Consider the following 70984-nt stretch of genomic DNA (forward strand, 5'->3'; position numbering starts at 1 on the left):
TTCAGTTGTAAAAAGGTTTTTTTTTTTTTTTATAAGTAAAAAGGGTTTAATATGCATTGGACTGACTCCTTGCCTAAACTTTTAGCTAATATTGCGGAGAAAAGGTGATTTGTAGTAATATTTAAATTATTTTTTTGATTTGCTCAAATTTGGATCCCAATGTTACCCTTTCACATTGATTAGGGTAAATTTCACTTCAACCTAAACTTCATAAAAATACTATTCGTACAAGAAGTCCCAAAAGGATGGTTGCCATGGATGTCTGTCATGGAGCTTCAGCTACCATTGCAGGTTTTTTTTTTTTTTTTAATAAATAATTTTAAAGAAAATAATAAATTATTTGGAATCCTACTTGAGGGGGTGATTTAGTTAGTAACATGTTATTATAGGTCAAAACTCAAAATGAGTTAATTGCATAGTTTTGACAAATTTAAGAGCTCAATTGAAAAGAAAAATAGTTCGAGATTTAATTGCATTTTAATGTATAGTTAGAGGACCTATTTGACAATTTTTCTAAATAAAAAGATTCCATTTTGAGCATAGAAAGATTGAACAATCCTTTTTAAAGTTTGTTTTTGATAGTTTAAGTGATTTTTTTTTGTTAATTTTTTTTTATTAGAATCTAACCTATTTATAGTATTTGTTTAACACCTGTAACCTTCCTTATGGAAAACAACAATGATGTCATCAGATCACAAGGTGTTTGTCAAAAAAATATTTAATTTTTTATTTCTAATAATTCAATATTCAGAATTCAGTGTGCGGATAAATATTTTTTAATAAAGTTAATTTGGTGGTTTGGAACCATATGGTTTCAATTCTAAAAATTGAAGAAGTTGATGTGAAATGCAAGTTAACCGAAATTGTCCACCCTGTATAACTGGATTCAAATCAAATCGTAGACATACCCAACTCTAAATGGACCACCAGAAACTAAGTTAAAGAAACTAAAGCAAGCAATATTTTAAGATGGGAAGAATGATGTTTAGTAAGATATAGAACAGTGCATATTTTGTCTATTTCTTTATATGGAAAGAAACCCAACAAGTAGGGGACTGCTATTGCTATCTCCCATTCTCCCCTGTGCAACAAGTGGTGGTTGGGATTCATTAAATATTCTTGGTGTTTGTCTTCATCTCCCCTCACCAGTCACCTCCGATCCTTAGCTTCTATTTTGTGTATAATTATTGAAAAAATATCACTCCCTCTGCATCAAAAGTCTGATAGATCTAGTCTTGGAACCCACTCATCTGAATCCCAAAGGACCATTTTACCTGGGCTGTCATTTAGGTTTTTGCTGTTACTTGCCAATTGATCAGTTGGGGTTTGTAGGATAGAGCGGTGTCTGTTAGGACTGTGAAAAATGTGTGTAAACCAGCCTGAATGACTCTTGACTGGCTTAAATAAAGAGAGTAAAGATTCGTGACCTTATGGTTACTAGTGGGTATCTCTTGTTATCTTGGTTGTGGTTAACTGAAATTTGTTCCCTTTTTTTTTTTTTTCTTTGAAGCATGATGAATTCAAATGGTCAATAGAAATAGTTAAATTTTAAAGAGTTGGGACAAAAATAAGTAAAATTACCTAGTCTAATATGTTTGAGGCAAAATATCTTAAAAACACATTACGTAGATGCTTTTGACTCAGACAATTTCTGCACTTATATGTTATTGGACTTGATTTATTGCTAAAAACTCGTATGAACTTTTATCAAAAGTGAATTTGCGATGATCAAAAGTTATGAATCAATGAGTCTTGTATGAACAGCTAATATATAAATATTGATTAACTTCACTGAGCACATTCAATCAAGATTTATGGGCATTTTTAAAATTCAAAGTACCCAGTCTATTATTTGATTTATGAGAAAACTTGTAATTGCTATGAAAAGTGACTTTGACTAGTAAAGAATCATAAAGAAGTAAATCATCATAGGTTGCTCGTAGCTTATTGACTTAATCCAAGAAAACTAATAGACAACCCTTAAAAAGTTAAACTTGAAACCTTTACTAAGCTAACCATTCGACCTATCTTGTTCAGTTGTTCCCTATCTATTCTACTACACTATTAATGAGCTAATAATTTTTTTTTAAAAATCATTAAATACTAAATCCAATACATTTTATCCAACAAGATATCTATGATCTTATGACACATAACAGTAGCAGTTTACCAATTACCAACTTACCATGCTGGATTAAGCCCTGGTTTACAGTTGTATCTCACTACCATTCCCCCCACTGCACTGCAAGTTTGACAGTTCTTGAATCTTGACTTAATTAGCCCATTGCAAGGGGAGACTCACAAAATTCATTTCTGCATTTAATTACCTTCTGAATCTCTAATAATTGTACAGTACTATGTTACACACTGACCACCTTAATCAATTAAGGATCTCAAATCTCGGGATTCCATCCTTTCCCACTTCCATTGTTTCATAGACCCCCCACAATAAATACATCAAGATTTCCCCATTATCATCCCACTCCACTCCAAACCTTCCAATTCCACGAATTCTTGAATATTGTAAATGTGTTCATAGATGATGGGTTATCTTTCATGTAAAGCTGAATCATCCGTTTCAGTCTCGGATTCCAAGAAGACCCATCAAGTCCAGGAATTCACTTACAGTGATCTTGAAGCCGCCACTAATGGCTTCTCCGACCAGAAGCTTCTGGGGAGGGGCAGCCATGGGTTAGTCTACAAAGGGGTCCTCCGTAACGGCCGTTTAGTCGCCGTTAAGAAATCCTCCAGAGGCTCTACTAATACTCCCAGGCTCTCCTCTTCCTCGTTGCCGTTTGATAACGGTAACGAAGTGGAAAACGAAATCGATATTTTGTCGAAATTGCAGAGCCCCCGGCTGGTGAATCTCGTCGGATTTACCTCCGACGACGACCACCGCCGCCTTCTGGTGGTGGAGTTCATGGCGAATGGGACTCTCTACGACGCCCTCCACGCGGATTCTCGCCCGCCCGGGTGGGGGAGAAGGGTGAAAATGGCGCTCCAGACGGCAAAAGCAATCGAAACCCTCCATTCCGCCTCGCCGCCGGTGATTCACCGGGATATAAAGTCAGCGAACGTGTTAATAGACCGGAATTTCAACGCCCGGTTGGGCGATTTCGGGTTGGCATTGAGGTGCCAATATAATGATTTTAGGTTTAGGTCTACCCCTCCAGCTGGCACAATGGGGTATCTTGATCCAGCCTATATAACCCCAGATAACCTAAGCATCAAAACTGATGTTTTCAGTTTTGGGATTTTGTTACTTGAGATTATCAGTGGCAGAAAAGCCATTGATGTGGCTTATTCACCCCCTTCCATAGTAGATTGGGCTATTCCTTTGATTAGGAGAGGGAAACTCATGGCGATATTCGACCCGAGAATCGATCCTCCCAAAGATCCTATTGTGAGGAAGCAATTGGCTGTTGTGGCAGCCAAATGTGTGAGATCTTGCAGAGAAAGGAGGCCAAGTATGAAGGAGATTGTGGAATGTTTGGGTGAGTTAAGTAAAGTGGTTCCCCTTCATTCTTGGAATGGTTTTGCCAATCCTTGTTTGATGGTTGAGACTGTGGGGAGACCAGTGGGGCTGAGAAAGGTGGGTGAAGCCCAAGCCCAGAGCTTTGATGCTAAATTCTCAAAGCCATTGAGGAATTCGCGGCGGGTTTACTCTGATTTGGGATCCAGGAATAATCTGATGGAGTTAATGGCTGGTTCTGATTTTCCAGCACGAGACGATTTCGTGCCCAAATCCTCACATAAGGGCTCTGGTTTGAGATGTAAAAGTGGGAATTTGGTTGTCAAGGGAAACCATTCACCATTGGTTTAGATGATTGCAGCTAATGAAACTCTATTCTTGTCTGCAGAATGTTAATCTATTTAATTTGTTGAGCTACAAGCATAAATGGTGCTAAAGCACAGTGTTAATTTCTGTACCTTTTGGTTGGTTTTGGTGTTCAAGGTTTAAGAATAAAGATGTTTTCTTGTGATGCATTTCATTGTCTGTTTTTCATCCATGTTGATTGCAATACACAATAGTGCTGAGTGCAAGAATAATATAATAGAATCAAGATATGGTTTGTAAGGTGGGTAGGGGATAAAGGGACACAGCCAATACATCTGTTAGGATGAAGCCTCAAAAACCTAAAAGTTGGATTAGTGATTTAAGGTAGTTATACATCTTGTTAGTTATAACTTTAGTTTGTGATGTTTCAATACGGACAAAGGGACATGATCATCTGATTTGATCTTTGGATTAATGTAAGCTGTTAAGATTTTGAAGTTTGTAGGCAAAGAATCTATATATATAATGTCAGCAAGGCGGGATTTTTTTTTTTTTTTCAATTGGACTTCTCAAACTTGATTTGAGCCCAATGAATATTACTCTATCAAGATCTATATTCATTGACATGAGTGATGAGATTCAAGCCCAACAATAAATCCAAAGTCCGTTCGTGATTATAGAAGGTCCAATAGCAAGAGTCCAATATGTTGTGATTCATGAATACCATGTCCTAGTTCGATGAACCAAAAGTCATATTTGATAGAAGAATAGTAATGTGATACTTCTAAAAGGTCAAAATAACTTTAAAAGAAGGGAGGAATCATACCATTTAATTATGATGTTTATTCTTTAATCTTTGCTTGGCTTTTCTTATTTAGCTTTTAGAAATTATTAATTAGGTATTAGTTTTTGTTGTTGTTTCTTGTTTTTCCATTCTAGCTCTATAGGTAGGAGTTTTGTAACCTTAGTTGGTTGGATTATAAATAATGAAAATTTAGTTTGAGATGTTTTTCTTAGTATGTCTTGTCTCTCCAGAGAATCAAGAGTGTTTTTTTGCTTTTCTCTTGATGATTGAACGTAGAAGTCGACGAAGAGACTCCTGCTCATGCCGAACATGTATCGACTCACTAAGAATTAGAGATGACAAAATATTCAAGAGATACAGGATAACAACATTCTTGAATATAATGTTTTGTAGTGCCTAATTAGTGAACCTTGAATAGTGAAAAGGGAAAGGAAATGATAGATAATAGTTGGTGATGGATATATTAGATCTAAGTATCTAACTCAAGAAGTTTAGAATCCGGGTCCGGATCTAAGGTTGCTAAGTCTAAGATTGGCCTAGGAGGGTCGACCCAAGAAGATGGAGCCGAGTTAGTAGTTTTCAAAACATGAAAATGACTGACAGCTGTTACGGCCATTATGCGCACCTACTTTGCTAGGAAAGCATCCATATATATAGACCAACCCAATAATTCGTTGCCAATGACAACAGCTCTCTACGAATCTAGTTGGAATGGGCCTATTGTCACAAGTTAATCTACACATGACACATCAACTTTATAATTATAAGATAATTATATGGTTATTGTTCGCTAATAAATATTTAAATGGTAATATATAATAATATTTATATGGTTAGAGTTCGCTAATAAATATTTAAATCGTAATATATAATAATATTTATTTAAATGCTTTTATAATGTAAACATTAGTGCATAAATGCATATAAATATATAATATAACTAATATTAATATGTTAAGGGTGGTGATTATTGAGTTTTGAACTAAGCTGAGGGCGTTAGAGATTAACACACGTCTTTTTTAAATAAACAGTTAAAATGATATTGCATGCACAAGTATTGTTTAAATAAACAGTTAAAATGATATTGCATGTATAAAACAATTTAATATTTTTTTTTTTTGAAAACAAAAGTTAATATTTTAGTCAGCTAAGAGATGTCTTTTGTATATTTTTGATCTATCAAAACTCATTCCTAGCTAACTAAATATATTGGCTTGTGATATTGGACCTTCCATAATCCCATATTATGGGACCTTTAATTAATGATCGATGCTAATTAATCTGTGCGTTTCATTCCCTAATTTTGCGGATGCAATGGTTGAAACTTTCTTACATCCCTGCATGCACACTAATACTCAATATACAAATTCAACACTCAATCAATTGCACATCCTGCGCTTTGATTTATACATCCAAATCAGATCAAAACTGCATCCGATCCGATCCATATTTTTCATCTGATCGATCGATCGATCACCGTACCGATCCTTCTTGCAGTGTGGAGATGCAGAAGATGTTGTAATGGAGACCTACCTGAGAGAGAATTTCGACGTGGAGCCGAAGCGGCCATCGGAGGAAGCGCTGACGAGATGGAGATCCGCCGTCTGGCTCGTCAAGAACCCTCGCCGGAGGTTCCGGATGGTCGCCGATCTCGCCAAACGCGCCCGAGCCGAACGCGATCGCAAGAAAATGCAGGTACATTCCGCGCATCATCTCATCTCTACCTAGTTTTTTTTTTTTTTCCTTCAATTTTTCAAAAATAAAAAATAAAAATGTATGCATGAATGAATAATGTCATTTTCTATAGTTTTTTTTTCCCGGAACTTTTTGAATATATAATAATACAATTGCATACCAGATTGTCGGAAAATAAAATTAAATAACATGTATAATATTTTTTGTTCTCTTAGAAACAATGATTATAACTACGGAAATAAAAGTCATTTTCCCGCGATTACGTTTAGGCTTTAGAATCATCTTCTTTTGGCTTGCTATTGACTTTATTAGTACTACGGACAAAAACGTTTACGTTTAGGCTTTATAATCTTCTTCTTTTGGATTGCTATTGACTTTATTATTATTATTTATTTCTTGGGCAATATGCACAATTACAATATGTCAAATTCCGTATAGTTTTCTGATCCAAAAACAGCATTTTAACCTGTTTTCCTGTCGAAAAGTCGCGGTAAATGAATGTACGAAGACGTACCGCACCGCATATTCTATTCTTCAATTACAAGGTAATGTGTCATTTCAACGTAGGAAATTTCTTGTAAATTGCATGCAAGTGCATGTATAACTTTTAACTTCCGAAATCCATAGTACGTGCGATGATGCGCGTCTGCGCAATCCGTACACAACACGCAGACAATGAGAGCAATGTTAAGTTCTTGATCGTTGAACTTGTACCAGTCAGGATTTCTGCACTGGAAATTTAAGCCTCCGCCGCCGCCACGGAGGAGCTGAGTCAAAAACTTGCTAATTACATAGTATTTGTATTTTGGATATATATATATAGAGAGAGGGGGGCTCATATAAGTAAGGGAGTGAAAGTCTACAATGCCGCTTATATCAGGTATAAACTAAAAATTTTTTGAAAAACACTTTTAATTTGTATATATTTATATACTTTTCTAAGGTCAGAATTCAGAGTTCTAAATAATTCAAATTTGTGTCATTGCCTACGTTTCTATGGGTTTTCAAAAATTTTATAATGCTATATATACTTTCTTTGGAATTTGAGTTTCAGTTGATGAATAACCGAGTCTTCTTCAACTTGAACCGCAAGAAAGACAATAATATTCCATTTCCTTCATTTTGATGTATCCATATACTCTGGTATATACTAAAAGGTGTTATATATCGTATATATACTGTAGCAGTTTTGTTCTGAGCTGTTTTTTGTCCTCGTGCTTGGCTTACCTTGATTGACGTTGGGAGACTGGGAAAATCCATTATTCCTAATATTTCTTCTGCTACTATTGGTACGGTTGCAGTATTTTGCATATATAGTTTTTTCTGGTATGAACAACTCCGGTTGTTTATAGCCGAAATAGGAGAACACAACAGAAAATCACCTCTCCGACCAAAAGTCTAAAAGTCTAACTTTTTGGTCGTCCTTGAAAACGGATGTTTTTTTGTCCAAACCGGACTGGTATTTGGTCCGCTCGTAAGAGATACGCTTGGTTTGCGCCATCAGATGAGTGGTTCAAGAAGTAGAGCCAGAGAGGGAGCATGAAGCTATACGGACTTGTACGTGTACCGGATCTCCTCTACTTTTTTATTTACGGATTATTACTTCTCTGTATGAAAGAGAAATGAAACCAACTGAATACGTTAATCCAGTTCATCCCTTTTCCTCGTCTCTCCTAACCCTCTTCTACACCTTACCAAACACAAAGCACAACCTTAGTACATCGTCCTGTGTCAAATCTTTTGTGCAGTTTGTAGAGTTTCCCGCTGCCTCATCCCATGAATCTGCGCTGTCAGAGGTTTATTTGTTGGATGTTTGAGGTTTGGTTAGCTGAAATGGCTTACTTAAATAAAATATTGAATAAGTTAGTAATATGATGGGTGCACAGGTTTCTGCTCATCTATGTATGCATTGATGTTGTGTTTAGTAGCATGTTGAGCTGTCTTTTTTTTAGCTATTCAAAGTGTTCTCTGTTAATGGTATAACAAGAGTACTTTGCTCAATTCGACTGTTTCATATGAAGAGTTTCGGTGTGTATTTGATTCATCTGACTGTGTTTTTCATCACAGGAAAAGATGCGAATACTTCTGTATGTGCAGAAGGCTGCATTGCACTTTATTGATGGTATGATCATGTTTGTGTTACACAATTTTCTGAATTTAGTTCTTGTGGGGTTACCTGCTTACCATTTGGTGTCATGTCTGGTACAGCGGCCAGTCAGATGGATCAGCCAAGTATTTCAGACGAGATGAGGCAGGCTGGTTTCCAAATTGATCCGGAGGAGCTTGCTGCCATTGTTCGTTCCCATGATTCCAAGCGCTTGGGGTTCCACGGGGGAGTGGGAGGTTTGGAGCGAAAGCTGTCGGTCTCTCTTGAGAATGGTGTGCCCTCGAGTGAGATTACGCGAAGGCAAAAGCTCTTTGGCTTGAATAGATTTGTTGAGAAACCTTCCAGGCCTTTCTGGATGTATGTGTGGGAGGCTCTTCAGGATCTAACCCTGCTTATCCTCATGGTTTGTGCTGTGGTCTCTATAGGTATTGGAATTGCCACGGAAGGGTGGCCAAAGGGCATGTATGATGGGGTGGGGATAATTCTCTGCATTTTCTTGGTGGTTCTAGTCACTGCAGTCAGTGACTACAGGCAGTCTTTGCAGTTCAAGGACCTGGATAAAGAGAAGAAAAACATCAAGATTCATGTCACCAGAAATGGGGGCAGAGAAAAAGTTTCTATCTATGATTTAGTTGTTGGGGATATTGTTCACCTGTCTATTGGAGATCAAGTTCCCGCAGACGGGCTGTTCATATCGGGTTACAGCTTATGGATTGATGAATCCAGCTTGTCAGGGGAAAGCGAGCCGGTTAGCATTGATGAACGGAACCCCTTTCTTCTGTCAGGGACTAAAGTGCAAGACGGATCAGGCAAAATGCTCGTGACAGCAGTTGGAATGAGAACCGAGTGGGGAAGATTAATGGTTACCTTGTGTGAAACCGAAGAGGACGAGACACCATTGCAGGTGAAACTAAATGGTGTAGCCACTATTATTGGGAAAATCGGTCTGGCTTTTGCTATCTTGACATTCGTGGTGCTCACGGGCAGGTACTTGGCAGTAAAGGCAAGTCTTGGTGAAATCATGGAATGGGATGCAAATGATGCGTTGCGCCTCATGAATTTCTTCGCCATTGCTGTAACTATACTAGTTGTTGCTGTTCCAGAAGGGTTGCCATTAGCAGTGACACTAAGTCTGGCATTTGCAATGAAGAAACTAATGAGCGACAGGGCTTTAGTCAGGCATCTGTCTGCCTGTGAGACAATGGGTTCTGTTACTTGCATCTGCACAGATAAAACAGGAACATTGACTACAAACCACATGGTGCTAACCAAGATGTGGATATCGGGAGAAACCAAGGCAATAAATCAAATCACTGACCCTAGAAACACATTGAAGTCTTCAATATCAGAGAAGACGCATACAGTTCTCTTGCATTCCATATTTCAAAACACGAGTGCTGAAGTTGTCAAGGATAAAGATGGGAAGAACAACATACTCGGTTCTCCAACAGAGATGGCATTGTTAGAGTTTGGGTTGATACTTGAAGGTGATTTCCAATCAAGATCCCGGGGAACCAAAATTGTAAAAGTCGAACCTTTCAACTCAACTAAGAAGAAAATGTCTGTTCTTGTGGCTCTTCCAGGAGGTGGCCATAGAGCATTCTGTAAGGGCGCATCAGAAATCATCTTAAGTGTTTGCAACAAAATTATTAACAAGGAAGGGCAGTCCATACCTCTATCTGATGAACGTAGAAACGCTATCTCCAATGCTATAAATAAATTTGCTTGTGAAGCTCTGAGAACACTTTGCCTGGCTTTTCAAGATGTAGAAGGCTATTCTCCTAGCAGTAATATTCCAGAAAACGACTATACACTCATAGCTCTTGTTGGAATCAAAGATCCAGTTCGGCCTGGTGTGAAAGAAGCTGTTCAAACTTGTTTAGCTGCAGGAATTAAAGTGAGAATGGTTACCGGTGATAACATCAACACTGCCAAGGCCATAGCAAAAGAATGTGGCATACTGACTAATGATGGTATAGCCATTGAAGGCCCAGATTTTCGTGACAAAACCCCTGAGGAAATGAAGGATATGATGCCAAAGTTGCAGGTGATGGCACGATCTTTACCTTTGGACAAACACAAATTAGTTACCATGTTGAGAAGGGATTTCCAGGAAGTGGTGTCAGTGACTGGTGATGGGACTAATGATGCTCCCGCTTTGCATGAGGCTGATATCGGATTAGCTATGGGCATAGCAGGAACAGAGGTTTGTCTAAATCAAATACCTTTACTCTTCTCTCTTCGATTATCCCCCAAACTTATTTTCAGATTACAGTAACCTGCTACTTTTGCTCAGACAAGGTCATTATATGTTTTCTTCCCTTGATTTATACTTGATCTACACTTAAAGTCAAGGTTCTTGTGAAGCCAATCCTGTTTTCCCAATGTCTTTAGAATCTATACTGCAGGTTGCCAAAGAAAATGCTGATGTTGTGATAATGGATGACAATTTTTCAACTATATTGAACGTGGCAAAATGGGGCCGCTCAGTTTACATTAACATCCAAAAGTTTGTTCAGTTCCAGCTGACAGTGAACGTCGTTGCCCTCATTATAAACTTCATTTCTGCCTGTGTTACAGGTAGTGAACCACACCTTTTCATTCTGTGTTACTGCTTCACCCTGAACTATGGATGCTTAATTTACATTTAACTCGTGATCTTAGGCTCTGCACCCCTTACTGCTGTTCAGCTCCTTTGGGTGAATATGATCATGGACACTCTAGGCGCTTTAGCACTCGCAACAGAGCCTCCCACTGATGAACTATTGAAGCAGCCACCTATTGGAAGGAATGTTAACTTCATTACAAGGATCATGTGGAGGAACATCATAGGCCAAAGCATCTACCAAATGATAATCCTTTGTGTACTCCAGTTTCGTGGGAAGGATCTCTTAAACCTTGACGGTCCACTTGCTACTATAACTCTAAACACCATGATCTTCAACACCTTTGTGTTCTGCCAGGTATTCCCCCAATCTTGAGCTTCTTAGCAGGCAAGTTTCCCCAACTCCTGGAGTCTGAGCACTAAAAACCTGGGTTTTTCTTTTTCTGTCAGGTATTCAATGAAATAAACAGCAGGGACATGGAGAGAATAAATGTTTTCAGTGGCATGTTTAGCAGTGGGTTATTCATGGGAATCATAATCTCCACAGTGGCTTTTCAGGCAGTGATAGTGGAATTCTTGGGGACATTTGCAGATACAGTGCCATTGAGTTGGAACCTGTGGGTAGCCAGCATCTTGATGGGGGCTGTAAGCTTGATCATTGGAGTTCTCCTGAAATGCATCCCCGTTCCACCATCCAATGACTCTGAAACAATCAAGAACCATGACGATTATGAGCAGATCCCATCGGGACCTGACCAGGCATGAAGAGTAGGTTAGAATTTCTGCAGATTTTGGTTACCCAAATTTATACAGGATGTAGCAGTCAAGAAATATTCATGTTTTAGGCTAACTCTAGCTCTGCTTTTTTTTTCTTTTTTCTTTTTTCTTTTTTCTTTTTTCTTTTTCCTTGATAACATTGAGATTCAAGACTGCCCTGGCCTTCCCATTATAGAAGCCAGAGAGCTGTAGTTCCTTTTGTTATTTTGTCATCTGTAATTCATTTTTGCCATTCCATAAATTTCTTCCCATTGTTTATGTAAAATGGAGAGGGCAACTCATTATGTGTAAATTACAGAAAGATCTCATTGGTGTTGTACTTCATTTTCTTCATTAGTTATTTGGCATATTGAGTGTCGAAACATTTTAGGTTCTCAGTCCAAATTTCTGCTTCTGAACAAGTTCAAATCGAACAATAATCATTTCAAACTGACATTAGCTGCAAATTGTATGCACCAGAATGCATATTGAATGTGAAATCGGTTGCCAGTATCGTAGTACATGAACCAACTACAAAAGATGAAGAGCATTTTTCTACAAGTTGTATAAACTCTAGACCGGCCATCCCTCTGTTTCATTAACTGTAAAGAGCTAATCAGATTTGAAGAAAATTAGCTGATTTTGTTCATCAACTAAGATGAAGAGTTGGCTTGCTTTCTTACAAACAGCTTGCTTATGTCTTCTGTGACGACATTGCTCCTGCCAACATCCACTTTAAATCATTAGTAAATCGTCGTTATCTACAGTAAATTATGATGCAGTATCAGACTTTTGCATTGATCTACAGAAAAAGAGAATTGGCTTCCTTCTTAAAAATTACTCGTATAGGAAAAGTTGAATAGCATTAAAGCTGAAAGGTTCTGGTCTAGAAGGGCAAGTATAGAAAATGGATTTACTCTTCATATGCAGGCAGTCAACCACATACAGAATAGAATAGAATATAACACCAGCCTAACTGACAAAAACAGAGAAAGGTGCGTATACACCGTGGGCCCAAATAAATGCAAGGACTCGAAACTGCAACCTATAGATTTCAGGTGAGGTGCTTGCTGTACCAACTAAGCAAACAACACCCTCTCTAGTTAGAGAAATGTAAGTATGTAACTGAACCTCCACAATCCATAAGTCGGGTTCAAGATTTAAATATTGAAGATTGAAGGAAAAACAGTATGATTACACTTTTCACCCTTCAATGAAACAGGTAGAGAGAGACCCATCCTTATTAGTGAAAACTGAAAAGGATTTTGTTTTCATTGGTAACAAAAAACATTCCTTTAAAACTTTTTTTTCCCACAAATGGGTTAAAATGGCTCACCCAAGAATTGTCCACAGGCCATTTTCATCAAACTAATGGGGGTTCAACTCCAACTCCAGTATTTCTCTCCTGACTAAAACTTCTGTCCTTGTATCCTTCACCTTCATGCCACCCTCCCCCATACTCTCTCTCCACAGCTCTCTACCTCAAAGATGGATTTCTAATTTTTGTTATATATCTAATATATCCGTATTGCGACTTCCATACACTAAGCACTTGAATCATTGACCTAACATGTTTGAGTACTTCTCATGGTAAGGCAGTCTACTCTTCCGTCAAGGTACCACCAGTCTTCAGATTTTTTTAGCCTAGCAAGTGTTATCAATTTTCCTTTCAAATGTTTCAGTTGTTTGTGCACCTAACTTTTCTTTTTTGTAATTATTCAATTACTAAAGTATGAGCTTTAACACCTATAGAGCCAATAGACTATATATGTAGAACTCCATTAGTATATCTTGCACGCTCTTGTAAAGAATTGAAATAAATAGCAAACATAAATCTATCAAATATGCATCCTAGTGCTAGCTAACTTAAGAAAAAAGGTAATATCATAAACATATATAGCATAACAGCATCATACCAAATGTTCTAAGAAATAACGACAATAGTTTCAGCATCAAACTCACCTTCCAGCAAGTTGAGGTGGAAGTAGATTACCACCTACAGTGTCAGGAAAATTCTTCATATGGGGCAATGGACCTTTTGGGACTTTACTGCGTGGATAGCTGCTGGATGCTGGTCCACTTAAGTCTCTCTTCTTTGTTGCGTTTTCAGCCATGGCTGCCGCCACCCGGGATGAATGGTCAGATGCACGATCAAGATTAGCTGGCATTGAAGGCGAATTCAAGAGGAATGAAGCATCGGGAAGTTTCAACTCAGATGGTTGCGATGGATGGGAGAATTCCAATGTTTGCTTCTTTGAAGGCGGCTCTGCTTGTCTACATGGGGGCAAACAAAAGTAACCGCACATACTAAGAATCAACAACAATATCAACTAAAGAGTAGTATATAAAAAGTATGCATTCGCCTAAGTATATGCTTAAAAAGAACACTGCTGAGCTCATCCCAATTACAATGAAACATTTTCATTCTAGAGATGCCACAATTACACATCTTGACAGGACTTCAATCCATGGATAATGTTCTAGCAACATGAATTTAAAAATAAAAAATAAATCATGAATTTCCCCAAATTAAATATAAAAAAAAAAAATCATGAATTTCCATTAATGAGCAATGAGCATTAGAAAGTATCAACATAGAGTAAACCAGCAATTCCCCCACTACCATCCATCCTCCGGACATTGTAATAAGCACAAAAATTTAGCTGCAATTCTAAAATAAAAAATAATCCTGCATTATATATATATATATAAAACCCTAGCTCACTTTGCAGCGAAGAATTTGGAACCACATGAATGGGAATTCAGAATCTTTCAGAAATGGAGAAAGATTTATACTTGTTCTCGATCCGAGAAGGGGGTGGGACCTCTCTTGTAGCAGCTGGGGATTGTGAGGCGGCTGCTTTCACTTCTTTTTGCTCGTTTTGTTCACTCAATGGTTCTTGTAGCTCCGCATCTTCTTCTTCATCAGAAGATGCATAATCCACTAGCGACATCTCTCTGTGTGTGTGCTCGATTTACTGTTCGTCTTTCCCCGGCCAATCTTCTACCACGCTGCTACCCTGTGACTGAGGGCGGAGGTCCTACAACTAGAAGAACACGCCAATGACTATTACCGGGTTTCCAAAATATATAATATCATCGATATAATCAGATATAACTGAAAAATGAACAAAACATCAGAGTGGCGCAGCGGAAGTGTGGTGGGCCCATAACCCACAGGTCTCAGGATCGAAACCTGGCTCTGATATGTTTTTTTCCTACAAATTTAAGCCCAAAGCTGTGAGTCAAATTACTTCACTACTTTAAATACATAAACTCACTATTTTAAGTACATAAATTTACTAGCGTCAATAGCATTTCAATTCACTAATATAAATACACGAATTCACTATTGTTAGTACCATTTTAATACACATTCACTATTATAAATACACGAATTCACTATTGTTAGTACCATTTTAATACACATTCACTATTATAAATACATAGGTTCACTATTGTCAGTGTCATTTTAATATATCTCCAATATTATTTTTATGTAACTACGAATCCTAACTCAATAGTAAACTAAATTATGTACTGAATTGTTAGTATGTAAATTGTGAATATTCAATCTATAAATTGTGAACATTTAGTATGTAAATTGTGTATTGTGAACCCGGTAGTAAACCGACAAGAAAACTTTTCATTCATAAGCACTATAAATATTTATCACAAAATTAGTAATGTGATCCCATAACTCAAATTTTATTAATTCAAAAAACAAAGAGCATCAATGGAACTAACAAAACACTCAGCACCTCCTCCCATCACCCTGAACACTAGTCTACATAACTTGAAACAAAATCTACTGAATACACAACTATTTTCAGGACTGTAAAAACAAACTGCAATTTTGCAGGGCCCCACAGAGCTGGCACCTCTTGAGCATCATTTAACAACACTACTACTTCCCAAGTAATGCAGGTCTGTAGAAGGCATGGCTTTGTGCAATCTCAATACGATCCCGGGGGTCATTCATAGTTTCGTCTCTCAGCGCCTGAAGAATAGCCTCGGTTGACGCCTCTCTAAATTGTTGAGCAAGGAGTGCGTTTAGATTTTGCATAGAAAGAAAAAAACTCGAAGAATAGTAAAAAAAATAATGGCAAAAGTCAATGGCTCGGTACCTCACTATTAGAATTTTATATAACGTCTTTAAGATGGGGCAAAGTTCGACTGCTACAACATGCTTGTTTTCACCCGGATCATAAAGGTTTAAACTTGATTGACTGAGCAACTCATAGAAGGCTTTCACTGCCGAAACTCCCTATAAGAACATGATTAGTCGCTACTTAATGTAACTATGTAAACAGATAATTCCGTGTCACATTGATAATTGTTTTTAGACGGCATGCAGTTGAGCGAGAAAATTTAACTCGTGCACTGCTTGGTTTCTGAGTGCAGAAAGATGATGCACAACAGGAGATGACATTTAGAATGTGCAAGAAGTCAGAGAGCATAAAATCGACATACAAAAGTAAAAAACTATGGTGGTCTTTTTGCAATTTGAAAGGAGTGAACCGGAATGCATCTTTGCTGCAACAAACATCCAATCACTACATCTTAGAATATAATTAAGAAACGTACCTGTATCATCCCTTTCCCCTTGATGCTATCGCCCATTTCAAGACTTAATTCTCCTTTAGCCAACTTTTGGCCATACCATGCATTACGACCTTTCAGCAGGGTCACGTATGTGTCGGCCAAGAGAGGGCCCGCAAGTTTCTCTGGTTCTTCCGTCAAAAGATGAGTAATAAATATCATCTCAGATGTACAATGTGCAAAGTATACTGACTTGCTTGTGGCACTCTCATTCGTGAGAGCTGCTACCATACCTGTTCGGTCCAAATCAAAGTTATAAATGAATCCATGCTACGAGTTCAATTATTTATATACAAATTGTGACTTTTATTACTTTTTGCATTCAATCGTATTTCTTTATGCGTGTCTCGTTCATTACAAATAATCAACAATAGAAAATGGATTTATCAATTAATATCACAAGCAAATGTAGAGTGCAAAAGAGAGATCACTATTTAATAATAGAGCCACTAAACGGGAATGCTCTGTTTTGATTGGATTCTTGTTTCATAATGGCTATTGGATGCTTTGTACAAGGGATTAGACATATTGGAATCTGGGAGACACAAGTCTCATCGTTTACATGAGGGTAATCTTATTTCAAAGGGCCGGCCTATTCATAAAGACATAAGTTTCTTTGGACCTGAGCCGGTAAATCATTCTTAAGAATATGCAAGGGACACTCAATACCCACACCTGCTGATTTTTAAGCAACAATTTGGGAGACATTAAAGTCGGGATAATAGCAAAGCTTCAAATAATGGGTGAAAATTTAATTTCCTATATTATCTGTCAACATCTTCTTAAACTGATGTCTAAAATAACAGGAAAGGAGGCAATCACTTAGTTATCTATTAGACCCGAATCAAGCATTTCTAGTTTGTTGAAATTGCATGACAATACACAATATTGCATTGACCGTGTACATAAATATTCAAGGCTACTAGAGATTCAAAAACTACTATACTCAAGGAAGGAAGAGAAAGGTTTTACCAGCTCCAATGGCATACACATTCTTCAAACCACCCATAACCTCATGCGTCACTAGGTCACCATTGTCCCACACAATAAAGTGTGGCTGTCTCAAAAATTTTGCCATTGCTTTTCTCCATTTCTCAGCTCCACATATACGAGCATTAGCATATTCTCTGTTGTAAATTTCAGATGCAATATTAGGTCCCCCAAGATACAGGATGTTCTCTATAGGAACTCCAGCTGCAAAATAAAGTTTCAAGATGAGAGGGGAAATTAGGTTAATAAAAGGAATAGAACTCGTCAAAGTAGAACTCTACAATTCTACATCGATAGAAAAAGATTTCGAGACATTCGCATATAAATCAGCAGAACTTACAGACGAGAATCCTCAGGAATGTCATGAATTGCAATTACTAATTTCATATTGGATATATCAGAGTTGAATGTTCATTGATTAATGAAAACTTTGAGGGGAAAAGATTAAGAACCCTTACTTGCTCGATTGATCATCTGAGTGGGGGTAACTAGCCGAGGTTCAGGCTCTAATTCAGCTTCTATCCCCTTTGCTAAAGATATAATGACAGGAATAGTGATTCTTTCCTTCCAATACCGACTAATTTCTTGAAACACCACTTGAGTTTCAGTTGATGGCAACCCATTGATGACAATATCAGCATCCCACACGGCCTCCTGCAAGTTGGTGACAACCTTTAAAGGGCAAAGCGGTGTGTCAATCATATTCAAGCAAAATCCATCCTTCAAAATCTCATCTGCATATAATGTTCTATCACCTAATCTCGCCTCTACATACTTCAAGTATGCACACCGTCTTATTAGCCTCCTTAATACACTTTCCCTTGAATTGATCACCTCGAATAGATGCTCAGCTGTAGCTCTATCAACGGCTCTTCCAGCTCTACGCCATATCCTAATTTGAACCTTCTCTCTAAGCCCGCCATATGCATCTTGCAGCATTGCTATAAAAACACTACCCCACGCCCCGGCCCCTACACCTACAATTCTCAAGGGATCACCATCTGCTTTCCCAAATAAAAGCCGAAGCTCATCGACCTTTTCTTCAATAGAAACAGACCCATTCAAGTACACGCGATTGCTTTCTCCTTCAGAAGCTCCAACCATCATCCTAAGTGCAAATCACAATACTAAAAGTCTAAAACAGATTAATCCACTATTCATGCACTACAAAAAATCTTCCTTTCCTACTCTGGTTATATTCAAATCTACAAATCTGAATGCAAAGCAGTAAAATTGTGGCTAAGATCCAATTTTTTTGTAGAATTTGAGATTACCAAGAAGAAATCTGGAAAAATCAAAGGTGTCAGCAATGGAATAGGCGAATTATTGTCGCAAGACAACAACTTTATTGCTGAAAATCAAGAAACCCTAGTAGTATGAGTTTTTAGAACATTGGTTTTAGCTCAATTCCTGGACATCACAACCATTTATCCCAAGAACAAAAAAAAACTTGGAAAACTCCGTAGCAGGGGAAACTTCGGTGAACTACCCAACCGAAAAGTCGGCGCAAAAACAAGAACGCGAAAGTAAACACACTAAGGAGATAGAGAATATGCTACACAGGCTGGCACCTTGTCGTAATGCTGAAGAAATGGCGGCGAGGGAACTAAAATACCTACAAAAACGCCAGAAGGATTGAGAGAAACTCACGCGTTGCTGATGGGGCAGAAGAAATGGGTAGAACCCTGGAAAAGCGCGGGTTATGATCAAGAAATTGTGACGAAATCATGCAGATTACTTCTGGGTTTTAGGTGTTTGGGTTTTTCGCGTGAAGAAAATGAAATGTGACGAAAATCTGGGTTTGTTTCCAGAATTGGGCTTCCGCCGACTGCCGTGTGATTCCGTCATTTTCACCCCTCCCACATGAAATCACATTAAACATACCCTTATTTTTTTAGTATCTCGCACTTTTTTATTTTTTAGTACTTCGCATAATCACATTCTTAAAATATTACATTAATTGAAACTTTAAGCATTTCTTAGACTAAGTAACAATCGATATACCATGGACCATGATTCACAATGCAATATGGACCCTGGTGCATAGTCAATTAATTTGTTAATTGAATGATTAACAAAAAGTAGACTAAACATCAGATTTAGAGTTTAATTAACTAAACTACTCAAACTAATCCTCCCTCTGTCCCATTTTACCTGTCATATTTACTATTCATTGGTCAAACCAACTATTTCTTCTTTGTTTATTTTCTTTAGTAATTTTTACTCATTTTTAAATTTGATTTTTTGTGTTTAATAATACTTTTAGTGTAGTTTCTAAATATATAAATTTTGTATATTAATACTTAACTTAATATTATGAAAAATTGAATTAAAAATAACTTCAGTCAAGTCTCATTAATCGAATCAGACACATAAAATGCGACGGATGTAGTAGTACTTTGTACATAAATATAGGTGTCCCATTGTGTGTCTGTCCCATTGTGTGTCTCCGCCCCTCTCTCTCTCTGTATATATATATATAATTTGTTGTGTGTGACAGAAAGGAGTGGTGGAGTAGTTGAAGCAAGACTTTAGTATGTATTTTTATTTTTGAGTACTACTTACCTATTTAAAATTCATAAATTTGATTATTATCAACACTCCCCGTACTCACATGAAAATGTATCCTAAACAATGTTACGGAGTATTTCATTATATTGCCGATGAATTTCATGAACTAATTGTGTTGTAAACCCAAATGATCGAATAAAACAAGCATATTTTGCAGAGGTACATTACATGAGGTGTTGTTTTTTAACATGAAGAATGGCATTTTTCACTGCTGCAGGGTGCTTCTGGTCGGCAAGCACATGAGCAGTTCAGCTGGTTTTGCAAAACGTGTAGAGAAGTTCTGCAATGAAAGACAAAATCTAGCCCTTTTGGTCATTCTTGTAATCTCAAAATCAGACACAATCCTTCTTGCCCATTGGGCATGGCAGAATATAATATGCAGTGCCCACGTACTGTTCGATCATATTCCTTTCACTAGATTAGAAAATCTATAGTGCCAGCAGTCGATGAGTATTAATAGAAAGTTTGTATCCTTGTGCTTCTGACAGATGCTTAACTTTTCCCCATGGTGTCCATTTAACCATCATGGTTTGCTACTGCCACAAGAGAAAAGATCACTCTCATCAACCAAAGAAACAAAACAACTGACTAAGTTTCATAGTCAATATACCCCTTATTAAGGCTTGAAAGTTGAAATTTGATGGCCCTGACAGATTTTGAGTTCTTTCATCATTCTCAATTCACCATTTTAACTTCTTGTGTCACTTTTGCAGGTCCTGGTCGCGCGGGAAAAAAGGAATGATGGGAATGTTATGAAACAAAACCAACTATGTCTATGGCTGATGATCTCAAGGTAGAATTCATACTCAAAATCATGGCTAATTTGTCTCACAAGTGTGATATGATAATTCCTCTCTGATATTAATGGGGATGTATGTGTACTTGTTCCTCCACTGAAAATTAACTTGTTGCTGCAGAAGTGTCCAAATCTTGTCCTTGATGTTTTTGTCGTAGGTTTTCCATCTTAAAGTGGAATTCTAAACAATATCACCATGATATCTAGTGTGTTCCTTGATGGAAGTTTGCCTTATGTTAAAGAATTAGTATTGCTTCAGTGGTTAAGGGAAGAAGAAAATGTTTTGTTGCAGATACAGTGCTTTATATATGTTCATAGGGATATTATTTTGTAAGAACATCAAGAATAGGACAACTTAGTGTAATGGAAACATGCATTTGGAAGTGTTTGAATAAACATTTTGACAGTTTTAAGGTTTCACACTGCTCAAGATACTTAAATCTTGTGGTATCATGTTAAATAAAAGAACAAGGAATTACCTTTAAACTGAAATTAAAAAAAAAAAATAGAATGACGTACTTTCAACAAGAGTTTTAGGCTATTGCCCAGCTACTAAAGCTTGAAGACTAAGAATAAAAGATTGGATGCCTTAGCTTCCTCTTATCTAGAGATTCCAATTTATAGTGCAAATAAATAAATAAATATAGAAAAGGAGATAATTGTGTCTTTGATTTATTTTGTCTAATTCCTTAAGTGGACTGTGCGGTTGCTAACAACGGAAACAAAGTCATTAGGCGTGCATGCTTAGATACTCTTTGTTAGAATAATTTCATGCTGGAGTTCGTGACGTTGACGTGCCAAAATTGCGCACTGAAGACTGCGTAGCAGGAAACGCAGGTTGTGTTTAGGAAGAGAAGGAAGATGTTTGATTGCTAGCAGAGAATTGAGACTAGGTTGAAATGGGTTTGGGATGTGAATAATTTGAAAAATAATTGATTTGGTAATTCTTCCCATCCCCATTAGCCCAAGTAAACCCATTATGTGAAGGAATTATCTGGAGCGTTGCATTTTTAAAGGTAGGAGTACTGTTTTTCCAATGGGCAACGAGGTGTTGTCCGGCTGAACATGTTCTGAATGAGAGGTTGAATTCGACGTTAGGATGACAGTTTTTGAAGCACTGGTATTGTCGTGCCCTCCGCTTTGGAAGGAGAGAGCAAGGAGATTAGAAATCCTAGCCATTGAAGCTTACATGGATGCAAATCGATCATTCAATGTGACCAATTCAGTACGTATCTCATCCTGGTTCTTCTCTAACATCTCCACACAAGAATCAATTCGTGTGTGCACATGTGCACAAAGAGTCAACAGTCGTAGCTACTTTCTCAACCTACTGAAGCACAAAGAATCAACAGTCGCCTCCACTGAGGCTGCCATTAGACCACAAGGTCTTTGGCAGATTGATTCCAATTTATAGTGCAAAGAAATAAATAAATATAGAAAAAGATATTATTCTTGTCTAACCCCTTACGTTAAGCTATTTCCTGGTCATATTTTTTTTTGAGTACTATTGACCTTGTTACATGTAGTATATGTTTATATATACTTTATCAATCTACTGAAGCCCAACGAGGTCAATATCGCTCCCAGCTCGAATGTATGACCTCCTATTTGAGAGAATCACTTCATGCCGCTTGACAACAAGTTCTTTGACCCTAGTATGATTTTCTTGATTTCCATTATTGCATTCATCCCTTTTTTTGCCTAATTTTCCATTCTTGCATTCATCCCCTATTTTGCCTAATTTTCCATTCTTGCATTCGTTCCTTTTATTGCATGAGTACACTACCCATTCCTTTGGGTGCCTATCATATCAACAAGAATATTTCCTTGGATTTCCTCATTTCATCATCTGTGTCCTTCAAATATTCAAATGGATATGAAAACACATACGCGTTCGCTTCATCTCCACTTGGGATGATGCACGATAACTCAGAACAGGCCAAAAACCAGAATATGAAAAGCGCAGCAGCTTGGAGAACTGATGTTATGGTGTAATGTACCATATGTTCTAAGAAAACCGGGCTTATGGCGTTTGGCAGTACGAACCAATTCTTTATCTCATTATGATGTAGGATATATATAATCTGTGCTGAGAAAGCTAGGATTCCTTTGATATGTGGAAAATGTTTATGCCAACAAGGCCAAACCATATTATCTGGCCTAGGTTATTTCCTGTCTCTTGTCCTTAACACTTTATCATCACACAAGAAATCATTTGATTGCATGCCCTTTTTCTGATCCTCTTTATTCTCATAATATCTAATCTTAGCCGCCACCACTGTTTTCACTTTAACTCCTAGGAATCAAGAATTTATCTGCCAATGTATGTTTATTTGCTTGAACTTCAGTACATAGATTCTGCATTGATTGGGATAACATTTTCTAGCATTCTCAGAGAAAAAAGAAGCCTATTCTAATAGTTTTGCATCTCTTACAGAGTTACAGATCTTCTAAATGAAATAATAAAGTTATCCTTTATACATTGGTTGCAATTATGCAGATAAGTAGACTCAATATGCTGTAACTATGCACCATCTACTTTAATTCTGATGCTGCAGCCTGCAGGCCATTTTCTGGTTGAGTTGCAGAGGTGATTATATTATATATTCTGGTTTGATTTGAAGCAGTATTATGAACTAGATATTTCCTTCTGGAAAATCCTGTGACCAGGAGCAAGAATAGATAAAGGGTCATAAGCTGATTTTCTCTGTACAAAGGCTTCCCAGCGCCTCGGACCAAAATGCGCCCGCCACTGTTCCTGTGTCACATAATGAGGTAAATATTGCTTCACTCCAAGATGGGCAGCCTCACAGAAATCCAGAATCTTTTGGTTTTGGGTTAATATGTGTTCTAAGCCATCAGTTCCATTGGAAGTGGGATTTGCATGGTAAAGGAATGCAACCTGGTAAAAAACATCCTCTTCTGGGAGAACAGCTGAGGTTCTGTTGTCCCACCTGGAAAAAACAAAGTCATGGTCAATTTCTTGAGTAGCAAAACCCTTAAAACTTGAGAAAACATGAGAAAACAGCATCTTATGTAGTAAGATTGTTTACTTTGACTTGTTCACTGGGTAGATAAGAACAGGGCCATTGTTTGTGTCTGTTAGAATGTTGCCAAAAACATGTGAAGCAAAAGAGTGTATTTTGCTTCTGGGAATGAGAAGGTTGAGCCATGGGTGTGGGAGATCCCATAATCCTTTTTCTCTCAATATTATCTCTGATGTATGAACTCTGTCCAAGAATTCTACATAAGAAACTTCTGACATGAAGAGAGTTGATGGTATGTAGCTTAATTGGGATAACATGCCCTCAATTTCCTGCATGCAACAGCACATATATAATTAGCAGCCATTATAGCTCTGAAATTTTTCTGGAAAATGATGATTGTGCCTTGCCTTACCTGGGTTATTGTATCTGAGTTTTCAGGATTGAAGGTTTTGGTTACTTCAAGGCAATAAAGTGTTCTTCCATCTGATACAAATTCTTTGGAATGAACTGGGTCCTGTGGATCAAAGGAGACCCTCCAGTTGTTCAGCAGACCTGTCCTGTTCTTGATCACCATTCCTTCTATGTAATCAAATGTCTTTTCTGCAGATATCAGCTTCTCCTGGTCCCGAGTGAAGGCGAAGAAATCCGAATAGAGAACCCGAATCCACTTCACCTGTCAACAAAAACAACAGACAATCTTAATTAATTATCGCGCCACGACTTTGTTATGCTTATGTTGCATGTTAGAATGTTGTTTTTACCATCTTTGGTGCAGGCTCTAATGAGATTCTTGCTTTAGTTATGATCCCAAACTGCCCAAGCCCTCCCAGAACTCCATGGAAGAGGTCTGCATTCTGCTCTTTTGAACAATTCACCACTTCCCCTTTTCCTGCAATCATTTTGGGCACGTGTTAATGCTTTCCTTTTTTGTGATAATTCTGCAGATATTAGTCCTATGAAACTATGGTCTTCTGGTGTCTATAGTGGCACACAAAAGTCAAGTTCCAACTCATATAACCATTCTTATTATTATCATTATTATTTTTTCACTCAAGCATGCATGTTGCTTTTGACTGTTGTCTACGTGTGCTCCATCTCAACTAATCCATGACCTTTGGCATGGCGTTGACTCTGATATCAAATTGAAGTGTGTGCTCTAGCTCAACTAAAAGTTTAAGCTGATAGTTGGATTGCACATTTATGTTTATATATTATATGCTCAACAGTCTTTGAGACCACATCACTACTATACAAACCTGTGACAACCTCGAGCTGATGAACATTGCTGATCTGAGGGCCATGCCGGAATGCCTGACCGCTAATCCCGGCATTAGACAAGGTGCCACCCACGGTGATATGCAGGTAATCCGTCCAGGATTTGGGGGCCAATCCATGTTTCAGAGTCTCATGCAACACAGTTATCCATAGCTCCCCAGCACAGACATCAACAAAGGGGGACTCTCCTGCAGTGTGAACACGAAGCTCGCGCCCGCCCAGGGCCTCCATGCTTATTATGATGCCTTGCTGGGACTGCGATTGGCCCTGGAGGGAATGGCCGTGGCCCCGGGCCGTGACAGTGAGGCCGGAGCCGGGCCCCATTCGCCACACATGCTTGATTGTCTCGGCAATATCTGCAACAGACTTTGGGTGCAGCACTGCCAGAGGGTGGAAATGGTACCTGTTCCCAAAATCCCGGGCCGCAAACTCGTTGTTTTCGAAGGTGAAATGGCCCTCGAGGCGAAGCGCCTCGAGGGAAGAAGAAGAAGAAGAAGAAGGGACAGTGGAGAAGCAGAGATCAAAATCAATGATTATGCAGCTTGATAACAAGATTATTGTGAAGCTTCTTATGAAGAAAAGACTGGTGGATGGGTATCCCATTTTGCTTTCTTTTTGCACTTTAAGAAGTTGTTTTTTGTTCTGGAAAAAGGCAGAGAGAGAGAGAGGAGAGAGAGAAGGGTTTGTGATCTCTCTCAAAGTAAAAGAGAAAAAAAAGTAGAGGTATAGAACAAGAGGTGCAAGGTAGGATGAAGAGTGGAGGAGAATGGCATGCATATATATATATATATTTAAAGAGGAAAAATTTTGGGTGGCATAGTCAACTAATCTTGGGTGGTAAGCATCCGTATGAGGACTGTCTACTTTGAGTGGGATACGAGTTAACTTTTTTCTGCTTCTTTTGGGTGTGCATAAGGGGAAGTCATCACATATGTCAAGTTGACGAAGAAACACATGAATAAGTCTGGTGTGAGATCGTTTTATTTTTAATTTTTATTTATTTTTTTTACGTTACTTGCTATAGTATTCATTGTTATATCAAACACTTATCATTATATAATAAATTATAGGTGATAGCAAATATACAATTTTATTTATATTTATTGCATATATAACCACCAACATTTCGTTTCAAAAACATACAAGAAATTGACCTTACTTAGCCCTCGCCTCCACCCAACAAGGTGAGTGAGTCAAATTATACTTTGGGGACCATTGATTACATTGTAAGGTGAATCATTGATAAATGTTTATTTTTAATTCATACACTGAATGTTCATCCATGTATGTTAATGGTCCACCTTACACAATTGTTATACCATGGACCAGGTTCATATTACATTGTGAATTTAATACAATAATTTTGTACCTTCATTTAACACATTCTGTACCTATAGCTAACAGTTTTTGTACATGCAAACAAATAACTTGATAATTGTTGACACATAATATGATAGTTATATGAACAGAAACTGTCAACGGCAGGTACAGAATGTGTCAACTACAAATACAGAATCTGAAAGTTATTTTTGAGCCATGGTCTACAATGCAAGGAGGACCATAGTCCACGGTATAATGATTAGAGGCAAATTATATCACTGACCAAGGTCTATCTTACATTGTGGACCATGGTCTAAAATGACATTTAAATTATGTATATACTGTTAACATATTATCTATATTCGATTAACATATTATGTATTTGTAAATAAATTGAAGGTACATAATATGTTTTAATATAATAAATACGTAATTTATTAACTAAAGATACATAATATATAAATAATTTATTAATTGCATGTATACAATATTTTAATGATATGTATGTGTTAATTGTAATAGATACATAATTTATTAACTAAAGATATAGTATATAATATATTAATTGAATTGCAAGTTGTCTCTTTTAAATAGAATCCACAATGCAAAATTGATATTGGTTCATGGTATAACAATTGATGATTGGGTGGGTGGTCTATTCATCTTGTGCCATCAATTTGCATGCCAAAGTTGGGCTGGAAACTTTGGGGAAGTCGGTAACATATAACAAATTCAATCATTATTGTGTGGATCATGGTCCACTTAATTATGTGAACTATATTATCAAATAATATGCATTCAGTATATAAATAATGCATTTTTAATATATTAAAAATATACATTGTATTTAAGAAAAGTACATTATCTGAGTAATAAAGATACATTATTTTATATAATGTACATTCAATACACAAATAATGTACTTTTAGTACATTAAAAATATTTTTTTTTTGTTATGGTCCATATAGCATTGTGCAAACAATGATTCACACAATAATTTGGTTACCAAATTAGCAAATTAAATTATATCACAGATTTTAATATAAGTTCATTTTTAACGTATTATGAGTTTATTTTTAAGTAAATTCATTATATTTTAATGCAAATGCAGTACACTAAAAATTAACTTATAATATATTAAAAATACAACTATATTAGCATTCAATCATGTATATTAAAAATAAGTCTTTATTAGTGGTCAATCTTGCAAGATAACACCGGTCCAAGATGGAGGACAACATTGAGCAAAAACACATAGGTCTGGAACTACATTATTGGGTCACAAAAGTGACAAAATCGAGAAAAATTACTATAGTTAGGATCATTTTAAATATTAACTCCCACTATAATACAATAAAAGCATGACCATATTTGGTAAAATAGTTAACTTATTGGCCAATTTTGACTTATTTGACCACTATTAGCTGTTTGACTAGGTTAAAAAGATTAAACAACTATACGTTAATAACTAATTTACTAAACAAATTTCTACAATCAACTAATGTTAATTATCAACTAGTTATACCTTCTAATCTAATTAGCTAACATCCATTTGCTAAACGGGCCGCCATAACGATTAATTATATAGCAATAACCAATATTAGGTTTCAAATACACAGTGTTGAGAGGATATGATAGTGTTAATCTTTTTTGTCATGGAGGCTGCCTGGACTGGCAACGTAACTTAGCGTATGTATAGGCGTAATTAGCAGAGATTCATGAATTGGTATAAACAAACACTACAACGTAGTACGTACGTAGAGCGAATCTTGATTGAGATTGGGTGAAAGCGATGGGAGGGTAGACTACTCGGGTTGGATCCTCTGCAAGATTCATGGCATTCAAGGCTCCACATCACCATATGATACTCCACATTCCAAGAAATAATAATGTTCTTTGGTTTATGATTAGTTGTGTCGGAAGACGATGTCCGGCCGGGCACGGAACGCGACGTAGCTGCAGCCTGCAGCAGCGGCAATGGCAAACGCCATGGCCATGGAGTATATATATATATATATAGTACTCATTACTACATACATTGCATGGAAAGTACATACTATACATATATATAGATATATAGATAGCTGTTGAAGCAAATTAGGTGGGAGAACAGTGGTGATGATGGATATATGTATTGTAGGTTAATTAGATGAGGAGATCTTCTGATAGATTGTGGAATCAAAATCTTCCAATTTTGGTGCCTGCTTTTGTACAGACATGTTTGTTTTTGTGAACGTGGGTTTTATTCTCTCTTGGATAGATAGATAGATGTGCATTATATATATATATTTGCTGGTGATGATGATGGATGGTTTAATTTGGTTTGAATTCAATAAATTAGGTTTCAACTCATACATGCCAGATTTAGATACCATAATATATGTGTCATTACTCTCAAGTCTCATCTACAAAATATATACTAACAAGATTATATTCCTCTCGAATTATATACCATTCTTTGATTTGTGGAAAAATTTAGGTAAATCACATACCGTGTGACGATTCATCTAATGACACTTTATTTTTTATGAGTTTTTTTTTTTTATTCGGGTCCACTGTAGAATTGGGGAATAAGAAATGCACTAATTAGGGAGAGAATGAGTTATGCTCACTAGATCTACTAGTGTGTAGCCAGAACACCCAAAAACTCCCATGTCTTTCTTGGTTAGACTAACGTAACCGGCGATTTACAACAAGTCTTTCTTCATTGCAAGAAGCGGAACCAATATACATTTTTAAGAAAGAATCTAAATTTTATGACAAATACTCTTTCGGTCTCAAATAAAATCACTCGATTGATAATGATTAGTTTATAGAATATATTACAATATGAACTTCACCTTAGGTCATCCTCAATAGTGTGAAGTTTTGAGGAGATTTTGCAAAAAAAATGTAAATATGGACAGAAACACGCGTCCACTGCACGCACGCGTCTGCTGGACGAAACAGTAAATCTCATGCGAGAGACAAGCAATTGGCATTTATTGTTGGTGGCCCCACTTTCTGCGAAAAGCTCCATATTTACATGAGCAATTTTCATCTTCTCTCACTGCCAACATGGTATAAATTTTCTTAAAAACCGTGAAAATTGCTCTATTGTGGATGACCTTATACTAATACTCAAAATTGGATTGATGTTCTTGTTATAGGCCTCCAAGAGAGGTTAATTGTCGTGCCAAAAGCTCCTACATTAAGTTGCAGAACATGTCTAGCCAAGTTTCGCAAGGTTGGCCTTGAGTGTACCTCAATTCGTACATATTGAATTCCGCTCGATCGAGGGCTATTAGGTAGTCTTGTACGTGACCTTGTGTAGGGTTCCCACATTACCTCCACATCCATCGTAAAATTTGAGAGTTAAAAATTATTTATTTTATATCTCACAATAAATTTTCACCATTGATAATTACTCTTTACTCCATTGAAACTCCCTTTCAACTTAATTAGACAGTTCACAAGATAATCATTTACATTTGGGTAACCATCAAATTTTACTTAAATTGAAACATAATTGATAACAAAGAACTAAATATATAACCAATAGTGTTAGAAATGCACAACAAATAAATGCGCCAATGCACCCAAAAAAAAAAAAAGCAGCATTAAGTACGCATCACGACAAAAGGCACCATTAGGTACGCATAAAAGCACCACACAGTGTTTGGAAACACACCATTAGATGTGGTTAGGTATGATGCATTGTTTGGCGAGTGATGCGTTTTTTGGTGCATTTCTTTGTTTTGCGTTTTCTAACACTATTGGTGTTTTTCTGCATACCTAATGGTGCGGCCACACCTACCGCACGTTAAGACCTGGCCGCACGAAAACTTGGCCCTATATATATATATATATATATATATATATATATATATATATATAATCCAGTCCCCGTGAGATTGTGTAGTTAAATCTAAGCCATTGATTTTTCCTTAATCAATGTCCAGGATTAACAATGATTAAAAATAATACGGTGACAACTTGGTCTTTTGCATCTAGGTCAAATTTAAGGTGGGTGGTTTTCATTCTTAAGGTGTGTGGTTTTTATGCTTAAGGTGCTTGATTTTTGTACTGTAGTATGGCTTAAGGTGCACCAGTTGTTGAAAACTTAAGTGCATCGATCTAAAGCTTTAGGTATGTAGTTTTTCTTCTTAAGGTGCGTGGTTTGTTGTACTTAGGTTGCGTCAGTTGTTGATCGAAACTTAAGATGCGTCGGCCTAATGCTTTAGGTGTGTGGTTTTCCTTCTTAAGGTGCATACATGATTTGAATGCTTAAGGTGTGTCAATTGTTGAAACTTAAGATGTATCATTTTAAAACTTTAGGTGTGTGATTTGTGTTGTTAAGATGCTTTATTTGTGTGTTTATGATGCGTGAATTATCATTTATGTACTTAAAGTGCGCTATTTTAATGTTTAAGGTGTGTCGTTTTGTGTTAACTACGTAACCACACGAGAAGTTACATTTGCATCTGATGTACTCCCACTGTATGTCTGTATATATATGTGTGTGTAAGAGACAAAAATGCATGGATACCTAAAAGGGTCCCTTCTGTCTCCAAATCAAGATTCCAGTTATGCATTTGTGGGTTATAAATTTAGACATTAAATAATTCGTAATAGATTCCCACCCAACTCTTATTTTGGTATATTCTAATATGGAGAAGTGATTTATTAACTCTCTACTTAAGTTATCATGGTTTGAATATGATTTGATTCTACGTTTGAAATTCAAAATCTAATAGAAATTAAATATTAAGTTATTAAAGTATTAGCGTTCATTCTTAGCATTGTGTTTTGCCTATAAAATTTCGATAAAATAGCTGATAAGTTGTAAATAGATATTTACAGAAGTAATTAAATGTTAAATAAGTTCTAAATAATTTTTTTTTTCAAAAAAATAAAAATAAACTGTTGATCATCTAAAAAATATATAAATAGATCATTAAGCTTAAGAAAATGTGAAATTAATCATGCTATTATTGTTTATAGTTGTAAGGTCATTACTCGCGTAGATGTCAACTCATATTTATTTAAAATTTGTTGTTAACTTTAGAGTCACATGTATATGTTATGGCTCTCCTATCATGTTCTTTAGCTACCATTGCTTTTTAAAAAAATCTTACCAACTTTCTTCATTTGTCTATTGGACATAGGGGGCAAATTTCTCTCTTTGTCTAGATCGATTTAGACGAATAGGTTAGTTCCTTCATTTTCTAGGTGGCTAGTAGTTGATCGTCGTTATTAAAAATAACAGGTAAAATAGGATAAGAGAAATAATTAAATTAACAAAAAAAAGTAACATTTCCTATTAAAAATGATTAAGTGTAATTTTGTAAATTTCTTTTTCTTTTTTTAAAGAAAATAATTATAAAAAATATGATCATTATGATTATATTATAAAAATATCATTTGATCTTTGAAAATTTAGATGAAATACATTTCTTGGTATAAAATTAAGACACCCTAATATTGAAAAAAAAAAAAAAAATTCGTACCAAAAGGTTATATATTTTATTTTTATTAACACTATATCTCAGTCAAGTTTATTATACAACTCTTTTTAGTGAACTTTACCTCTCTTATGTGATTTGCTGTTCACAAATTATTACACAAGAATAAAGTTATACTCTCAAATAGTGATTACGGGATTTTCTCTTCTCACCTCCAAAAAGGAAAAAAAAATAATAATATCAACAAAGAAAGCAAAGTGTAAGACATTTGGCGATGGATCCCTTAGAAGGATGCCCACCATATCTTGTGATTATGATTTATGTGGGCATAATTAAAATAACATACACCATCATCGTTATGGTTGAATTTTTTCATAGCAGAAAATCACACTTGAACCTCCATAATTATTTGTCGGGACAATCTTCATGAATCCTAAATAATGGAGTGACGAGTTCACACTCTCTTTATTTTCATTACATCAATATCAATAAAAAGAATATTGTGCTAAATCGAATCACATTGTACGTAATGTCACATTATAAATGTCGAGTGCTGTTACATTTTTCTTTTAAAGTGACATTTTAATAATTATTTTGCATTATAGTGCATCGGATGTATGGTTTGTATTTACAATATGTAGTGAAGGAGTATGTAAAGTCAATTTATTATTAGATCTCAGTAAAAAGATAGTCGTCGTTGCATTTTGTAAGGCGCTAATACAATCGAGAGCAGAAGGTCCAAGTCTAGAAGGCTGAAAAACTTTAATTTGATTTGAAAGATATAGTACATAGAATTAAAGCATGTGTCATGTGTTTCATCTCAACTATTACAATATGTAGTGAAGAAGTATGTAAAATCAATACAATCGAGAGCAGAAGGTCATTATATATGCCCATAGTCTCTCTTTTTTCTTTTTTCTTTTTCTTTTTTTTGTTATCAAGTGACAAGGTTATTCAAACTGCATCTCAAAGGGGTTGGCCCTAACGAGGTTATATTTATATATTATATGCTCAACAAGAATGCGAGATGTAAGATGCCCCGGAATGTGATGAGGCTATTGAATGGCAAATTACTTATATCATGATGATACTTTACAAATTAATTGATATGATCTAATTTTATAATGAAAATTTTGAATATATAAATTCTTAAATGCGAATACTAAAAGTTCATTATTTAGCAGTAACCAAATAATGAACATTTGTATATTAAAAAAGGTAATTTATGCCCGCTGTCAACCTTATAAGGTGACTTGTGATCCATGATATAATGATTGGAATTCAACAATAATTATTATGTGGATCATAAATATAAAAAAAAATACATTATTTGTGTACATAAAGTATATTATTTGAAAGTATATTGCGGAGTATTTGAGTAATGAAGTGCATTATTTTATATACTATTAACTAATGTAATTCAGTACACAAATAATGTACTTTTAATATATTAAAAATCTAATTGTATTCATGTAAAATACATTATTTGAGTATTAAAAGTATATTATTTTGTATAATGTACATTCAATACACAAATAATTTATACTTTTAATATATTAAAATATAGTATTTTGTTATGGTCCATTTAGTACCAATAGTTATCCCATAATAGTTTGCGGACTCATAATAGTTTGCACACTGAATACTTACAATTTACCTACTAAATATTCACAATTCAAATTGTGAACATTCAGTATGTAAATTATGAACACTGAATTCATAATAGTTTGCACACTGAATACTTACAATTTACCTACTAAATGTTCACAATTCAAATTGTGAACATTCAGTATGTAAATTATGAACACTGAATCCACGAAATAATTTACTATATAACACTATGTGAATCATGATCCAATATAATAATTTGCAGGAATTAATCCCACCCTTAAGCATTATTTTAATAAAAAGTATTTGCAACAATGGCCCAATAATCCTTAACATTTTTTGTCCTCTAACACCTTTTTCATATTTCTTTGTTTAACAGTCCGGTCTCCTCTTCTAGAAAGCATGCAAATCTAACTGCTTATGAATATTATTATTATTATTGATGATGAGTGGGCAAGGTTGCTGCCTTTCCATTTCACACTACTATAACTTTATTTTTTATTGCTACCTTTACATTTACAGGGAGTTTGGTTGGGATGAGGAAATTAGGGTGAAAAAGAATTGTAATTTAATGAATAAAGTAAGAATTAAAATTACAGTGTTTGGTATGCAGGAATAGGAGTACAGAGAATTGAAAGGTAAGAAGCAACAAAATGACTAAAATGTCATTATGTTGTTGTAGTAATAATAATAATTTTTTCAAATTAAAAAAAAAAAAGAAAAAAAAGACAAAGGGTATGGAAGGAGGGGCAAAATTGTCTTTACACCAACAAATTGCCCCTCATCTCCATCAAATTGCAATTCCGCGGAATTGCAGTTCCATCCAACCAAACACTGTAGTTTGGGAATTCACTGAATTGCAATTAAATGAATTGCAATTCCTTCCAAACTATATCCAACAAAACAGGCCATTAGTACGCAAATAATGAACCTTCAGTATATTAAAAACTAATATTTATTTATGATATGGTTCACAATATAATTTGTCGTTCGATTTCTACCACTAACATTAGAATTTACGTTTGAATTGGACACTTTATGTGCAGAAGTATACAATTTGATGTTGAGTTTTAAAACTATATTAACTCAATTTACCTTCTTATAAGCTTGAGATTGGTTCGTGGGTTCAAGATATAATTTTTTGAGATAGCCTAGGTTATGTGTGTCAATGTGTGTGGTGGGTGAGGGGTGAGAAAAAGTTGTTAAGGACAAAAAATGCTAAGGATTTGGACATTGTTGCAAATTCTTTTATTAAATTTTTTATAAAAACAAAACATTAAAAGAAAATGTCAGATTGAAAATTGAAATACTACCTTACCTAGGAGGAGCATCCCACATAACACGCATTGCCCGTGGGATCCACAGCCTCTCCACATTTTGTGAATACTATGGACCGGGCATAGCAAAACGACAAAATTAACCTTCTGTCTTCCTTTTTTTTTTTTTTTTTTTTTNTGCAGGAATTAATCCCACCCTTAAGCATTATTTTAATAAAAAGTATTTGCAACAATGGCCCAATAATCCTTAACATTTTTTGTCCTCTAACACCTTTTTCATATTTCTTTGTTTAACAGTCCGGTCTCCTCTTCTAGAAAGCATGCAAATCTAACTGCTTATGAATATTATTATTATTATTGATGATGAGTGGGCAAGGTTGCTGCCTTTCCATTTCACACTACTATAACTTTATTTTTTATTGCTACCTTTACATTTACAGGGAGTTTGGTTGGGATGAGGAAATTAGGGTGAAAAAGAATTGTAATTTAATGAATAAAGTAAGAATTAAAATTACAGTGTTTGGTATGCAGGAATAGGAGTACAGAGAATTGAAAGGTAAGAAGCAACAAAATGACTAAAATGTCATTATGTTGTTGTAGTAATAATAATAATTTTTTCAAATTAAAAAAAAAAAAGAAAAAAAAGACAAAGGGTATGGAAGGAGGGGCAAAATTGTCTTTACACCAACAAATTGCCCCTCATCTCCATCAAATTGCAATTCCGCGGAATTGCAGTTCCATCCAACCAAACACTGTAGTTTGGGAATTCACTGAATTGCAATTAAATGAATTGCAATTCCTTCCAAACTATATCCAACAAAACAGGCCATTAGTACGCAAATAATGAACCTTCAGTATATTAAAAACTAATATTTATTTATGATATGGTTCACAATATAATTTGTCGTTCGATTTCTACCACTAACATTAGAATTTACGTTTGAATTGGACACTTTATGTGCAGAAGTATACAATTTGATGTTGAGTTTTAAAACTATATTAACTCAATTTACCTTCTTATAAGCTTGAGATTGGTTCGTGGGTTCAAGATATAATTTTTTGAGATAGCCTAGGTTATGTGTGTCAATGTGTGTGGTGGGTGAGGGGTGAGAAAAAGTTGTTAAGGACAAAAAATGCTAAGGATTTGGACATTGTTGCAAATTCTTTTATTAAATTTTTTATAAAAACAAAACATTAAAAGAAAATGTCAGATTGAAAATTGAAATACTACCTTACCTAGGAGGAGCATCCCACATAACACGCATTGCCCGTGGGATCCACAGCCTCTCCACATTTTGTGAATACTATGGACCGGGCATAGCAAAACGACAAAATTAACCTTCTGTCTTCCTTTTTTTTTTTTTTTTTTTTTGACAAGACCTTGTGTCTTTCTATATATTCCAAATATACATATAAATGAGTACTAACTAAATTTAGTTGGTTTAAAAAATCTATGGTGCTTTTGGTCTACATAGTCTTAGATTACCACGAAGGTAACGTGAGATTTTCAAAATATAAGATTATTTTATGATTATGTTTAGCTTTGCTGAAAATAATGTAGTTAAATGTTAATTTGGATTGTAGAATATGATATTACCTTGTTTGATTAAGAATTACTACGTATATTTTAAATAATATGGATTGATATATTATAATGTTCTCAATAATATACACACACGGACACACACATATGTATGCGTGTACATTTATTTATTTTATATGTATGAATGTATACCAATGCTTAAATATTAATTAAAAAATTAAATATATAAATATACACACATGTATATTTGATTATATTAACATATATTTATTTCATATATGTTATTATTATTATTATTATTATTATATAAGAATTAGTTAATAACAAGGACAAAATTGGAATAGATTACCTAAGAAAATGGAGGTAATCACATTACTGCTAGATCAACATTGAGGTAATATAATATTACTAAATGATTTCATTAGAGGTGTTAGCGAACAGAACTTTCGATAAACTACTCGTATTCGTGTTTGATAAGCATTGATTTATGTTCGTTTATTAAGGTAAATGAACATATATGAGCAAATTTCAGAACTTGATTCATAAATGAACAGTTGTAGGCTCGTTTGTGTTCGTTTAATAATGTTTATGAGAATGTTCATGAACAAGCACTTAAGCCAGAGTACATACATATGATGTGAGAATGAATTAAGATGACTGGACAGGTAGGTCAATCGCCACCAAGAAGTCGGCCGCGGGCGGTGGATGCGGCCGAGAGCCGCCATGCATATATATATATATGGTGTGGTCGTCTTTCAATTGAATATAATCCTCGTCGTCTTCGTCATCATTGTTGCCTATGAAAATCTCAAGATATAGTTGTCGTTTGGTTGGTAGGGTACAAGATTTGCTTAAGATGCTCAAACCAATTCAATACGATTAACATTAATCAATTTTATCTTATCTTGTCTCCTTTCCCACGTTAATCAATCTTATTCATCAATATGTTACTATGTATTTATTCCTAAATTATCCCGTCGATGCCATTATACCAACATGAATTGATCGACATTATATTCCACCCATTTAGTATTATAGGAAATCATTTGTCTTAAGTAATTTTGAATTCGAGATCATGTATCACTATTTGTTGAGAATGTCTGTCACGATTAATTTTTATAGTAAATTTATTTATTTTTCTTTCGTTTCTGATTGCATTTCACGACGCGTTGATAATATAAAATTGAACTATAATGAATTTTGTTGTTAAATCATTGGGATGAATTCATTTTTTTTATAACTAGTATTATTTAAAAAAAAATGGTGGTTAGCTAATGGAGATCGTAAAATTATAATAAAAAAAATATATCACATCACATAAATCTTGTCACTTCACTAAAGAAACTAAAGAAAAATCAACTAATTATCCTTTATTAGTAAGAATTAAGAACTAACATATCACATACAAAACTTCTCATCTTTCACTATCAAGCAATCCCACAATGATATAAACTATAGTAAATTAAATGTATCATGTATTTCACTAACAATTTAAACTTTTAGTTGTAGTATGTAATAAAATGCATATTTTAACACCATACTATCAGAACAAGTAAAAATTTTACATGTTTTTATCTTACGCATCTTGTTCAGTATTAAAATGTTGAAACGTTCTCATCATATTAACTACACGATCAAAATACAAATTTTTTAGTTGGAACGAAACGCGGATTATAATAACATTGTGTGCGTGGGTGGTATTGTGCATGCACCGGGGAGCCATGATATATATAGGATGTAGGATTTGCACATAGGTGACATGCCACATGTTGAATAGTTAAGTTGATAAAAATAGGGTTTTCCCACCATCAATAATCCCTAATTAACTTTTACAAATTTGGCACTTTGCGATGATGAGTCAATCGCACATGCATGGTTAGCATACAGAATAAGCAGTCAGCAATTTGAGTTCACATCAATATCTCATCTTCGTCCCTTCCGACTTTACTTGTTTTACCATGTGAAATTACACATCAGGCCAGGGTTCATGCAATTATATATATTATAAATTTTAATTCAGATTTTTTTTGATTTTGCTGGACAATATCATGGACTCCATAAACCTGTCACAGGCCTATGATGAGGTCAATTGAGCCAATCTCGTTTCGAAACTTAACACCAAATTAAATGTATACTTCTGCACACAAAGTTTGAACCTCACCCTGTTATTTGAAGCAAGCTAATCTGAGACTTGCTAACACTTTTTCAGTTGAGCCCATTACAAATGGTGATTCTAGAGAAGTATTGCAATGTTTTTCCTTCTAATGCGGTTTATCTTGTATTGTTACTTGAATATTGACTAGGAATTTTTCTTATCACAAAATAAAATTTAAATTAAATAAAAGAATGTACTGTTAAGGCCTCCCTCAATAGTTAAATTTGGGTGTAGTTTTTTAAGAGTTTTTGTAAAGTGTGATTAGGAAAGAGAAAATGAGAGTAGATGAAAAAAGAAAAGAAAAAAAGTAAAACAAAATACAAAACAGGAAAAAAAAAAAACTATCTATTTACAGGCGCAACTTCTTCCTCACAGCTGCAGGGCCCACCAAAACTATCAAAAACTCATTTTTACAGAATAAAAACATCACAAAAAAACCACCCTCCACAATTGTAAAAAAAAAAATCTCAACACCAAATTTTTATTGTTCAAAAAACTCACCAAAACACACAATTAGAGAAGGCCTTAGTTATTTTCTTCAAAAGTAATACTTTCACTATATATCTTTTTATCAAAAGAAAGGAAGCAAAAAGTTGTTCACCTACTAGTCTACCACAACCAATAGTACTATTAAAGTAGGATCTTATTTCACCTTATATACATCAAAATTTTCATCGTGGACACATGCTCAGATTTTTATAACCGTTTTATTATAAATATATAAGCATATATATGTCAAATGTTTATACTGCGCCACTCACTTATATTGGATTTATCGAGGCAAACCCCACTCCTCTTCCGAGTATGTGAGTAAACCCTCGCCATGTGATCCTAGCCGGCAAAGGACCACAAGGAGATTAACTAGCCTAGGTTGCTCATAGCTGACCGACTCAAACTCGGGTGGCAGACGGTTTCGAACTCAGGACCTCACGGCCGCGAGCGTCTTGGTCTTGCCACTCACTTATATGACATTAGGAGAGCAGTGTACCATAACACACACACACATGTATGAATTAGAATTTTCCTCTCTATATAGTAAGTTGTGCTAATTTTTTTTTTAAAATAAATTTTGTATAGAACATTTGAAGATTAAACTAATTATAATAATAAATTTTTATTATTAATCACTCGTAAATTGACTGACATTATACGTAAATAAACACAATATCTTATATCACACAGCACCAAAATTTAAAACATATCAAATTAATCTTCTTTTTTTTTTTTAAGATTAATTTCTTAATTACAACATCTACTATATCATCACTTAGCTTGGTGTTTGTAGTAGAAATTTCAGTACGTAATTTGTATTTACAAAATTACTATTTTGTTCAGATTCTCACCAAAATAAATTTCTGAATTTACCTCATCAACTGGTGAAGAAGATAAATTGTGGAATTTGCATCAATTGATCTACAAATCCCTTAATGTAGGATTTGAATCTTGCACTATCAAATTACTAACAAACTAAAGCTTATAAACTCATTTTGAGTTGAGCGATTAGTTTATATATGCTTAATTTTTTATTTTTTTTTCAAAATAATGATGATTTAATTTGTTTAACATTGGTGTATGCTACTGTTTTGAATCACTCCTCCTTTTAATTGAACTTTTTTAGTTTTTTTAGGTAGCTAGCTAGATATTAGCTACACATCATTTGATTGTTATTTCTCCACTTGAATTGGTTCATTCACTAACTATTATCAAACTCATGTTCAATGTTGTACAATTTAAAATGATTCTTTTATTATTTAGGTTCATTATATTATTATAAAGCATTCATCATCGTGCTACCCATTGTGCATCACATCCCAAAAAAACACACACACCATCGTGCTACCCATTGTTGTAGGTTTAGATTTTAATATGCAAGGTGGATTTTTTTATTTTTGTACGAATTAAAGGAGAAGAAAATAAAATTTGAAAGATTACAAGAATTTAGAATGATTAAATTATATCGACAACGTTAGATTAGTCATTGGATTAGTTTATAAACATCATATAGGGACCCAATTCTTAAAAGAGTCCTTGGTCCCAAAGCTAGCCAAGTGTCTTTTTTTTCTTTTTATCAAGTTTTAAAATATTCTTTTATATATAGCTTAAAATCTAAACTTATAACACACACACACAAATATATATATATATATATATATATATATATATATATATATATATATATGAAACATTGTGTTAAACCTATAGAATGGTAGGACTTGTTATTCATGCATGCATGTTTACTTTTTTTTTTTTTTAAGATTTTTCATCGACAAAACTGAAGTATGTGCTCCATCTCAACTAAAAGCTTAAGCTAATAGTTGGATTACGCATTTATATTTATATATTATATATGCTTAACACGGTCCTCCACGTGTGTGGGCCGATTATTTTTTTATGAGCTCCAAGCAACACGAGGACTATAGTCTCTTTTTTTTTTATCGGGTGACACGAAAATTCGAACCCATGACCTTTGAAATGGGATTGGCTCTGATACCAAATTAAAGCATATACTTCATCTCAATTAAAAGACCAAAGTTAATAGTTGGATTACACATTCATGTTTATATATTATATGCTCAACAAATAAGACAACCAAGATTACCTAGATCTGGGCGTACACTAGTTGAAAACTACCAATAGCTTTTTAAAAATAAAAATAAAAATAAAAATCTGATCCACATAAGCAACAAGATGCTACATGTTAGGTTAGTCAGCACTACATATGTGTAACCTACTTAATATGTCATATTATAACCTAATTGCATTTTTTTTTTTTGGTGTAAGAGAGACTTCATTACATTTTTTTTACTTATTAAGAAATTTAATTGCGCTATTAATTATTAGACTTATGTTGTAAATTTGATACTTTTTCCTAAATTAATTTATTGGCCAACATTGTGTTTGGTATACGTCACACTTGTGTGAGACCGTCTCACGGATCCTTATTCGTGATACGGGTCGGGTCGGGTCGGGTCAAAGCACCATGCAAATGTCATACTTATATGTGCAAATCTCATACTTATATGGTCAAATATAACACTAATCAAAAATACAATTTTTTGTTACTTATAAGAGAAAAAGTAATACATTTTTTATAATAAGTAATGTTGACAAGTGACTCTCACTTATAAGGGCAAATATAATACTTTTGAGGAAAAATGTAATACTTTTAAATCGAAATGTAAAAGTATTGTATTTTCCCTTAAAAGTATTACATTTACCCTAATAAGTAACAAAAATTTTATTTCTGATTAGTATTACATTTGAGCATATAAGTATGACATTTGTGCATATAAGTGTTACATTTGCATCGTGACCCGACCCGACCCAACTCGTCTCATGGTGAGACGGTCTCACACAAGTTTTTGCCTTTTCTTTTTGGTATTTAGTACGGAGTAATTAAGTACTCCGTATATTAGACTCCGACTAATTCAAAATTTAACTGTTGTTAGATTTTTTTTTATCTACATCGGAGGAAATTAAAATTTTAAAATGAAATTATAAATATTTAAACCATTAGGAGCCCACAGTATCAACAAAAAGGTGGTGACTACACAGGGGTAGTGGATTTTGACTAATTCAAAATTTATGCATGCAATGCATGCATATATGAGCAGTGAATTAATTGAATAATCTGCCGTTTTTATAGAATTAAATTAACAATTGTTGGACCATTTAATCATTTATGGTATTGCAACTTTAATTAGCACTCAGCAGCCAGACATAAACACGGATTCATCTGTAATTAACGTTGTTAATGGCGACACGGATAAAGCTCCATTTGACGAGTGGTCTGCTCTGCTGCTAAATGGTAGTAATTAATCATTTAATCTTCTGCTTAAAGCCTCCATATTCTCCTCTAGTGGTTGACTAATGAGTCCAGTCAACCACCTGAGACGACCCAGCATAGTAATTAAGCATTAATTAATCAATTAATTAAAACACATTCACGAATATGCTTAGACTGATTATTATTATATTGGAGGAGAAAAATGGTGTGTATAATATGGGAAATACAATTTTGTCATAATTTTGAAAGATATTTAATTTTTACTTGAGTAATTGTTATCTACGTTCGTATTTCATCCTTAAGTTATAATCTAGATTGCCCTTTTTCGTCTATAATTTTTGGGTAATTGTTATTTTCGTCCAAGAACTAGAATAAAAGTTTAACGACAAAATATAAGTAAAAACATAAACTAGGAACGAAAATAATAATTACCTAAAATAACAAAACTTACAATTTTCCCTTCCAATTTATTTTTAATCAAATCAAAAATTTTGTAGATGGGAAACAAAGCTTCAAGGTCCTAGCTATCATGAAAACTATGTAGGAAATTAAGTGGTACACGTATATAGAGAGTAAAACTATGTAGCAGATCACCTCGCTAACAAACAACAACATCATACCAGTTAAGTCCGCATGCTAAAGAGTTTAATCATCATTAAGTGCGAATGTACTAAAAAAATATATATGGAGTCTCAAATATTGAACGTTAAGAAAAGATGCTAGCCGATTTGAACATTTACGATCTACGCCAAAGATGTCTATTCCTCCATATATAAGTGGGGTCGTGGAGGCTCAAAAATATGAAGTTTCAAATATTGAATTTCAAGACAAGATGTCATTCAATTTAAACATTTATAGTTCGCATGCAAAGATTGTCTAATCCTCCTTAAGTGGGAACTCAAAAATATGAAGCTTCAAATATCGAACGTGAAGATGAAAACTAGCTGCTAGCTAGAGTGATTCATATTCATATCTAGATAGAAATCATTAAAGAAAGATATGATAATCAATTAATTAAGAGAAATTGTATTGCATATTATATACTAATTTGCATGCATATATGAAAGGTACCTGTCTCCAACCCTTGTCAACGTGCAACTAATAATGGTGGGAATATAAGTACTCCCACGTTTAACTTGCATACTTGTGCACGTCTAAAACATTTCTAATTTTAACTAATAATTAAAAAAGTGATTAAAAAATAAAGATAATCACCATTAATAATACTAATACCTATAAAATGGTTAGTATAATATATAAATATATGGCCACCTAAAAAGGTTTTTAGAAAATTAAATTTGGATTGAAAAGCAACAACAACGATGAATGGTTATGACATTTCTAACTATCTAATAAAAAAAATTATTTTTTTTAATAATCGTAATTTTTTTTTTCAATTCATCTAAAAGTAATTGAAAGATAAGAATTTATCAAAATTATATTTCTGATTTTTTTTATATCCAAAAAAAATTGTTAATAATATTTATATTGATCACTTATAAGAGTGGTTGATATAATATATATACCACCTGAAAATGTATTTAAAATAAATAAATAAATAAAATTGGATTGCAAGGCCGACAACAACCATCAATATGGTTGCCAACATTTTCGACTATCTGGTAAAAAAAAATCTTTAACCAATTTTATGACAATCCTAACTTATTGATTTCAAATCACCAAAAAGTGATTGAAAAATAAGAATTTATGAACCAAAATTATATTCCTGATCATTTTTTTTTAATTTTCAAAAAAAATTATTGTCAATAATATTGATCAATTATAAGAATGGTCGATATAATATATACAATAATACACCACTCGAAAAGGTCTTCAAAAAAATTTGAATTTAATGTAACAACAACAATTAGCATTTGACGACATTTGGAGTTGGCAGAATATCTTAAGATCGATACGAGTTCACAACACCTAATTAGAATAGCAACTTGGTCCGGAAAGAGAATATTTCTAGTGTAAGATTTAGAATAAATCATATACACTATAAGGCAATTTTGAAAAAAAAAATTATATTGGCAAAATGATATTGCAATAGAAGTTACAAATATAACTCTAGCGTTATCTCTATACTTTGTTATATATGCTAAGCTTTGCTATCTAATGGGATGAGATATATATCTGACAATGAAGAGGGAACATCAAATCCAAGTGAGCTTGTTGCAAACATTTAATGCAAACTTACTCCACATTCGACTTTATTCTTTACAAATTTAACTCATTAAATAAAAATCTACTCCACATTAATAGGCAGAATTTCTATTACGCATGAGTTTTACTCTAGAGACGCAATCTCTTGACATGTACTGTTTTATCATCAAATGTTTTAGGGAAAAATTCTTCCAACTCTCTTTTATTTTAGACATAAAATTAAAATTCGAGAAGAAGTCGACTCCTTCCACTATGTTGAGCATATATAATATATAAACATAAATGTGCAATCCAACTATCAACTTAGATTTTTAGTGTTTAGTTGAGATGTAGCACATGTTTTACTTTGGTATAAGACAATCCCATGCCAAATGTCAGACTATGGTCCACGTGTTGCTTGGAACCTTGGAGCCCATCCAACTAGATTTTTAGTTGAGATGGAACACATGTTTCAATTCACTCGATTACTATATGTACAATTAATCAATAGTCATAGCTAGTTAGCGCATATATATATATATATATATATATATATATATATATATATATATATATATATATATATATATATATATATATATATATATTGAATTACAATCATATGAGACAACACCTTCCCGTGAGACAGATATACGACAACGTGAGTGCACACAGTTTACTACGCGGATGCACACACCCTAAACTGTGTGCACTTAGCCTACATGAGTGCACACAGTTTAGGGTGTGTACATTCGTGAAGTAGACTATGTGCATTCACGTTGTCGCACTGTCTCACGGGAAGGTGTTGTCCCATATCAAGTCAAACCCTATATATATATACTCCATAGATCTGAAGTTGATCCTTTTGCTTTCACAACATTAATGCTGCTGCTGCTTCCATCGTCCAATGCTGAAATATACAGTATATGAATGCTAGCTATCAGTTAAAGTGCGCAAAATCTCTGCGACTATGTCGTCTACCTTATACCTCTTCCACACATTGTGGTTCGATGTACCCTACCCCCTGCCCACCTGATTCCCCCATCTTTTTATTTGTTCCCTCTTTGTACTACATATGCATTTGGTTTTTGTTTTATTTTACATGTCATATTTATCATCATTTAAAGTTGTATTATCTTTACCCCTATATATATATACTTATTTAGTTAAGTTGTTTATGATTTTTTAAGTAATTGACATGCATGATGAAATGGCGTAACAGGCTGACAGGTATATAATTATCAATGATGACAGTTGTAAAATATATGATATGATATATGTGATGATGACGACGACAACTTAATAACAACTGTATATAAAAAGACAATTATATGAAAAAAAAATATGATAAGTTTGAAAATAAGATTTTACTATCTAGATAAATAATTTTTTTTCTATACTAGGGAGGAAGAACAAACAAGAAAAAAAAAATTATATGACTTTGGAACAAGTAACACTCATGATGTCCAAAAAAAGTAAGGTTTAATCATTTTGGGAGGAATTTTAAAATATTGGAGAGTACTCCAATAATATCTAGCAAATCTTAATTAAGGCCACGAGTGATACACATATATATATTATTCGACTTACATGACAACAAGATTTTTCATAAGTGTAGACAAATACTAATCATCAATTTAGTAGAAATAATGATTGAAAAGCGAAGAAAAAAGAGAAAAAAACGCAATAAAAGTTTTGTAGTTATTACAAAATTCGTCTATGCACTTGAAAAGCTTAATAGTGAAGGATTTGTATTCTTATTTGAACACGGATGCACTACAAACTATTCTATTCCCTCTAAAATTCTGTCAAACACTTCTATAAAATTCAGTGTTCTCTCTGTGTTAATGTTCGCTGAGAACAATTATATTTGAGTGCACAAATATTTTTGTTTGTAATTCATTGTATCTTTAAAAATCAACACTCTTCAACACTCNTATATATATATATATATATATTGAATTACAATCATATGAGACAACACCTTCCCGTGAGACAGATATACGACAACGTGAGTGCACACAGTTTACTACGCGGATGCACACACCCTAAACTGTGTGCACTTAGCCTACATGAGTGCACACAGTTTAGGGTGTGTACATTCGTGAAGTAGACTATGTGCATTCACGTTGTCGCACTGTCTCACGGGAAGGTGTTGTCCCATATCAAGTCAAACCCTATATATATATACTCCATAGATCTGAAGTTGATCCTTTTGCTTTCACAACATTAATGCTGCTGCTGCTTCCATCGTCCAATGCTGAAATATACAGTATATGAATGCTAGCTATCAGTTAAAGTGCGCAAAATCTCTGCGACTATGTCGTCTACCTTATACCTCTTCCACACATTGTGGTTCGATGTACCCTACCCCCTGCCCACCTGATTCCCCCATCTTTTTATTTGTTCCCTCTTTGTACTACATATGCATTTGGTTTTTGTTTTATTTTACATGTCATATTTATCATCATTTAAAGTTGTATTATCTTTACCCCTATATATATATACTTATTTAGTTAAGTTGTTTATGATTTTTTAAGTAATTGACATGCATGATGAAATGGCGTAACAGGCTGACAGGTATATAATTATCAATGATGACAGTTGTAAAATATATGATATGATATATGTGATGATGACGACGACAACTTAATAACAACTGTATATAAAAAGACAATTATATGAAAAAAAAATATGATAAGTTTGAAAATAAGATTTTACTATCTAGATAAATAATTTTTTTTCTATACTAGGGAGGAAGAACAAACAAGAAAAAAAAAATTATATGACTTTGGAACAAGTAACACTCATGATGTCCAAAAAAAGTAAGGTTTAATCATTTTGGGAGGAATTTTAAAATATTGGAGAGTACTCCAATAATATCTAGCAAATCTTAATTAAGGCCACGAGTGATACACATATATATATTATTCGACTTACATGACAACAAGATTTTTCATAAGTGTAGACAAATACTAATCATCAATTTAGTAGAAATAATGATTGAAAAGCGAAGAAAAAAGAGAAAAAAACGCAATAAAAGTTTTGTAGTTATTACAAAATTCGTCTATGCACTTGAAAAGCTTAATAGTGAAGGATTTGTATTCTTATTTGAACACGGATGCACTACAAACTATTCTATTCCCTCTAAAATTCTGTCAAACACTTCTATAAAATTCAGTGTTCTCTCTGTGTTAATGTTCGCTGAGAACAATTATATTTGAGTGCACAAATATTTTTGTTTGTAATTCATTGTATCTTTAAAAATCAACACTCTTCAACACTCATAGCATCCTCAGGAGGAAACAAATCAATTTTAAGGACAATATATGTGACATTACACGCTTTAAATTAATTATATTTTTACCCTGATTGAAATTCTGGTAATAATTATTTCAAATTATTAAATTCCCTACACCTTACTCTTGTTAAATTACACTCTAGAATAAACTACTAGTTTATTACACCTTATTATGATAATTATCAAATATCAATAGATACATTATATTCTATAGTTTTACTAAATTACACTATATAGTATTGCTAAATATACTTTAAAGTCTAAACTATTAAATTACAAAAATATCATCACATTTTTTCTCTGATTACTTATAATCCATTAGATCTTTTTAAATAATTGACTCTAATTAGTTCATAATTTCTCGTAGAAGTATGCCCTTATATATATCCACAATCGCAATCTCGATAACAATGAAACCAAACCCAAACCTAATTAGGTCCCACTAATCGAATATGGTTCTTGAATTCGTTTTAGTGTTTAATTAGGATTACTTAGTTCACTAAAATTGGCTTACGTTGTTCGATACGATACGATGTTCAACTGCATGCCACGAATATTAGGCGCCTACAGAATCTTACTGTCATGTCCTTCTTCGAACATATTCCAACCAAACCTTATAATCTTATATATATTCTTATTTAGTTAATATCCAAATAAAGAAAAAAGAAGATGCATGCATGAATAATGTGGTAAATTCAATTAATTTGCACTATTCAATGAATTTGAAAAATAAGATGCTAATCCTCAAACACCCCATACTTAAAAGTTTTGGTTTACGGGAAAGTTTGTAGTACCCCAGCTTTAATGTTAATTTATATATACGGGACGATTTAGATCATACGAGAACATGTCTTTCTACAAAAAGTGCTAATGTAAAAGTGCACCAAGCAAAATTACAAAATGCATTCGTTTGTTAATTACACATCTGCATATCATAGGGTGTACATGTTATTGACTATACTTTTATCTTACTCCTATATGAACACTTGTATTAGACCGCCTCATAGATCATTATTCGTAAGATGGGTCGCGTGGCATCAATATGAAAATGTGATACTTATACTGAAAAATGTAATACGAAGTACTAATTAGGAATAAAGTATTTGTTACTCATAAGGAAAATTGTATACTTTTGAGGCCAAATGTAATACCTTTACATTTTATGTAATAGTATTACATTTTTCATCAAAAATATGACATTTTCCCTTATAAGTAATATTGGCAACTTGGCAAGTGTTTGTTACTTATAATGAAAAATGTAATATTTTTGAAGAAAAATATAATATTTTAAAATCAAAATGTAAAATTATTACATTTTTCTTCAAAAGTATTATACTTTCCCATATAAGTAATAAACATAATAAATATTTTATTCTTTATTAGTATTACATTTTTCAATATAAGTATTACGTTTGATCTTGACCCGACCCGTCTCACAGAAGTCTCACACAAGTTTTGCCCTCCTATATATATGGGTAGGTTTAATGAGAACATGTTATGCTTGCATATTAAAGGTAGTGACTAATTTAATTCATTCATTTGGATAGATCAACCGTTAAAGAGAACCGCGACAAATCGGTCGGTGACCTAGGAAGTGGGAAAATATGTAACCAACATATTAAAAGGCTTGTTATTAAAGAAAAATAAAATTGGTCAATGCAAAATATTATATTATTACATTATTTACACATGCTACTTATAAGATACGTACGTATCCAATAAATCACGTAGCTTGGACCAAATCACCAAATGAAATGCCAGTATGTAAAATGACAGAAGAGAAGGAATACATTCACACTATGATTAAATTGTGGATTAGTGGTCCAAGCCTACATTTGACACATAATATATCAAATGGCCGGGTGCTACCAATAATATACTCCATCAATAATTTTCATATCAAAGTTTTTTCAAACTCGAATATAATCACGATGAAAATGTAATCTATTCTTCTGACTATTCGAGAGTTTTCACTTTTAGCTCTCAAGTTCAAAAATAAATAAAATATGTCTACTAATTATTGAAAATGCGCCACTTTTTAAGACTAAAAGTGACACATGTTAGGACTAAAAATATTATATTCTCATACCTTCCTCAATAAGAGGATTTTACACAAATTTTAAGAAAAAATTAGATGAAGTTGAAGAGAGAATGGGAAGAAAGAGAAAAATGGGGATGCACTGCAAATTAGGGGATTTATATTGGGACCCACCTGCAGAGAAAAAGGCGCCTGACTCTGCGCGAGGCGCCAATCTCGCGCCCAGGCAGGCGTGTAAACTTTTTTTTTTTAACAGTTTTTAATTTTGTATTTTTTTCCTCCACCCAATTTTCTCTATCCTAATCACACATGCAAAATCCTCTCAAAAATTTCGCACTATTGAGAAGGTCTCAAAGAAATTTTACAATATGGTGTACTTTACAAAGTTGTACCCATTATCATGTTTGACCAAAGATATATATGACTAGAAGAGAATACAACTTTATACAACACTAGATATTATACCTCATGAAATTGTAAAATATAATCTTCTTAAATGTGTACAAATATATGTTGAAAGGGAAATGACTTTCTCTTTTCTTGTCCTCATTTTCATCACCACTTTAAGCCTATTGGAATCAAGTCAAAAGAAGGACGAATGATAAGTCGAAAACGTAGATAATAATCTAGATTTGTGTATGCACCCAAAGTTCATTGGTGAAAGCGAAGATGTCCACCACAATGGTTCATGTTGTTCTCAAAGACAATGCATGTGGTACCAACGCATGCAAACCTTATATTCAATCCGGTCAAACACACTTGGCCAATCAACACGTGGCATAGTGAATTTGGAAACGTGGAAATTATTATTTTTAAATTAAATTATTGTCTTGTGGAAGCAAGCTAAGTAGATGGCGAGTACAAGAAACCACAAAGAAAGGTTAAAGATAGGGCAATTTTTTTTTGGATTTTTAGTAAGTTTTTGTGAGGTGAAAAAGACATAGTATTGGAGAGAGAGAAAGTGAGAACACACTCGATAAGTGAAGGTTTTCTTTTTAGTTTCGTAGGGTAAAAAAATAAAAATAGAAAACAGTTGTGCTGGTGCGTATTTCACACACTAATTGTTCTCCGTGGGTGCATGTATAATATATTGCACGCTCTCGCTGGGTATATAGAAATCAGTTATGTTAGTGCATATTTCGCACACCAACTGTTCTCAGTGAGTGCATTTATTGTACGCTATTGCTACGTATATAAACAATAACAATCGTTTTTTTTTAAACTCTTTTTCCGCTTTTACTCATCTTTTTTACTTGGCAACAAAAATTTTGACAAAAAAAACTTCATTATTATCTTGTGGAAGGAAGCTAAGTAGATGGTGAGTACAAGAAACAAGAAAGAAAGGTTAAGAGGTTAAAAGATCATTTGGATGGTCAAGCAAGCCAAAAATATGGTCAAGATTTGGTGTGTTATCTTAATGTGATGCTTTTTGGAGTGATCCCTTTTGATATTTCTAGAGATTGAAAGTGGTCTTCTTGTACATCTATATATGGCGGTCCAACCCAATTATATATGCTTTTGCATTTCTTGTCATAGTAGAATAAGATAATACCTAATGTCATATGCATGCATCAATTTTTATATATCTATTTCAAGTATTTTTCATATAAAAACCACTCTTTATAATAACAGAAGTGCATCACATTACATAGTAGTTGATATTGTTTCTTTTCATTAGTTATATAAAATTTAATTGATTATATTATGAATTAATAAAAAATTCACAGCTAAAGACCTTGTGGTTTAGTGGCACTCGATTTACACTTTCACATGGAAAGGAGTGGTTCGAGCCTCGCTTCAATAGGTTGAGAAAAAAATCACGCGACAGTAATCAAATTTGACGTGTTTTTATCAAAAAAATTTGACGACGTCGTGTGCTTTATAAAGTTTTTTTTTTTTAGAGATACATAAGGAAAGAATATAAATTATAAAACACAATAGGAGTATAACTTTATAAAATATATAGGCCCTGTTTGGTAAATAGCTGTTAGCTGGTTGGGTTGGCTGTTTAGGTTAGAAGGTATGATTTGTTGATAATATTAGTTGATTCTAGAAAGTTGTTTGATAAATTAGCTGTTAGCTGATAGCTTTTTGGTATAATTTTTTTCCTCAAAAAGCTAATTGAAAAAGCTGCTTTGAGTAGCCGCCTTTTGAATTTTAGCATTTTGAAGTTATAAAAAACTTATTAACCAAACAACTAATAGTGGTCAAATAAGTCAAAATTGGCTAATAGGCTAATTATTTACCAAACAGGGCCATAGCCTTATAACTTCGATATTATAAAATTTTCACTTTTGTTGTTAAAGAATATCTTATACTTCGTAATTGTTATGGAAACTCTTATATGGTTATTAGCAATCTGTAAAGTCTTGCTTTTTCTAGTCTTATAATCATATATATATGGATCACTATTATTATTTTTGTCTATTTTGAGTTTGATTCTTAGCTTGGAACACCTTTATATAAACATTAATCATATCATTATAGGTAGAGCATATGACAATGATTTCTTTGATGCCTTACCCAATTATATGAATTTTATGGCCGCGTATGGAATTTAATTTATTATTATAATGAGTTTAATTAAACTAAATATGTAGCATCATATAACATTGTTTAATATTCTGATTAGAGATTTTTTATAGTTGATGTTCACATTACACATTTAAGTATTCAAAATTGAATGATCATCTACTTAGGATATGATTTCTCTTACTTGGGTTAGTTGTGGGCCAACCATGAGTGGGCGGGATACCAATGTGTGTTGATAACCTTGCGATAAAAAGATGGAACCGTTTACTTTAAGTGTTTCTTTATCTCCATCCGATAAGATTGTGACAGGTAAATTATAGTGACTTAACTAATCAATATAAGCTAGATTCACTACGTACGTACAATGAGCTCCCTTTATTTGATAACCTGGTATGTACAAGAGACACCCGACCTGGTCTAGGAGAAGATTCATGGTATTGGTGATGTGGTTTACTTAAAAAATGAGGGTGAGATCTAATTAGAAATTTAGTATGCTAGTTTAAGTGTAAAGTAACTTTCTTAAATCTTATAATTGAGTTAGTCATGACTAAACTAGGGTTTGTGTAGTAACATATAAATAAAAGTCTTGTCTTCGCAACTTATATTCACTGATTCCCAATGCCCTTGTATATTGTTATTATTTTACTGTATTTTAACTAGTCCTTTAATTCGTGGCTCATTTATCGTGACCACTATGTGAGGGTGTAAAGTAGGTAATCTCAACTTGTGACCTTAACCAGTAAAATATTAAAAAGAGTCAAACTAGTATAAGTTGCCCATAGCTAACCAGCTCAAAGCCTCAAACCAAGAAGGTCAAAATTCGAACTCGTGACTTATAATTACGACGACTTTGTATCCTTGGTTATCTTAGCCCAACAAATTCACTTAGAATCACAAATCATCTTTTAAAATAATCACCCATTGATTTCATATTTAAATTAAATACATATTCAAACTTATATTCATTGTTATCAAAAACTTTACAATGCCAAAATAGAATATCATACTATCTACTATATATTATAATTAGAAAAAAGATAAAAATAGTGGCATTTTTAAAAAATAACTATCATCTTTTTTATTTTTTTTTCCTTTCAAAAAAAAAACTATCATCTTTTTTTAATAATACCAAATTAATGACCTTTTTTTAATACAAATTAATGACCATTTTAATCTCTCGATTATGTTATAATGACTTAATTGGTGTTCAACTGACCAATTAAATTCTTACCTATTAATTTTGTAATTGATTTTGTCTTCTGTAATTTCCTATGTGATTTTGTATTTATAATATAAAATTTTCAATTATTATTATTATGGAAATGGAAGGTGATAATATGGATTTGGAGATAGTTGTAGGAAAAATTTTGGTGATTGATACGTACTTCTGATGCCTTTGAATTATGTATGACCAAACTGCTTTCCACAGCACCATTAAAGACCACAAAACAATTGCACCACAACAAGGGGTGGAAACATATATATATATATATATATATATATATATATATATATATATATATATATATATATATGGGCGATTGTGATGTTTTTTTTTTCCCTTCAAACCTCTGACCAGATTTGCTCAAGTGGACCTGTGCAATGACACACATCTCATATGTGGTGGTGGCTACACGTTTTGCAAGTGGCATACACGTGGCGCCTGTTAAGGTATTTCCAGGATGAAGTGCCACGTGGAGCTCAATGGTGCTGTGTTGCTGGTTGTTATCTTACGTTTTCTGCTGGCTAGATTTGGGGGATTCCTCAAGATTCCAGATTATGGTCTTGGAAATTCCTAGGACAGTCAAACATACCTTTATTATCCTATGTATGATAAAAGGTTTTTCTTTTTTTCTTTTTGGGGTTATCTTCCATTCATCTGATCCTGAACTTCAAGTCGAACTCTAATCCTAGGACAGTCAATTCAAATATACCCCTTTATTTCCTATGTATGTATGACAAAAAGGTTTCTGTTTTTTTTTTTTTTTTTTTTTGAAAAAAATAAATATTTTTAATATACTAAATGTTACTACTTACGGATAAATCTTTAGTTTAGTAAATTAAAAATGAACCTTCAATATTTTAAAAATGAACACTTATCAATAGTCCAATTGCAATATAATTTGCCTGCTTTCATGCCTTTCAGTCAGAAATCATATACTGGGCTTTGGTTTTAAACAGTGATTATAATATGGTTTCCATCAAAGATGGGCCTCTTCATAGAAGAACTGAAGAAAGCAGGCTTATATTTGGGAGGTCCTAATACTACTACAAATGTTTACTGGGCTATAACTTAACAATATTGTTCCCAAATCCCAACTATTCATGGTTAGGTAAGTCCCTCACATAACAGCCCAGCAAGCATACAGAGGTAAATTATGTTGTGGACCCAGGTCCACCTTGCAAGGTAGACCTAAGTCCAAAACTACGTCGTTTTTGTCGTTTTTGTCTTCTTTTTTTTTTAATTAGTAAACATATTGCTGAATATAGAGTTGTCCAAAAATGTGTGAATGTAGAGGTTTCAAAGTGTGAATGTAGAGTATAGAAATCGTGAATGTAGATTTATGATTGTGTGAATGTAGAATTGCCCAAAAATGTGTGAATGTGAAAGTTTCAAATTGTGAATATAGAGTATAGAAATCGTGAATGTAGAGTTATGCATGTGTGAATCTGTAATAAAGTTAAGAAATTCTAGCAACTTGTAACCCTGTAATGTGTGAATGTGGAGTTTTCAAGTTGTGAATGTGGAGTATAGGACCTGTGAATATAGAGTTTTGAATGTGTGAATGTGAAGTTTACAAATTGTGAATGTAGAGTGTAGTGTATGTGAATGTAGAGTATAGTTACTCAACATATAATCCTGTAATGTGTGAATGTGGAGTTTACAAATTGTGAATGTAGAGTATAGTGTATGTGAATGTAGACCCAGGTCCACCTTGCAAGGTGGACCTGGGTCCACGGCATAACAACCCGCATCCAGAGGATACAAACTACAAAGACTTCTAAACAATGTCATGCGCCTGCTCTGTTGTTCTATTTGTGTTTCTTCTTAGGATTGAGAGGAGAGGGGAAAACTGCAGGTCTCTTCTTGGAAAATGCTTTGGTTTTGCTTTCAGATTCGTCGTCATCACTGTCTTCATCAACCCTTTTATCATTGGCAGATATTGCACGTTCGTCGGCCCTCCTTTCAGCTTTCCTTTCTTTAGCATTCAATGTAGCACGCAATTTTCGTTCTATGGGATCATTTGAACGTACGTGTTTAGATTCACGGGGAACTATTGCACCAATTCCAAGCCTACAACGAGAAAGAGTAAGAAAACTCGATATTGAGGTCATTTGAACAAAGTTACAGCATTTCAGAATTCAGAAGATACTAACCTAGGAGGCCGACTCTCTAGAATGGCTCCATTTGGTTTATCATCATCTGATGATTTACCCATATTAGTAACCCATTGTTCTGCCTGCAAATGATCAGTTCAACCAAGCAGAAGGTAAAACAATTAGTGTTTTTCATGAGGCACGCGAGTTTTTAAAAAAAGGGGAAAATGCAATTTTAGTTCTTCAATGGTTGATTGCTAGCAATTTTAGTCATTAACTTTTCACCATGGCAATATACACCCCTAACTCTTCAAAAAAGTTGCATTTTTAACCCCTAGAGCAACAAAACTATTGAACTCTATTAGAAGTTTACTTTGTACATAGATATTTTAGAATTTTATTATATTTGTTCTTTATAACATTGTCAGTTTTGGTATTTCATCTGCAAAACAGATATTTGACATCACTCTTCCAGTCTTCCCTAAAATTTTCATTTTCAATTGTGGCACATCGTCCCTATTTTTCTTATATGACCATGTTAAAATCATGTTTTTTACTTTACAAATGAAATATCGAGACTAAACAAGATTATAATTAAAGAAGAAACATAAAGTACTAAAATACCCATGTACTAAGTAAAATTTTAATAGAGTTTAAGAGTTTTGTTGCTCTAAGGGTTAAAACTGCAACTTTTTTGAAGAGGTAGGGATGTATATTGCAACGGTAAAAAGTTAGAGACTAAAACCGCTAGCAAGGAACAATTGGGGAACTAAAATTGCATTTTTTCCCTTTAGAAGAATGGTAAGACTAGTTGAGTTTTTAACTTTTTATACACATTAGTCTGCCCATCAACAACTTAAAATCCAAAGTAAGATTTTTCTTATACAAATAGATAGAGGCAAAAAACATAGTAAACATCACTTGACAACATTAGGGACAACCAAGAATCATTTACCAATTTGAGTGCTCTGTCCAGCTTCACCACTTGAGGTCGTTTATTGTTCTTTGATGTTTCTTCCGTAGTCATGGCTATTGTTGCCAGATCTATTCAACAAAGTCATCCACAAAGGAATTGTTATCAAGAAAACCTTCTCACTAAATCTCACTACCTAAGAAAAACAAGAAAAAATTGAAGTGAAATATCTTAATCACCCATTACTGTCTACCAGTTTGCCCGCTCCTTAATGTAAACCCTAAACCCTATTTAATATGTAGGCCATTAAAAAGGCTTCAAAGCCCAAGCTTTAAGACAAATCAACAATAAAACATATTACCTAACATGTCAACACGATAACTAGTCCAATAATTCACAGGAAAACCAACCAATAACAACAAATCCATAAAGTCCAAAATATAAAAACCTTACAACACAAGTTCAATACAATGTCTAGAATCAAAACCAACCAATACATCATAACAATGTCTAAAATGACACCAAGATCAATCAAGGCTTCAACATAATCTCCTCGTGTTCAACAATGATTACTTGTTCAGTAAGAGATTGTTACTTTCTATTGGTTGACTTGAAGAGATTGATGGAGTTGTAGCATGTTCATTAACTTGTTGTTCATGAACATATTCAATTATATTGTTGCATGTCATCCTATATAATATCAATATATCATAAATTAAAGTCTAATACAAATTAATACAAACATGTAAAAAACAACTCCACAATTAGGCAATTAGCTCAAGTATTGAATGAATGGCATAACTTCTCCTGTAAAAGAATACTTTACTTTCCAATTTCCAGCAATCTCAATATTTCACAATATATTCCTCTATACACTCCAAGAGCTCTATAGTTAAAAGTGACTAAGAAAGCTACGCAATCAAGAGCTGGAATTCACTGAGCTCTAGCAATCATAAATATAAAGGCCAAAAACCTGACATATGAGTACCATTGACAACATCTCAGACTTGACCATTGGTTCCATATTCTCATTCCAAAATCTTGAATTTCCTTTGAGTATATCTATTACTAATGATATTGAGACACAAAAACAAAAGACAACAAAACAACACAAACAAATTTCATATAGCAGATTAACAAAATTGCATGGCAGCATTAATTTCGTCTAAACACAATAAACATAGCAACATCGAAATACACACAGGCACATATTAAAATCAATCACAACGCCGGAGCCCGCAGCCGCAGATCGCGAGTCGCAATACGCAAAATACAGTAGAAGAACTACAACTACACGCTCAGAGAAAAGAAAGTAGAAGAGTAAAAGACCTACCTCAGCTCAGCCGTCCTCAGTCCACCGCCGGTATGGCTCGCGTCGTCACTCCACGGCTCCACCGCTGTCCGCAGTTCCGCACATTGTCCGGGATCGGGAGAGAGGAAAATGGGAAAAGGAAATAAGGAATTTTGACTTTGATTTGGGGATTAGCCTAGGTTTAGGGTTTCAAAATAATAATATAATATTATATAAATTAATCAATCAATAATACAAGTCATCACATTCTAACACCTATAAATCTATAATACAAGTTTTCAAAATACACACCTATATTATTAGATTATGTATATAAAAATATTTTTTTTTAAAGTCTAAACTTCGATAATTTCATTAATTCATTTATTTGACATTTGTTAAACTGAATTAATTAATAACTGAAATTCTCTAGATTAAAAAATTATTAATTCAATTGAAAATGTTTGGTCGTACACCAATTAGCACATTTTCTTTATTCAATCAATTAATTCAATATTAACTAAAATTCAAAAACTCTTACTGTCAAGATATATCTTACCCTCTCTATCTCAGTTTACATTGTTTTATTTACTATTCATTAGTTAAACCGACTATTTTTTTTTCTTGCTTATTTTCTTTAGTATTTACTATTCATTAGTTAAAATAAGAAGTATAATTTATCTCTTTTATCAAAACTTTAGAAAAAAAATAATAAATACTCTTGAGATTGAGGTGCAATTCTTTATCTAATTCAACTATAGGAAGTATGATTTTATTTAGATTTTTTTACAACTCAAATTGTCTAACTTTATCAAACTATATTTTAGACTCTAACCTGCCAAAGGCTTTGTGGTCAAGCGGCATGAAGTAATTCTTCAAAGTGGGAGGTCATGGGTTTGAGCCTCAGTGGGGTTAATGCTGACTTAAAATATTTTAGACTCCAACCCTATCACATGCCATCAGTATTTCAACACAACACATTTTTCATATAGTAAGAATTTAGAGTGAATGCCTTTTTTGGTCCTATGTTATTGGCGCTTTTCCCAGCTTTAGTTATTTTTGTCACATTGAGTCCAGTTATTAAACGTGTTCCACTTTTGGTCCAGCGTTAAGTATTCCATCTAATGGCCGTTAGAGGGAGGGCTACTTTCGTCTTTTTACTCTGGTTTCCTCCTTTTACTCTGGTCGCCACCCAGTTCCTCATCATTGAACGTGGAAGCTCCGGCATTCTTCTATTCCTCGCGATTCTTGCCCTCATTGTGATGCTTCCGCTGAATATGTACGCTGGGAAGGCTCCAATTGCTTATCAGTTCTCCAAAACTACTATCAATCATATAGAAAAAGGTCTGCGTTTGCTCTGGATTCACTTTATATTTGTTGTACTTGTCGTTCTCTTCATGCATCACGGTATAAATCAACTTCAACTAAGGTTGAAAGTAACTAGGCTTAGAGGTGTGTATGGTAATCCGAGTCAATCAAGTGCAAATTCTAGTGCGCCCCTGGCAACTGACATATATTGAAATCATCTGGGATCTACAAAGTTCTCGCTGAAATTGCGCAGGGTGTTTGTAAATACATGCCTGCTGTTGATGCTTTTGCTTTGCAGTTCCCCCCTTGCCATCATTAGTGCCATTGAGAGTGCATGGAGAATAATTAATGCAAAGGCAATGGATAATGCGCAGATATGGCTTGCTTGGGTGCAGAGCTCAAGCTGGTTTGCGGCCATAGTCTTTCAGTTTCTGCCTAATGTTCTTATTTTTGTTAGCATGTACATCATCATCCCATCAGCTCACATTTATCTTTCTAAATTTGAACGACATCTTATTGTGTCTGGAGAGCTAAGAGCGGCATTATTGAAAATGTCTGGAGAGCAAAGAGCGGCGTCGGCACCACAGTGGTGGGCGATCTCACTGCGGTGGCGTGCCAGGCAGCGAGGAGCTTGGAGACAATTGCGATGGGTTCAGGCATGCGCCTGTGGTCGCTGTGAAGCTTAATTAAAACAAAGATAAGGAGGCATTCGAGGGCTTCGATGGCGGAGATGTTAAGCAGGTACTGAAAGGGTAAAGGGAGGAAACCAGAGTAAAAAGACGAAAGTAGCCTTCCCTCAAACGGCCATTAGACGGAATACTTAACGCTGGACCAAAAGTGGAACACATTTAATAACTGTGGACTCAATGTGACAAAAATAACTAAAGCGGACTAAAATTGGAAAAGCGCCAATACAGTAGGACCAAAAAAGGCATTCACTCTAAGAATTTATTTGGAAAAAGTGGGAATTGAAGGAGTAGCAGCATGCCTAGTCTAGACCCTGTTCATAATAGGGAACTGTTTATAGGGTGGACTGAGTACTATATGACAGGCAAGAGGCATATGCAGCATAATGTATTGATGAAACTTCTACTACTCATTTGGTATGGCGGCCATTATTAAGCTACAATACATAAAGCTGATGAAGCAGCAGCAAGTAGAAACTGCACAGTGTAGCAGCACTAGCTAGCTGGTGCACAATATGATGAAATATTATTTAAAAAAAAAAAAAAAAAAAAGCCCACAGAACTAGCTCAGTTAGCTCGAATAATTACCCTAAAGCCTTGTTTCAGCTATAGTATGACAGTTTGAATCCTATTGGAAGATCTTGACTGATCAGATGTGACGAAGATTTTTTGTGCACAGAGTGTATCGACTCACGCTGACGATTTATCTTCTGCAACGATTCTTAGGCAGGAGTTCTGGAGGCTTAGAATTAGTCTGGATTAATGCGTAAAGAAGAGGGAGAGAGAAAGATAGCAGAAAGACAAAAGGGCCCTCAACAGCTGTCTTCTTCTTTACCACTCAATGCTGCTTTGTTTCCTTCTCTGCACTCCCCTCATCCATCCCACATTACTACCTTCCCCACCTTCTGCAATAATACATCATTTCTCTCTCTCTCTCTCTCTCTATCTCTATCTCTCACTCTCAATGTCTGTGTATGGATGCATTTTCTCAGCTCTTTCCTAGTCTATTGTGATTTGATAATGAAATCAAGTTGTAGTGTACATGGGGATCAATATGAAGTGTACTTCCCTTTCTTGATTTGACACAATCTTAAAACCAACTTTACCATCACATGCTAATCCCACTCTGCTGCTAATTAGGTTGTCTTATACTCTTATCCCAGAAAATCCCAAGAAAAAACAATCATTATATGTGGTTTAATGTTTGGTTTCATATGTGAAAGAAGAAAGACACCATATTAAGGGATTTGCCATCATGGCTGCTAATTACTGCTGCAGAAATGCCATTGTACCTGCTGGTAAGATTAAAAAAAAACACTCCCAAAGCCCCACTGGACTAATGCTAGTTACAGAATTTCCTGCAAACATTCGAGCATGTCAATTATAGGGGTGAAAGGTTTTAAGTGATAAGCGTGCAGAGGCCCCATTACCCTCCAAATAACCCCTCATCATTCACATCAGGCTTATGTTCCACCCACAACAACACCAGCCCTACCACCAACAATTTTTCAACACTTCATGCTTATCCCATGTGCCTAAACAGAAAAATTTTTCTCATCCCACAAAGATTAAAGTTGTGAAAAACTATTCAAGCCAAGCCAATTAGATGTTTCCGGTTGTGTCGGGATCGAGCACTTATCATTACGCCAGAAAGTATAACTAAACGTGAGATAGGATGCTGGATTTGGTATTTCAGACCTCCGGTTGACACCCGTGCATAACATTGAGCCCAACCTCAAACAATATGTGAGTGAGTGTGTGTGTTTAGATACTTCCGTCTATGTCGAGATTAAGCACTTACCATTACACCAAAAATTATAACTAATAGTACTCGCATAGCATGAGATAGGATGCTGGATTTGGTCTTTCAGGCCTCCGGTTGACACCGGTGCATAAGATTGAGCCCAACCTCAACAAATATGTGAATGTGTGCCTGTTTCTATATTTCTACCTGTGTGTCGAGATTGAGCACTTATCATTACACCAAAAACTATAACTAATAGCACAGGCGGTCAGGCGCAACACGAGATAGGATGTTGTATTTGGTCTTTTAGGCCTCCGGTCGACACCGGTGCGTAACATTGAGCCAACCCTCAACAAATATGTGTGTGTGTGGGGGGGGGGGGNACATTACTACCTTCCCCACCTTCTGCAATAATACATCATTTCTCTCTCTCTCTCTCTCTCTATCTCTATCTCTCACTCTCAATGTCTGTGTATGGATGCATTTTCTCAGCTCTTTCCTAGTCTATTGTGATTTGATAATGAAATCAAGTTGTAGTGTACATGGGGATCAATATGAAGTGTACTTCCCTTTCTTGATTTGACACAATCTTAAAACCAACTTTACCATCACATGCTAATCCCACTCTGCTGCTAATTAGGTTGTCTTATACTCTTATCCCAGAAAATCCCAAGAAAAAACAATCATTATATGTGGTTTAATGTTTGGTTTCATATGTGAAAGAAGAAAGACACCATATTAAGGGATTTGCCATCATGGCTGCTAATTACTGCTGCAGAAATGCCATTGTACCTGCTGGTAAGATTAAAAAAAAACACTCCCAAAGCCCCACTGGACTAATGCTAGTTACAGAATTTCCTGCAAACATTCGAGCATGTCAATTATAGGGGTGAAAGGTTTTAAGTGATAAGCGTGCAGAGGCCCCATTACCCTCCAAATAACCCCTCATCATTCACATCAGGCTTATGTTCCACCCACAACAACACCAGCCCTACCACCAACAATTTTTCAACACTTCATGCTTATCCCATGTGCCTAAACAGAAAAATTTTTCTCATCCCACAAAGATTAAAGTTGTGAAAAACTATTCAAGCCAAGCCAATTAGATGTTTCCGGTTGTGTCGGGATCGAGCACTTATCATTACGCCAGAAAGTATAACTAAACGTGAGATAGGATGCTGGATTTGGTATTTCAGACCTCCGGTTGACACCCGTGCATAACATTGAGCCCAACCTCAAACAATATGTGAGTGAGTGTGTGTGTTTAGATACTTCCGTCTATGTCGAGATTAAGCACTTACCATTACACCAAAAATTATAACTAATAGTACTCGCATAGCATGAGATAGGATGCTGGATTTGGTCTTTCAGGCCTCCGGTTGACACCGGTGCATAAGATTGAGCCCAACCTCAACAAATATGTGAATGTGTGCCTGTTTCTATATTTCTACCTGTGTGTCGAGATTGAGCACTTATCATTACACCAAAAACTATAACTAATAGCACAGGCGGTCAGGCGCAACACGAGATAGGATGTTGTATTTGGTCTTTTAGGCCTCCGGTCGACACCGGTGCGTAACATTGAGCCAACCCTCAACAAATATGTGTGTGTGTGGGGGGGGGGGGTGTGTTTAGACTCCATTAATGAAACTTGACAAAATTTTACAGTAGCTGTCAACCTACCAAGACCCTCTCATAAATGAAGTCTGTGAGGCATGAATGTGAGTGATTTAGGTAAACTCCTTATAATTGCTTGGTATATAAGACAGGGATAGGGTAGAGTTTCCCAAGGAAAAGGTTAGGGACTTACCATGGTTTCTAAGTGCCACGTTCCCAGCATAAGAATGTAGTCATTTCAAGTTTCTCAGCACACAGTTTTACCCAGATTTCATTGCCATTCTTCTTCTTCTTGAATTGCTTCACCCATAAGTGTTTGGAAGTTTGGGAAAAAGATGAAAAACTTATAGAGGGAGCAGTGATGTTTGACTGTCCACCAAAAAACACCAACGTTTGTCCTAGAAAACTGGTTTAATTTGGTCACAAAGGCTGATCTTTCATTCTCACACGCCATGTCTTAATCTATACAGTCTTGTAGCTCTCTCACTTTCACACTTGTCCATGAAGACAATTAGCCTTGCTCTTCTCAGGTGCCACCTTTTATTTTCAGTGTTTTTCTAAGCAGTAGTGTGGGTTGGGGCTATCTCAGAAGCCATGGCTAAGAAGAAGAGCTGGTGCAGTGTTCTCAAAAGGCTTATTGTTCTGGGGAGAGAGGCCAGATTAGAAAAGGTATGTATTTTGCTTACAGATCAGAAAGATTTGAGGTTGAATTCTTACATTGTACCTTGTTTTGTCGGCAGGCGAAGCGAAAGAGGCCAATTGGGAGGCTGAGAATCAAATGGTTGGCCTTGTTCTCAGCTCCACCACACCCAAAAGATGAACATGAGGCCTGCAGAGAGGAAGAGCTGGGAAATTCTGCAACTAATGCTGCAGATTCTGTGCATTTCGTGCCCGGGGGGGCGCCTTGCTGTGTTGCTTCCTCTCAGCCTGCCCATCACCATAAAGAAGAGATTTCAGAACTGTCAGAAAATCCTCACCTCCATGCTCAAAAACACTGTTGTAGCTATGATATAGAGGTTCAGACCCTTGCTTCCATCAAAATTCAGACAGCTTTTCGCGGTTTTCTTGTAAGTTGTTCATTTGCTCTTCTTGTTTCAGAACAACACATTTCATATATTCATCCAGTTCTTGTCACTTTAAGTTTCCTTAAATGGTATAGAACCAAGAGAAAAAGGCACAAAAACTTGTAGGGAATTAAGAATCCAAGTTCAAATTAGAATTCTGCAAGAATGGCAAAGAAAAAGCTCAAGAAAAGGACAATTCAGATGACTAACAAGTTTATACAGCAACCATAGCTTCCTAGGCATAATTTCCACTCTTAATGTGCCATTTTTGCAGGCAAGAAAAGCGTTGCGAGCATTGAAAGGACTAGTGAGGCTTCAAGCAATCATTCGAGGCCATGCTGTTCGTCGCCAAACTATTGCCACGCTTAAGCGCCTGCAGTCCATTGTAAACATCCAGTCAGAGGTCTGTGCCCAGAGGTGCAACTTAGTGAACAACATAACAGAGTTTCAAGAAAATCAGTACCAGGACCTAAGAGAGAGAGATATAAAGGCAAGTAAAATTGCTAAAGAGCAGAAACATAGCATAGGGCAACTTCTGTTAACTTTACACACTCATTTAATGGCGTTTCATCGAAATGCAGATAGATTTGAACAGCCAGAGAAGGTGGGATAATCGGGTTCTGTCAAAGGCGGAAGTGAACGCTATGTGCTTAAGCAAGAGGGATGCAGCCATCCGGAGAGACCGCATAAGGGAATACTGGTTAAGTCATAGGGTAAGTAAACTCGAAACACTCGAAACTGATTTCTCATTTCTGCAAATCCCCACTATGAACACCAAGAAATGTATGCATTTCCAGAGGTCTGCAGAGTCAGAACAGACAAGTGCACATACAAAACAAAGGTATTGGCTACAACAATGGGTAGATGCCCAGCTAGCCAAACGAGAAGACCTCGAAAACCTGGGAACAGTTTTCTCTGCAAGTGCAAGAATGAAAGACAGGTTTGATAATCAAAGAGAAGCAAATGCAAAGCCAAATATGCTGAAACAATACAAGACAGAAAGTTTGATGTCTCCAATTCGGGCGCCAAGAAGATCGTTTAACAACTCTATAGGGGATGACAGCCCTGTGGCATCCCCAGCTGTGCCTACTTACATGGCAGCCACTGAATCAGCCAAGGCAAGAGCTAGATCACTGAGCTCCCCAAGGCTAAGGCCAATGAAGTTCGACGCCTACTCCGAGATTAATTCCCCATACAAGTATAAGCTCTCTCCTATCTCCTCTATTAACAGTGAGGTCACTATAACCAGCAGGGTTCTACATCCTACAAGCCTGTCACAAAGATCACCATGCCTGAGGAGTGCACCTGGTCCTGTGAGATCAAGCAGAAGCCTAAAGAACATTAGCTTGGAGCAAGATTTGTGATGCCCAAATTGGGAACTCTAATAGTGCCCACCAGATGATTAACCAGAAATGACAACATTTGTAACATTTGGATGGTCTGCTTACATATTTCAGTTCATAATAAAAACTGTTAGGATCAAGCATTTACCGCCGCGCAAAAATCAACTTTTTTTTTTACCGTCACATTGTCGAGATACACCAGAGAGACAGGGTATTGGACCTCGTGGACTTGGCCCTTTAGGCCAACAATTCCCCGCTCCTGTCAACCTTAACTTCAGAGTTTACTTTGATATCAATTGTTAGGATCAAACGTTTATCACTGCGCCAAAAGTTATAGCTAGTAGTGATCAAGGATGCAACTTTATTTCCTTGTACTGTCACATTTTCAAGAGGCAAAGTACTGAACTTGAACCTTCACTAGCCTCCACCCAACAAAAACCTAGTAGTGATCAAAGACGCAACTTTATTTCCTTGTACTGTCACATTTTCAAGAGACAGGGTACTGAACTTGACCCTTCACTAGCCTCCACCCAACAAAAACCAGTGCTGAAAATCTGAAATCCCTTCCAACAACAAAGAAAAAAGATCATTTCAGCCCCAAATAGGATACAAAAGGGGGGGAAAGTTCAAAACCCTTTTCATTGAAAATAACGGGTGTTGTCAAAGTCTCCAAAACAATCACGCAAACCCTCAACAACAACCCCCTCATCATTAATCATTTCAAGAAAACAGACAAGATACTCACATTGGTACATTGCAAACACTAAAAAATAAAAAAAATAAAAAAAAAAGATTCAATCTTTGAAAGCAACCTTAAAGCATTACAATAATCCCATGCTGGTATACACTCGCTGCTTTTACCTAACTAAAATTTAAAAGGTTTTCTTGCATTAAGCTCAATAATGGCCACCCAATTAATGCGAGGAGATATGATATCTGAGCCGACAGAAGACTGAAAGAGAATGATTAGCGAAGGGTATATAAAGACAGAGTACATAAAGAAATGGGATGAGATGTACTGACAGGCATTTATTCAAGTTTTTGGAGTTGTTGGAATGCAACTAGAGAAGCTAGGCAACGGAGTTGTATAGGGATAAGAGCTGTTTGCACAACAAGTAAAAGAGGGATGAAATCGGTTAATTCGGTTAACTATTAACCAAATTTAAATGCTTCCAAAAAAACAAATTTAAAAAGTAAATAAATAAATTAAGAGTTTATTATCGAAATGGTCTCTCGACTATTGTGAAATTACCAATTTGATCCTTGATAATTTTTCTTGTCCAATTAAATTCTCAATTTTGAAAAATTTAACCATTTTGGTCCTCCATTTATTTTACCGTTTGATATTTGTTAAATCGGGACCAAATTGATAATTTCACTATAGTCAAGGGATCATTTCAGTCAAAAATTAATTACGAAAGTGACCCCTTGACTATAGTAAAATTACCAATTTGATCCCAATTTAACGGATGTTTAACACCAAAATAAACAGATGACTAAATTTGTTAAATTTTTCAAAGTCGATGACTTAATTGGACAAAAAAAACTGTTGATGACCAAATTTGTAATTTCGCAGTAGTCGAAAGACCATTTCGGTAATAAACTCAAAAATTAATGATAGTATAATGCGATTAAAAGATCAGTCAAGATATGTTTTCTCATAGCGACATCCGATTTGTAATCTTAACAAGTAAAATCTTATAAGGAGGTAAAGCAGTTTAAGTTGTCAATAACTAGCCTATTTAAACCAAGAAGTTTAATAGACGATTTTCATAGAAATTAACTTAGAACTTTGTAATTACCCAACTAACTATTTGATATGACAATTTTTTTTAAGTACTACTGACTCTGCTACAATAATCTAATCCATGGTTAATGAGTCAAATACAATAATCTATTATAAATGAGCATTAGAAAGGCTCTAATGTGGTCAGTCATAATATACATGAAATGAAAATTATAATCCCATAATACGTTGATGAAATTTTAAATTTATATTAAAGCAACACGTTAAAGATCATATCATGAAATTGACATGCCACCTCTCAACTAAGCATTTAGGCGGATCATATTACAAAGTAATTACTAATGTGATGGTTGACTTAATGGCAAAGAACAAGGCATATTCTTTTTACGACGCTCAATCTTATTAACTAAGAATTCGATTTCCAAGACCGAGAAATGCCTACATGAAGACAATAATGTTGGTGTTATTGAGTCAATAGAACTGCTCTATAACCCTATTGAATTTATTAATTCAATCAAAATATTTATTTTTATCTCGAACTCTTTTTTATATTATTAAAACAGTCATTAATTGGAATATCATAATGCTTTAAAACATATTAACAAGGGTAGAAAGCAAAATTTTAATAGCAAAGATGGGCTTATTCATATGTTTTTGGCCTCGTCTTGATGTAATCGGGTCAATTGTTGATTTATATAGATTAATCAAATTGTCTAATTAAATTGACTCAATTGCCCAAATTAAATGTAATTGAAGGTTGGTAGGCTCAAATTTGTTGATTGGGCTTGCTAAATGAAGCCCAACAAATAATGAGAATGCATTAATCCATATTTGGCCCAAAAAGTGAATATTCATATTCTTTCACCGCATTTTCACATGAGAGAAATTTTGCACGTGAACCATCCCCTATATATATACACATACACACACAGAGTTTTGTATTTGTATATTACTCCGTAGTAATTTTCTTTTCCTATAACGAGCATACAGTTTTTTGTGTAACATTTCTAATACTAACCATATGAAATATTTTTTATTTTTTGTGTAACTCCGTAGTAATTTTCTTTATCTCGTTTGTTTTGACGAGTTGTCCATTTCGTTTTTTTGACGAGTTTCTATCTCCTGTTCTTTTGACGGGGTTCTAATGGTGCGTGATATGAGTAAAATAGTCTTGGTGTGCACGTTATTCTTCCGGGGCAGCGACGATGACAATATCAAATTGCCTTCAAACCATAATATGCTTTTCAGCCCGTTCGGTAGGCAACCCCTTGATAAATTTCAGGCGAAAATTTTGTCAATGAATGAATTGAAGACCCAGGTGGTGTACAAGACTTTTCAACAAGGCTTGCCTATATTTAGCCACATTATTGAAGACTCAAAAGAAGCATTAAGTCCTTACAAGGATCTTAACTTCAACTTTGTAAAACATTCTGCGATTCAAATTTCTATAGCTTGGCTAAGAAAGTTGTATCTATGTCAGATTGTAATTCTCTTGCGCTTTGTTGTAATCGTTCGATCCTCTTATTAATGAATTAATGTTGTTATTGTTGTTTAAAAAAAAAACCATATGAAATATTTTAATATATATTTAAAAATGATCCCCTAACTAAATTGGTTGCACTGTGGACTTGAAAGAAGATCTAAAATTACTTAATTATTTGATCTATTTCATTTTTTATTTTTTTTTTGAAATCATCTATTTCATTTTTAAATAGCTGAAAAACCAAAACGGGGTAAAAAAATCGAAAGTCTCTAAATAACTTATTGACCTTGTTTGATAAATGGTTGTTAGCTTATTGGGTTGACTGTTTGGGTTAAAAGGTATGATTTGTGGATAACATTAGCTAATTGTAGAAAGTTGTTTGATAAATTAGCTGTTAACTGATAGCTGTTTGGTATAATTTCTTTTCTCAAAAAGCTAATTGAAAATGCTACTTTTAGTAGCCATTTGAATTTTAGCATTTTGGAGTTACAAAAAGCTTCTTAACCAAACACTTATATTGATTTTTTTAACCAAATCAAACAACTAATAGTGGTTAAATAAGTCAAAATTGGCTAATAGGTTGATTATTTACCAAACAAGGCCATTATAAATATTAAATAAGAGGGCTTCCGATCTTGCGTAAGCCCAATCATTATATCGTGGATTGACCCCTGGTCCAATATACATAATTTGACTTCATAAGGTACATAATTTATGTTCATAATACATTAATACACATACGCATAAACACGATATAATAAATATGAATTATGTGCATTATGGACATGAATTTTGTATATGAACATAAATTGTGTCCATTATGTTAAGTGTTTATGTGTAGTCAACTATATAATTATGTTCAATGAATTCTGTATTTTATAAAGTTAAATTCTGTATATTGGACAAAGGTTCACAGTGTATTGTGGACTTTGGTCCACGATATAAATTGCCGCGTAAGCCGAGTTGGGCTTGCAGCGGAATGAATTTGCTAAGATGCCCAGAGAAGTAGAGAAATGAATTTCTAATTTGCTACTTTCACTAGAAAGCATGCTCTGAGTGTACCGGTCTGACATGACAATTTGGAGAATGAGAGATTGGACGACCTGCGTGAGTAAGAAGTAAGAAGTCGCAAAACGGGTTCCTTACTTTACTGCAAAAGCATTATAAAAGCGCCGAGCTAGACTTGCAGCATAATGAATTTGCTGAGATGTCCAAAGAAGCAGAGAAATAATTGCTACTTTCACTAGAAAGCATACTTAGGGTGTACTGGTATCACATGGCAATTTGGAGGTGAGAGATTGGACGTCCTGCATGAGTAAGAAGTAAAAAGTCGCGAAACAGGTTCCTTGCTTTACTGCAAAAGCATTATAAAAGCGTCGAGCTAGGCTTGCAGCATAATGAATTTGCTGAGATGTCCAAAGAAGCAGAGAAATAATTGCTACTTTCACTATAAAGCATACTCAGGGTGTACTGGTCTGACATAGCAATTTGGAGGGTGAGAGATTGGACGTCGTGCATGAGATTGGACGTCGTGCATGAGTAAGAAGTAAAAATTCGCGAAATAGGTTCCTTGCTTTACTGCAAAAGCATTATAATGGCGTCGAGCTGGACTTGCAGCATAATGAATTTGCTGAGATGTCCAAAGAAGCCGAGAAATTAATTGCTACTTTCAGTATAAATCATACTCTGGGTGTACCGGTCTGACATGACAATTTGGAGAGTGAGAGATTGGACGACCTACGTGAGTAAGAAGTAAAAAGTTGCGAAACAGGTTCTTTGCTTTACTTCAAAAGCATTATAAAGGCGCCGGAGTTTTTTTTGCTACACAAATTCAACGTTAAACAGAAGTGATTTATTGACTTTTGTGATTTAAATTACGGTTGAACTTGACAATTACAAATTTCTAAATTTAACAATCTAGGTTTTTTGTGGTGTGGTTTACCTTCTAATAGTTTCAAGTGCACAAGTAACTACAGAGTACAAATCCAACACATCACACAACCCGAAATATGTAACATGTTCGTGAACCTGATCTAACCGGCGTGTCGTATATTTCCTATAAATGCCTCTCAAAACCCCTTTTGTCTTCTCTGAGTTCTCTCCTCCGCCGTTATGAGCCTTTTTCTGGATTCTTTGCATCTGCACAGTGGCTCCAGAAGTCAGAAGGCTTTGGGATCCTAGATCTTGAAACCCTTCGTTCTGTAGGCACTACTTTGCGTGCCCTCACACCTATCACGTCAGATGGGCAAATGGAATCGAAGATATTTCCCCAGAAGGAACTACGACTACCAATACCAAGATTTTCATCCTACTGACTTCGACGATAAGTTTGATTCCGGTATCTTTCTTCTCA

At 34.7% G+C, this 70984-nt stretch overlaps 8 protein-coding genes and 1 long non-coding RNA gene across 11 annotated transcripts in view; 5 read left to right on the forward strand and 4 right to left on the reverse strand.

The window, feature by feature from the left end:
• Positions 1–2342: 2342 nt before the first annotated feature.
• LOC116015507 (serine/threonine-protein kinase-like protein At3g51990) lies at positions 2343–3987 on the forward strand. Its single transcript, XM_031255597.1, has one exon. The coding sequence runs from the start codon at positions 2540–2542 to the stop codon at positions 3821–3823; it is 1284 nt and encodes a 427-aa protein (XP_031111457.1). The 5' UTR covers positions 2343–2539; the 3' UTR covers positions 3824–3987.
• Positions 3988–7555: 3568 nt separating this feature from the next.
• LOC116016824 (calcium-transporting ATPase 4, plasma membrane-type-like) lies at positions 7556–12095 on the forward strand. The gene is made up of 6 exons (XM_031257251.1): positions 7556–7835; positions 8346–8400; positions 8487–10591; positions 10794–10965; positions 11050–11348; positions 11441–12095. The coding sequence occupies exons 1-6, from the start codon at positions 7818–7820 to the stop codon at positions 11753–11755; spliced, it is 2964 nt and encodes a 987-aa protein (XP_031113111.1). The 5' UTR covers positions 7556–7817; the 3' UTR covers positions 11756–12095.
• A 74-nt stretch (positions 12096–12169) lies between these two features.
• LOC116016825 lies at positions 12170–14791 on the reverse strand. Of its 2 annotated transcripts, none has more exons than XM_031257252.1 (3): positions 14543–14790; positions 13709–14020; positions 12170–12466 (listed from the first exon to the last, which is right to left on the reverse strand). In XM_031257252.1, the coding sequence occupies exons 1-3, from the start codon at positions 14698–14700 to the stop codon at positions 12400–12402; spliced, it is 537 nt and encodes a 178-aa protein (XP_031113112.1). In that variant the 5' UTR covers positions 14701–14790; the 3' UTR covers positions 12170–12399. The 2 variants fall into 2 exon arrangements, with proteins under 2 accessions (XP_031113112.1, XP_031113113.1); XM_031257253.1 differs by lacking the exon at positions 12170–12466 and adding an exon at positions 12485–12507 and having other exon boundaries at positions 14543–14791.
• A 581-nt stretch (positions 14792–15372) lies between these two features.
• Positions 15373–19180, reverse strand: LOC116016917 (probable glycerol-3-phosphate dehydrogenase [NAD(+)] 1, cytosolic). The gene is made up of 5 exons (XM_031257370.1): positions 17797–19180; positions 17321–17542; positions 16334–16581; positions 15874–16013; positions 15373–15774 (listed from the first exon to the last, which is right to left on the reverse strand). The coding sequence occupies exons 1-5, from the start codon at positions 18443–18445 to the stop codon at positions 15654–15656; spliced, it is 1380 nt and encodes a 459-aa protein (XP_031113230.1). The 5' UTR covers positions 18446–19180; the 3' UTR covers positions 15373–15653.
• Positions 19181–23015: 3835 nt separating this feature from the next.
• LOC116017596 (cytokinin dehydrogenase 6-like) lies at positions 23016–25601 on the reverse strand. The gene is made up of 5 exons (XM_031258207.1): positions 24949–25601; positions 24454–24581; positions 24105–24365; positions 23759–24021; positions 23016–23659 (listed from the first exon to the last, which is right to left on the reverse strand). Exons 1-5 carry the CDS (start codon positions 25568–25570, stop codon positions 23335–23337), a joined length of 1599 nt encoding a protein of 532 aa, XP_031114067.1. The 5' UTR covers positions 25571–25601; the 3' UTR covers positions 23016–23334.
• On the forward strand, positions 23367–26048 carry LOC116017597. Its single transcript, XR_004097936.1, has 2 exons — positions 23367–23480; positions 24131–26048. It is a non-coding gene; the product is annotated as an uncharacterized LOC116017597 (long non-coding RNA).
• Positions 26049–54972: 28924 nt separating this feature from the next.
• LOC116017118 (uncharacterized protein PB1E7.01c-like) lies at positions 54973–57834 on the reverse strand. Of its 2 annotated transcripts, none has more exons than XM_031257649.1 (4): positions 57682–57832; positions 56391–56544; positions 55496–55578; positions 54973–55412 (listed from the first exon to the last, which is right to left on the reverse strand). In XM_031257649.1, exons 2-4 carry the CDS (start codon positions 56460–56462, stop codon positions 55151–55153), a joined length of 417 nt encoding a protein of 138 aa, XP_031113509.1. In that variant the 5' UTR covers positions 56463–56544; positions 57682–57832; the 3' UTR covers positions 54973–55150. The 2 variants fall into 2 exon arrangements, with proteins under 2 accessions (XP_031113509.1, XP_031113508.1); XM_031257648.1 differs by having other exon boundaries at positions 54976–55412; positions 56391–56479; positions 57682–57834.
• Positions 57835–63069: 5235 nt separating this feature from the next.
• LOC116015080 (protein IQ-DOMAIN 14) lies at positions 63070–65691 on the forward strand. Its single transcript, XM_031255080.1, has 5 exons — positions 63070–63663; positions 63735–64061; positions 64333–64548; positions 64640–64771; positions 64856–65691. Exons 1-5 carry the CDS (start codon positions 63589–63591, stop codon positions 65420–65422), a joined length of 1317 nt encoding a protein of 438 aa, XP_031110940.1. The 5' UTR covers positions 63070–63588; the 3' UTR covers positions 65423–65691.
• Positions 65692–70665: 4974 nt separating this feature from the next.
• LOC116017336 (uncharacterized transmembrane protein DDB_G0289901-like) overlaps positions 70666–70984 on the forward strand; it is a 2707-nt gene continuing 2388 nt past the window's right edge. The window contains exon 1 of the mRNA XM_031257897.1: positions 70666–70969. Coding sequence (XP_031113757.1) covers positions 70873–70969 — 97 coding nt within the window. The 5' untranslated portion in view covers positions 70666–70872. The remainder of the gene's footprint in view (positions 70970–70984) is intronic.

This window comes from Ipomoea triloba, chromosome 4, assembly GCF_003576645.1.
Source record: "Ipomoea triloba cultivar NCNSP0323 chromosome 4, ASM357664v1".
Taxonomy (NCBI): domain Eukaryota; kingdom Viridiplantae; phylum Streptophyta; class Magnoliopsida; order Solanales; family Convolvulaceae; genus Ipomoea; species Ipomoea triloba.

What these genes read in the sequence shown, in the direction of transcription:
- LOC116016825 (XM_031257252.1), bottom strand. Translation starts at nt 14,700, where the DNA reads ATGTCGCTAGTGGATTATGCATCTTCTGATGAAGAAGAAGATGCGGAG. An exon ending in CCTTCTCGGATCGAGAACAA is followed by an intron (nt 14,021 to 14,542) that starts GTATAAATCTTT and finishes GCCCCCATGTAG; the next exon opens with ACAAGCAGAGCCGCCTTCAA. An exon ending in CCACCTCAACTTGCTGGAAG is followed by an intron (nt 12,467 to 13,708) that starts GTGAGTTTGATG and finishes GGATGTTGGCAG; the next exon opens with GAGCAATGTCGTCACAGAAG.
- LOC116017118 (XM_031257649.1), bottom strand. Translation starts at nt 56,462, where the DNA reads ATGACTACGGAAGAAACATCAAAGAACAATAAACGACCTCAAGTGGTG. An exon ending in TGGACAGAGCACTCAAATTG is followed by an intron (nt 55,579 to 56,390) that starts GTAAATGATTCT and finishes GATCATTTGCAG; the next exon opens with GCAGAACAATGGGTTACTAA. An exon ending in CTAGAGAGTCGGCCTCCTAG is followed by an intron (nt 55,413 to 55,495) that starts GTTAGTATCTTC and finishes TTCTCGTTGTAG; the next exon opens with GCTTGGAATTGGTGCAATAG.
- LOC116015507 (XM_031255597.1), top strand. Translation starts at nt 2,540, where the DNA reads ATGATGGGTTATCTTTCATGTAAAGCTGAATCATCCGTTTCAGTCTCG.
- LOC116016917 (XM_031257370.1), bottom strand. Translation starts at nt 18,445, where the DNA reads ATGATGGTTGGAGCTTCTGAAGGAGAAAGCAATCGCGTGTACTTGAAT. An exon ending in TGTGTATGCCATTGGAGCTG is followed by an intron (nt 16,582 to 17,320) that starts GTAAAACCTTTC and finishes TGGACCGAACAG; the next exon opens with GTATGGTAGCAGCTCTCACG. An exon ending in TATAAAATTCTAATAGTGAG is followed by an intron (nt 15,775 to 15,873) that starts GTACCGAGCCAT and finishes TCAACAATTTAG; the next exon opens with AGAGGCGTCAACCGAGGCTA.
- LOC116016824 (XM_031257251.1), top strand. An exon ending in CATTTCTGCCTGTGTTACAG is followed by an intron (nt 10,966 to 11,049) that starts GTAGTGAACCAC and finishes TCGTGATCTTAG; the next exon opens with GCTCTGCACCCCTTACTGCT. An exon ending in ACACCTTTGTGTTCTGCCAG is followed by an intron (nt 11,349 to 11,440) that starts GTATTCCCCCAA and finishes TTTTTCTGTCAG; the next exon opens with GTATTCAATGAAATAAACAG.
- LOC116015080 (XM_031255080.1), top strand. Translation starts at nt 63,589, where the DNA reads ATGGCTAAGAAGAAGAGCTGGTGCAGTGTTCTCAAAAGGCTTATTGTT. An exon ending in CAGCTTTTCGCGGTTTTCTT is followed by an intron (nt 64,062 to 64,332) that starts GTAAGTTGTTCA and finishes CCATTTTTGCAG; the next exon opens with GCAAGAAAAGCGTTGCGAGC. An exon ending in TAAGAGAGAGAGATATAAAG is followed by an intron (nt 64,549 to 64,639) that starts GCAAGTAAAATT and finishes ATCGAAATGCAG; the next exon opens with ATAGATTTGAACAGCCAGAG.
- LOC116017596 (XM_031258207.1), bottom strand. Translation starts at nt 25,570, where the DNA reads ATGGGATACCCATCCACCAGTCTTTTCTTCATAAGAAGCTTCACAATA. An exon ending in TAGAGCCTGCACCAAAGATG is followed by an intron (nt 24,366 to 24,453) that starts GTAAAAACAACA and finishes TTTTGTTGACAG; the next exon opens with GTGAAGTGGATTCGGGTTCT. An exon ending in ACTCAGATACAATAACCCAG is followed by an intron (nt 24,022 to 24,104) that starts GTAAGGCAAGGC and finishes TGTTGCATGCAG; the next exon opens with GAAATTGAGGGCATGTTATC.